At 54.5% G+C, this 60,948-nt stretch overlaps 3 protein-coding genes across 3 annotated transcripts; 1 reads left to right on the plus strand and 2 right to left on the minus strand.

Moving 5' to 3' along the window:
- Positions 1–29,034: 29,034 nt before the first annotated feature.
- GALNT5 (polypeptide N-acetylgalactosaminyltransferase 5) lies at positions 29,035–40,388 on the plus strand (the record flags this gene model as incomplete). The annotated part of the gene is made up of 12 exons (XM_082285609.1): positions 29,035–29,189; positions 29,848–30,047; positions 30,167–30,410; positions 33,033–33,199; positions 33,957–34,076; positions 34,424–34,559; positions 34,934–35,053; positions 35,417–35,534; positions 35,729–36,052; positions 37,762–37,842; positions 38,427–38,588; positions 40,242–40,388. The coding sequence occupies 12 exons, from the start codon at positions 29,035–29,037 to the stop codon at positions 40,386–40,388; spliced, it is 1,974 nt and encodes a 657-aa protein (XP_082141735.1).
- A 4,469-nt stretch (positions 40,389–44,857) lies between these two features.
- ERMN (ermin) lies at positions 44,858–47,546 on the minus strand (the record flags this gene model as incomplete). Its single annotated transcript, XM_082284976.1, has 3 exons — positions 44,858–45,285; positions 46,907–46,993; positions 47,300–47,546. The coding sequence occupies 3 exons, from the start codon at positions 47,544–47,546 to the stop codon at positions 44,858–44,860; spliced, it is 762 nt and encodes a 253-aa protein (XP_082141102.1).
- A 4,944-nt stretch (positions 47,547–52,490) lies between these two features.
- Positions 52,491–60,171, minus strand: CYTIP (cytohesin 1 interacting protein; the record flags this gene model as incomplete). The annotated part of the gene is made up of 9 exons (XM_082285610.1): positions 52,491–52,963; positions 53,408–53,474; positions 54,716–54,785; positions 54,948–55,041; positions 55,172–55,274; positions 57,370–57,424; positions 57,754–57,803; positions 59,576–59,822; positions 60,131–60,171. 9 exons carry the CDS (start codon positions 60,169–60,171, stop codon positions 52,491–52,493), a joined length of 1,200 nt encoding a protein of 399 aa, XP_082141736.1.
- Between the last annotated feature and the right edge of the window lie 777 nt (positions 60,172–60,948).

Raw genomic sequence — 60,948 nt, forward strand, 5'->3', positions numbered from 1 at the left:
GCCAAGTGCCCATGGCAGAGCAGCTGCGTGAGCCCCCTTTTTTCTGTCCCCCTCTTTGCCATCCAGCCCACGCCCCACAGGAGACCCCACCCAGCCTGGTGGGTGAGAGGGATCCCAGCTCCAGAGGGTCAGGGGCCACAGCACCCTGACAGCAGCACCGGGTGCAGGGGGGGGGTCCCCAGCACATCTGTACCTGTCTCCCACGTTTTCTGCTGTAGGACACCCCAGGATCACGCTCAGCTCCTGGAGGCCTGGGAAGAGCAGCAGCAGCCTGCAGGGTATGTGCCAGCCAGGTCTGCCACGGGAAAAAACAGGCACAGCAGAAAGGCTGAAATTCCCTGTTGTGTCCCAGGCCTGAGTCCAGCTCCAGCCTGGACAGAGCATTTCAGTGGCAGAAGTTACAATGGGAATGCACACACAAAACCCATAATCATCCCTACAAGCTGCAATGGTCCAAGGATCCAAGGAAAAACTGCTTTTGCAACCCAAAATCCGATCCTGCAGTGCCGACTGTTCTCGCTGCTGGAGCCAAGGAGAGCTCCTCCCGAGGATGCTCCACATAAATCCTCTAGCATTTTTCCCTTTGTCCTTTATTCGTCTAATTCTTTGCTTTCCTTCCATCTCCATCCTCTCTCAGCAGCCTTGGGAAGTGACACCGGAGATCTCATAAAACTCTAAGGCATGTGGCCGGAGGAGGGTAGGGGAGGGGGACTTCTACATAAAGAGGGGGAAATGCACTTGCTAATCTCCCTGTAACTGGGCTGCGGGCAGCCAAGTTTGCAGCTTTCCCCTCTCTCCGCTGGTGCCGTGTGCCCGAGCAGCAGCAGCAGCAGCAGCCCGTACCTGCGGTGGAGCGGTGCCGGAGCCGGCTGCCGGCGCGCACAAGCTGCAGAGACACTGCCTGATTTCCCTCAGGATGCAGCCGGGAAGACTAGTCGAATAGCTAAAATTCCTACCTCAGCGAGTTAGCAGAACAGGCTAATCCCCGCAAACAGACAGGATTTAGGATTTGACTCTGGGTTTCTTGATGCAGCTGCACAAATGCGCGCAGCCCCGGCCGTGCCGGAGCTCCCGAGCCGCGCGGGGAGGGCGCGGGATGCCGGATCAGAGGGCTCCGCTTCGGGATGGTGTGGGGAAACAGGCCCGGTTTGGTAATTAAATATCGTAACTGAGGCTTGGCATGGCTAATTACGTATTAAAACCCAGCGGTGGTTTACAGTTCTGCCCCTGGATTTCTACTGGAAGATGACAGTTAATGTCACCACTTCTGCAAACCTGATGGCATCTGCCTATAAAAGGGTGATTGTAAAAGCTGAGGGCTTTACCTATAAATTCATCTTGCTAATAAGCAATACGCTCATGATTGAAAGTCAAAGAGACTTTGGAAAGTAGTTGGGTGTTTTATTTCCTTTAAAAAAAATGTATCTGCTAGCAGTGAAGCAAGTTCTGGAGAGCAGCACGAGTGTCACGAGTGCCAGCGCTGTGCGCTCGGTGATCCCGGGCAGGGTGATAAATAGCGGCTCCTCAATTACATCTTTGCTTTATTCCCCAAGTGACTTGTATTCGGGTTGATATACAGGCAGTGTGACTGCACTTGTTTCCCAATGCAAGGGAAATGCCCTTCATGAAAACATTATTAATTAGGCAGAGCTGTAATGGTGGGAATGCTGTGGGAGTGGCGGGCGGCTCTGCCGTGCCCAGGTCGCATATCCCTGGCGCTGGCAGAGTGCTCCCACACGTTCGTCCCAGTGGGACAGCTTGGCTGGAACTCGGGGGGCACAGCCCCTTACAAAACCGCTTTGGCTCTCTCTGGAAACACCGGTTCACTGTGTCCATAAAACATTTTTTCCCATTTATCGTGTGGTCCTTGTTTCCCTTTAATAAACCTGTAATTGTACATGCTCACGGGTATTTGCCGTGCTTCACGCCCTGACATCTCCTGCCTGAACCTTATCCAGGTTAAGAGAGGTCACGAGTCAGTAATGATTTCCCAAGAGCCCCAACCCAGAATCTATTTTTTTTTATTTGGAATATCTTTTATTTAATTAACCACTGAACCAGGCAGACGGTGTTTCCTGCACAACCTGACAGTACAAGGAATATCTCAGTGAATTTCCAGAGGGAGGATTTCTTCCTCCCACTGCGCAAGGCAGGCAGTGCCCACAGAACCCCTCTCTGGGCTCCTGCTTCCTTTCCCCCTCTTTCCTTCTCTCTCTTTTTAATTATGAAAATCAAGGAACCCATAATTCCCATGACAGCTGTGACTACATACAGACTTAACCATAAACTGTGCAGCAAATGCTTGGTTTGTGGAAAATCATGTTCTCTGACATATGTTTCTCATTATGGAGTAGATTTGCAAAGGAACAAGGCTGGTTCCTCCTGCAGGTGCGAAGTAGAGCCCTGCATTTCCAGTGCCCTGCTCTGCACCTGCAGCCCAGCACATGGAGGGACAAGGACCGAGGCTTTGCCTCACCTTCGCAATGCAACCAGAGGAGCAATCCCTGTGTCCCTGTGCCTGTCACACGCACCCGAGGCATGTCTGGCAATGCACCGGGAGTGCAGCAGCACTACAGCTGTGCTGGGAATAACCTGGGGGTAGTGGGAGGTGTCCCTGCCCATGGCAGAGCGTGGAATGGGATGAGCTTCAAGGTGCCTCCCAACCCAAACCATTCTGGAATTCCTCCCGAGGGGCAGTGGAGGGGCAGGTACCCATCTCTTCACTCCTGTGACTGGTGACAGCACTCGAGGGTATGGCTGGACCTGAGTTTAGGTTGGATCTCAGGGAAAGGTTCTTCCCCCAGAGGGTGGTGGGGCACTGGACAGGCTTCCCAGGGAATGATCGGGCCCCAAGGCTGCCAGAGCTCCAGGAATGTTTGGACAATGCCCTCAGGCACAGGGTGGGACTGTTGGGCTGTCCTGTGCAGCGCCAGGCGTTGGATCAATGATCATATGGGTCCCTTTCAACTCAGCATATTCTGTGATTCTAAGGCTGTCCAGGTCTCTCAGGGTCTCTCGTCCCAGGACTGTACCGTGAGGTCTGGGCTGCTGCAGTGGGACCTGTCCCTCGACAGTCACCGAAGAGCAGGGGCTGAGCAGGGATAACCCTGCAGCAACTGAGCAGGATCGCAGAGGGCAGGAGTGGGACCAGGGGAGGTTCATCTGAGCAGTTGGATGCTGTCGGCCCTGGGGAGCTGATGAGTCACTGGGTGCCCCCACGATCCTGACTCCGATCCCTGAGCAGGAGCAGCTCGTCCCTCGGCCCCAGACCCCGTAGATCCTGCTGCTCCCACTGTGCTGGGCTCAGCCACTGAGTCCTCCTCCATCTCCATCCCCTAGTAAAGAACACTTCCTCCCCCTCCTGGCTGCTCTAATTCCATCCTTCCATGGCATTAACTGTACATTCCTGCTCTCCCATAGCCAAACATTTTTACTTCAGCGCCTCTTGCGCATCCCGTGTCCACCAGTCTCCATCCAAAATTCCTCATGTCATGAAAAGTTAAAACACTTTAGCAGCAGCAGGTTGCAAACAGAACAGAGAATTTCACGTTAATCCAAAAGGGTTGGCAAATTCACCAGCCAGAAAGAGGAAAGTTTCTGTTTCATGCGGAGCCATCGATCTCGCTGAAGGAAGCCCTGCATGGAGACTGATTCCTCAGCCCAGCCCAGACAAGTGCTCTGCGGGAGGTGCAGCCCTGCCCTCGTCCCCAGCCATCCTCTCCCTCACACGCTTCTCCCTGCTGGCCAGCAGCCAGGCGCCCGCGCTCCCAGGGAAGGCAGCCGGGTGGGGCATTGGCTGTGCCAGCATCACCCCCGTTCCAAAATCAGAGTGTCCCGGATCCCGGAGCGCTGCTGCAACGACCTTCCTCTTCCTGTGGGATGCTCTCACTGGCAGCATGCTTTTGGGTACATGGAAATCTTGTCTCCCCTTTCAGTGTTGATGCAGATAATTCTGTGGAGAAATTTGTCACGAAACAAAATTGCCCAGTGCAATGGCCCTGTCTCCGGCACCACCAGAGCAAGTCTAACCTCAGCTTCCCTGGCAGGAGCCTCTTGGGGTAGCAGATCTGATTGTCATCCCTCCATTTTATCAGCTGAGATCTGTGCAGATTTGGATTAGAAATAAAGAAAAATAAAAGAAAGCTTTAGATGTAGAGGGGAATGTTTCCTGGTGTTTATTATACAGCTGCTCCTGAGCTGGGAGAGTGCAGTTGCCATTAAGTATTAACTAGACAGGTATTAGCAATAGCCCGTGTCACTGCTTTAAAGGAAATCAATAGACAACATAAATGCAAAATCAAAAGGTTCTTCCCCTGACGGTGTCATCTTGCCAGCACTGAGCAAATAAACCCCACAGCACCTTTCACTGCTCCCCAGTCTCTCCAGCAGGCTGGAATTGCCTGGATGTCCCGGGACATGCGGGTCAGAGATCCATGCGGGTCAGGGATCCATGCGGGTCAGAGATCCATGAGGGTCAGGGGTCCGTGCAGGTCAGAGATCCATGCAGGTCAGAGATCCATGCAGGTCGGGGATCCATGAGGGTCAGAGATCCATGTGGATCAGAGATCCATGTGGATCAGGGATCCATGTGGGTCAGAGATCCATGTGGATCAGAGATCCATGTGGATCAGGGATCCATGTGGGTCAGAGATCCATGTGGATCAGGGATCCGTGCAGGTCAGGGATCCATGAGGGTCAGGGATCCATGAGGGTCAGGGATCCATGAGGGTCAGGGATCCGTGCAGGTCAGAGATCCATGCGGGTCAGGGATCCATGCGGGTCAGGGATCCATGTGGGTCAGAGATCTGTGCAGGTCGGGGATCCATGTGGATCAGGGATCCATGCAGGTCGGGGATCCGTGTGGTGAGCAGGCGGTGAAGCGCAGCCCTCGGTCCGTGGGTGGCTGGGCTCGGGCAGGGTCAGCTGGACCCCAGTGGTGCCGGCTGTGCCTGCTGACCATGGGCTTGGGCGCATGGAGCAGCACTCTGTGACACTGCCCTGCACAGCCCCGGGACGTTTTGCTAAGCTTATCCCTAAGGATAGGGGCTCTCCCGGTCTCACAGGACACGCGGGAGCAGGGCAATTCTTGCCCTGCTTCTCAGAGGGGTGACGGTGTAACCCCAAGCCCTTACCTGCTGCATGTTCTACAGCAGCTCTGGGCAAGGCAGGGCACATCCATGGGGAGCATCAGCCAGGATGAGCCCGAACAGGAGACAATGGGGTGCAAGGCCAAGTGTTGGCCATGCCCCTGAGTGCAGGCAGACCCTTGGGTGATCCTGCTGCAGTGACTACGCCCCGGGGTGTGCCGCCTCCCCGGGAGCAGCTCCATATGTTTCATTATGCTCACTGCTGGGAAACTGCATTTTCTTTCAAGGCTGAATTTCTCCAACCTCCACTTCCAGGCGTAACTTCAAGTGAAGAATGAAAATTATATTTTTAGGAAGTGTGATCGTTTGCTGGGAAAAAGCATACAGAACACATAACATATCGAGAGAAGTTGCCTCATTAGATTAATTAACTTGTGCAGGCGAAGCCTTACACGCCAGCTCTGGAAGGAGCAGAGCCTCAGCTGCCACCACTCCCTGAGGAGGGGAAGTGCCCGGTGCTGCAGGAATGTTCAGCTTTTCATGGGCTTGCAAGGGCAAAGGCCAAAACCTGTGGCTCTTGTCTGCAGTATAAATGCAAAAACCACTTATCCTTCACTCCACCATGGAAAAAACAGGGAAAAATATGTATAATTAAGAAAATATATAGAAAACAAAACAGTGTGGGCAGCAGGGTGAGGGGGGCAGTTTCTGCCTGTCTGCCCTGCTCAAGTGAGACCCCACCTGCAGAGCTGCCTCCAGCTCTGGGGTCCAATGTCAGCAGGATGTGGAGCTGCTGGAGCCAGACCAGAGAAGGCCACAGAGATGCTCCAAGGCCACAGAGATGCTCCCAGATGCTCTGCTCTGGAGCCAGGCTGGGAGAGCTGGGAATGTTCACCTGGAGAAGGGAAGGACACAGGGAGAGCTCCGAGCCCCTTGCAGGGCCTGAAGGGGCTCCAGGAGAGCTGGAGAGGGACTGGGGACAAGGCCTGGAGGGACAGGACACAGGGAATGGCTTCCCAGTGCCAGAGGGCAGGGCTGGATGGGAGATTGGGAAGGGATTTTTCCATATCAGGGTGGTGAGGCCATGACACAGGTTACCCCTGGCAGTGTCCCAAGCCAGGTTGGACGTGGCTTGGAGCAACCTGGGGTAGTGGGAGGTGTCCCTGCCCATGGCATGGGGTGGAATGGGATGAGCTTTAAGGTCCCTCCCAACCCAAACCAGTCTGGGACTCTGTGATTCTACAAACATGTCCTTAAGGAAGAGGAGAAAAGGATCCCCCATGACTCCCAGCTGTGCCCCAGCCCACCCTGGTGCTGGGAGAACAAGGTGTGCCAGGCCTGGCCCTTGGCCCCTCAGGGACAAGGATTGCCCGGGGAGCAGGGGTGCAGCACCTCCTGTGCCATGGCTGCCAAGGTGAGACCCCCTTCCCCAGCTCTGTCCCACCTTCCCGCGCTGCACAGCCCGCTCCCTCCCCACCACCAGCCCTATAATTCAATGTCAAGGGGGCTTATGTAATATTTAGGTGTGTATTACACTAAATTAATCTTAACATGAAAAATCTTTTGATTACATAGTGTGTTTTTGTCATTGATTGATTAATTCATTTATTCATATAGTAATGCTATGTCCAACTTCTATTTATATTCAGTTGTAAGAGAAAGTTCCTATTCATGTCAGAGGAGATGAATTAAAATAGTTATCACTGGTATTTGCCAGCCGACTGTTTCAGAAGGTCCCTTTACAACGTGTGCTCTCATTCCTGTACAAGCTGCCTGCCAGGAATCCCCACAATTCTCATCCTCCCCATGGGAGCTGCAGTCTGGAGGTGCTGATCCCTTCCAGCACGGAGGGCTGGGGAGCCAGGGGAGGTCCCATGCCCAGGGGAGCCCACAGTGCCCAGGGAGCAGGGGCTGGGACATCTCCAGGGAGAGGAGAAGGCCAAAGGGAGTGTGGCACCGTGTGACACACGGGACCCTGCCACTGGCACCCTGGCACTGCCAGACCCTGGCATTGCCGTGCCACCCACTGTTGGAACTGCAGTGGTCATTCCTGGGAAGCAGCACCGCAGGACTGAGCCATGGGAAAGGCTTGGTTGCCATGGCATGAGGCTGCCCCGATGCAGGAAAGACTCCTCTTAATTTAAAAATAATGCTTAAATAATTGTGATTCTTTTATGGGCTCGGTGATGCCGCTAAGGCAGAGCGTCCAAGGGCCCCGCAGGGCAGTCACCACTGTGATTTGTGTCCCGTCAGCCCGCAGCCCCTCACCCTCCTTCCAGCCACGGAGAGCGTGGAGGGAGCGGCTGGTTCCATGAGGCATCTCCCGTCCTCCATCTGCAGCACAGCCCGGGAGCCCGGCCCCTGCCGTGTGCACAGCCCCACGGCTCAGCGGCCACAGCAGCTCTTGCCTCGTTCCCCAAGGATCCAGCAGGCTGGAATTGCCACCAATACATTCTGTTCCTCTCACACACAACAACAAAGCCACCGGGAAGTGGTTGTGTACACATGGAACGTACCTTCTGCTATTTATATGTGCTTTCCTAAATTGAAGGGAATATAAAACCTGTGAGAAATCTACTTGGAAACGTTCCCCTTTTGGGCAGAAAAACACTTCAATCCAAGCAATATTAGCAGGGAGAGGAGAGCCACCACGGAGCAGCTCCATGCACTTGGTTGCTCAGAGTGGCAGCATGGCACCAGTCCCTGGGCACACGCAGTCCGTGGCTGGCCTCTGGACACTGGAACATCCTGGAAAGCAGCACCCAAATCAGCTGGGATGCTGGGGAAAGGGTGGAGGTGTTGTAGGGCTGGAAACTCAGAGGGCGGGGGGGGTTATGCAACCAAGAATATTCCAGCAGCATCAGGGAATTCCAAAGAGACTTTAGCATTTCCAGAAGTGAAATATCTCTTTCTTCCATCAAAGTGAGAGCCCTGGAAGAGCAGCAAATGCCAGGCCAGGCCGGTGGCACATGCACGAGTTTATTATGTGGAGATAATTAAAGATAATTAACACCTGGAACAACATCCCTGGGGGTGTGAACGAGCTCGATTGGGAAGGGCAGGGCTTCCTCGAAGGCAATCCCATCGTGCAGCAGACAGTGCAGCCTGCTGCGGGGCAGAGCTCTGCTGCCCTGGATCCTCGCTGGAGACAGGTGGTGCCCTGCGGAGCCCCGGCACGGAGGGACGCGCGTCCAGGTACCGGTGAGGTGCGGATGGAGCCGGCCCGTGCCCGGCCAGGGCTGTGTGCCCAGCGCAGGGCTCCGGGGACGCCGACTGGCATCTGCTCATTAGCACCTGCTGATTAATTAGCCCCCACAATTAAGGCCTCCCAGGGCTGGGTCTCCTGCCTGCCGGGCTGGTCTCTCTGCTCTCCGCCAGCTCCCAGGGCTGGGGGGTCCAGCTCTCCCTTCTCGTCCCCAGGCAGGGGCTGGGGAGCGCAGCGGGGCCACGGCGGCTCTGGGGGCTGCGCCCTCTGCCTGAGTTTGTGCCCCTACACAGACACTCAAAGCAGGGAGGTGCGTGTGCGGAGGCCTTGGAGAGGCTGCCTGCACATGGGCCATTGCTGCCTGGCCTGCAGGGAGCCCCTGGGTGCGCTGGGCTCGGGGCCAGGCATGGAGGGGCTGCAGTCAGGCAGTGCAGCACTCCCGGGACACGGGGCTGAGGCTCCTGGGACGCAGCATCAAGGCGGTGCGGGGCTCCTGGGACACAGCGCTGCTCCGGGATTCCTGCCCTGCCCTGCCCTGCCCTGCCCTGGGCATCCTGCTCCGCAGCTGCAGCCTTCGGCGTGTGGCGCAGAAAACAAGCGGGATGAGAGCACTTACCAGCCCACCCCCACCCGACTGACCGGCGAGAGCTGAACTTCCCGGCGGGTTTCTGTGCCGGGAAATGAAATCGGTAACGAGGGCCTGGACACCAGCTTCCCCTCCTGCTCTGGTCCCATGGAGGGAGAGCCGGGTTCCGAACAGCTCTGCAGTGCTCCCTCAGGAAGCCGGCGCAGTGGGGTTTGCACTCATACGCTCGATCCTGTTCATCAATATTTCACATATGCAGGTGTACGGAATCTTCATTTTCATGCAAATCCCCCTGCAGCCAGGCAGGTGCATTTCCTGATCTCTATTCATCATCCGGAAATCCAATAACGTGGCTTGTGTGCTTGCAGCTGGTTAGGGGCTGACCCGATGTGCACTTGAGCATGGATTTCAGGTCTGGGCAGCAGAGAAATAGCTTATTTCCCCCCTGGCCTTTATAAAATTAAATGCAAACCCCTCTGTGTTGGTGCAATGTTCATGTTGCAAGATCAACCATTTAGAAGTCAGGAAATTCCATAACTTGAGGTTACTCCAGCGATGCCAAGTTGAGGCATCACCCATTCAATGTGTCTTTTCTGTATACCTAATTATAAATATTAATAATAGAGCAATAAAATAAACAATATTAAAATATGAGAGTATTTCAGACTATTGAAACAAAGGGAATTGTGGCAGGAAATCTCACGTGTGCTCAGAGCCCTTGGAGATGTCCTTGCTTAGCCTGACAGACGGGCTGTGAATGGGTCCCCACAGCTGTGACAGAGCAGCATGGTTGGGGCTGAGGTGTCTCCTCATGGAGTGATTTTGCACCTTTATTGCAGGAAAACAGCTCAAACCCAGAGGTTTTGGGAAGGGGTTGGAGGCTGCTGCCAGCAGTGCAGCCAAGGCACCCCGGTAGCTTTGCCATCCCCCAGGCTGAGCATCCCTGTCACCTGTGTGGGGACAGCACCTGCAGAGGGAATTCAGATGCAGTAATTCTGTTTCCTCCTCTTCACGGGGAAAAAATAAAACCTGAATTTTCCATGGGGGAAAAGCTGTTTTCCTGATGCCAGAAGCTACTGTGGCTCCAAGCTGGCAGTGGCAGGGTGGGCACCCCATCTCTGCCCAGTGATGGGGGCTGTGAACCAAACCTGCTCCAGGCAGGGAAAGGCTCTGTCCTCCCTCTGCCAGCCCTCAAACATCAGGATGATTCTGTTGCTGCTGCTCCTTCAGGGATTCTGGTTGGTGCTTGCTTGTTTCAAGCAGGAAAAATATTTGTTTCCTTTATTATCTTCAAAATAGACAAAAAAAGGTAATTTTTTTTTCTTTTTCTTTTTTTTTCCCTGGAAAACAGAGGAACAAAATGGCACGTGACCTTTGGGAATGGGCCAGACATGAACTGGTTTGACCAAAGAGAGCAACCTGGTCTAATGGAAGGTGTCCCTGCCCATAGCAGGGGGCTGGACTAGATGATCCTTAAGGTCCCTTCCACCCCAAGCCATCCCATGATTCTGTGATTTTGGCCATTCACTGGCTCTTCTGCACCAGAAGGGGGAAAATCTCATAATAAGTGGATAAACCAAAATCCTGCTGGGATGAATTCCCCTCCCCAAGCCAGGACCCGCTGCCTCCCATGGCTGTGGAACTGGCTGCTGGCTGGGGAGCTGCCGAGGATGCAGCCCCTGTGCTCAAATTCCAGAGCAGAGGTACACACGTTATTCCTGTCCAGCTGCTGCAGCTGCTGCGCTTTCATTCCAAAATAATATTTTTTCAAATGAAGTATCAGAAAACAGCTTTACATTTTTGTTATCCCTTCCAGCACAAAATAAAAAATGCCTGTGCTGCCAGTACCTGATTCAATCAAGTGGAGCACGTTGGATACCCACGGGCTACACGCGCTGGAAAGAGCTGACTTGTATTTTAATTAATAATGCGATACAGCGTCTCCAGACCCCGGCCTCTGGCAACGCTCTTGCCTTGCTTCATTATTTGCTGTAAACAATTTCCAAGCGATGTGTAGACAACCCTATTCTTTAATTTCTGCTAATTCATAACACCAGAAAAATGCAGGATTTTTCTTGTGCAATAAAGCAAGCAATTCAGCCTCCTTCCCACCTCACGGGGCAGCCGCAGTTTCTGTGGGCAACCTTCTCCCAAGCCCTCCCAAGGTCGGTGAGACAGCCCTCACCCCACTCCTCAGACATGTGATGGTTTTGTATTTCAGATTCCTGCAGGACAGGCTTCCAGCAAAGACGGCTGGGCAAACCCTGCTATCACCAGGACTCGATTCCTGAGGGTGGGATAGCCCTTCCTGTTTTCCACGCCACCAGCAGATGGTGACCAGGGCAGGTCTCACCTTGTCCCGTGTCCGATCACCTTCACACAACACACTGCAGGTACTGCACGTGCTCCAGAGGAGTGGAATGCCCTTGGAGGAACAGGGACACGCTGGGAAGCGCTGGGGAGGGTTCGCTCCCAGAGCTGTACTCTGTGCCCGGTGTCTCGCTGTGCCGGGCACTGCTGCTGCCACCTGCACGGCTGCAGGCTGGCAGCTCCCTCCTGGCAGCATTCCCTCTTGGACATGACCTCGTGTGACTGAGAGGTGGCAGCAGGAACACCTCTCCTCTCCCTGGCTCGTCACCAATGCCACGCAAGAGTGGCACACACTCACAACCTAAGACAGGTGTCAGAGACAGAGAGCTCTGACTGCTCTGATGAATATGTAAAAATATCACCAAAAGCCAGAGAGGAAAATGGACCAGAAATAAGAATGGATACTCTGGAATAGCACACCATCTGCGGCAGGAACAAACTTCCACAAGCACGACGAGCCCACTGGTACGCGGGGATGGGGCCAGCGCTCCCCAACCCCTGCAGCAGGCTCTTCTCCACAACCCTGGGGAGAAGCCACAGCCTCTGCAAGGGCAGGGGCCCAGCACAGGGTCCTGCTCTCCTCATTTTGGCTGGGGTGGAGTTAGTTTTCTTCCCAGTAGCTGGTACAGGGATGGGCTTGGGATTTAGCATGAGAAGAACGTTGGTTCACAGTGATGGTTTCAGTTGTGGTTAAGGAATATTTATACCAAGCAAAGGACTTTTCAGGTTCTCATGACCTCCAGCGAGCGGGCTGGTTGGCATGAGGAGCTGGGATGGGGCTCAGCTGGGACAGCCAACCCCAACTGGCAAAAGGATGTTTCATGCCATAGAGCATCATGCTTAGTGGATAAACCGGGGGGAAAACAGGCTGGGAGCCACTGCTCTGGAACTGCTGGGCATCAGTCAGTGAATGGTGAGCGATTGCATTGTGCATCCCTTGTTTCATTTATTTTAATTCTTTTACCATTATAATTATTATTTTCATCCCTTTTTTGTCCCATTAAACTGCCTTTTATCTCAACCCAAAGTTCTCTCACTTTTACTGTCCCAATTCTCTGCCCATCCCACTGGGAGGTGAGTGAGTGGTTGGGGGGTTCAGCTGCCAGCTGGAGTTAAACCTCCCCACCTGCCACTCATGTTGGCTTTGTTCTGTCAGCCTGGTTGTTCACCTGACAAGCAACCACCTGGCCCTGCCCAAATCCAGCAGAAATCCCATTTCTGTGGCCATGGGGATACCCTTTCTCCAGCTGAGTAGAAAGGTGGCGTGCACAGGCGGGGTGGAGGGCGGTGTGTACAGCTTGCATATCACCAGGTACAGGCAGCATTGTTCTGCCTGTGATCTCCCTGTTATTTTCACAGAACCATCAGGGTTGGAAGAGCCGTGAGATCATCTCGTCCAACCATCAACAATTCTGCTGCATTAATTCACCTGATCCTTTCATCTCGTGCATTTAGTTCTGGCAACTCCAGGATCAGTTTTCCAAATGCCCACGCAAATGCACACAGAAATAGCTGTACTTCTTCTTTCCCTGCTCAGTGCATTAGGGACTCTGCATCCCTTTAGATGCCTTGCCTGATGCCTCAGAAGTGCCTCAGCCTCCCAGCTCGTTTGATGAGCAGCAGTTTGATCCCAGCTCCTGACGAAAGCCCCCACACCACAAATACAGGAAATTAGGGTGATATAGAACGTGCAGCCCCGCACGGCTGTGCTGTAATTACACAACTTCTAACAATTAAGTGCTCACTGATTATGTGTTGAAAGGAAGCCGAACACCATCAGATTGCATCACTGCTGATTTATTGAGTTATTATTGGCCACATCCTGAAGCTCTGACTGTCCTTCCTTTATCAAAACTCCTCATTTAACTGGATGAAGAATTTTACCCTGTAGTCTTTCAGGCCAGAGTGTGTAATCTCCAAACCTTTTCAAATGCTATTTATAATCCCGAAGCATATTGTTTTATGCTTGTTGAGTTTTATAAACAACTATTTTTCCTGCAAGGATAAAAATAAAGTCAACCAGTGGCTTCTGCATTGAAGTCAGGTCACCACAAAGTGCAATAGGCAGGATTTTAAAAGGTCTGGTTTTACAATTTATTGAAGACAAAAGAAAAGACTCCTGAAAGCTTCCCGATTCCGTGTGCACTGCAGTACACTGTGTATGAAATAAAGTCATAGAGGCATTATCTCCATGCTAGACATCAGGCACAGAATGAAACAAAGCTGACGAGCCATTTACCAAGTGTTTTCTTTATTAATATCACAAACTTAATTCAACCATGAGAGGACTCTTTGCATAGAGCATGCCATTGACAAAAAGGTACTAGACAATCATAAAGAGAACAAGGTAAGCGATCTTCATCATTATTATTATTTATTCCGTCTCTTCCCTTTTCCCCCATTAAGCATTTCATTTGGAAAGTCACTGGGGAAAAAGAACGGGGAGGAAATGCGTTCTGCTTTCCCATCTGAATATCCTTAAGTCACATATGTTATAATATATTTGCATTTTTAAATAAATACCCCTCGCAAAAACAAATTAGAAATGGTTATTTATGTCTTCCGAAGCTCTGCTAGCCTGCAGTGCTGTCAAAAGGTCAACCATTGCCTCTAACTTCGCTGTGCACACGATGACCTGGAAGTACCATCGATAACGACCCTGTGGCTGCAAGTCTTGAAGACTTAATCATCTGACATCCCGGGGCCCCGCGGCGCTCGTGCTTGGCATTTGCCTTATTGAAATGTACACAGACAATATGCATTTTAAACAATTCCAAGCTGCCTGCCTAAAATAGTCATCGGGCCACCGATCCCGGTCTGGAACAGGCTTCCCGCTCTCTCAGCTCTCTCGCCTTGATGAGCAAGGCAGCTAACGAAACGAGCCGATGCATCTGGAGCTCGGAACTGGCTGCATTTATTATTGGCATTTGCTCCATATTGCAAGGGAAAGTTATCATCTGCGTCATCTGGAACTTAATTACGATCTGCCACCAGCCAAATTTGATTTTAAGCCTCTCTTAGAGAGAGTTTGTAAAACACAACAACACAACGGGAGGAAATTCTGTGTTCCAAACGAAACCCACCCGAACCCCAGAGCCCCTGCAGGAGCAGCTGCCGCTGGGAGCCCCGTGTGGCCACGGTGCTCGGTCAGCAGGGGCTGCTTGCTGAGCCAGCACCCTGCAACAGGCCTAAAATAGTCCAAAAAAGCCAGTTCTGCAAGTCTTCCTCTGGTCTGATGGAGCAAACCCAAACCACGGAGGGAGATGAGAACTGCCTGGAGCAGGAAAGCCAAAATCAACATTAATGATAATGAGGGACAGGATTTAACCATCCCTGGCTCGGGGATACTCTTGGAAGACCGCGTGTTCCTGGGTGGCAGCGCACATCGACAGCTTCCCATGGGCAGAGGGACTGTGCCAAGGGGAGAAGCCAGAGGCGCCTGGGCCCCACAGCCGTGCTGGGACAGTGCAGTGCCCACAGCCAAGCCACCCTGGCAGCCCCTGGGCCAGACCACTGCTCCCTGATGTGCCACAGGAGAGCCTGGAGATGCGGTGGCTGCTTGGGAGAGGAGGCGACATATGTTAGTGGGGCTGTGGCTGTTTTCTCAGCATGTTTGCCCTCCCACGTATCTTCTCAGAGGCTCAAAGGAATTATGCTCGATACAGAAAAGGAGAAAAAGCTCAGAAAAAAAATCTTCCCTTTTCTCCCCACCCTTGAAAGATAGGCCCAAGGGATGTCTCTTTTTGGTATTTCACAGCGCTAGGAGTCAGGAAAAGCAGCCTGTGCACTTTCCATGCCTCTCTTTTAATGAAGGGCCCATCGGTTCCGTGCGGCAGCGCCAGCCCCTGGCTCTCCACGGCACCGAGGGTTCCTTTTAAACACACTTTGCCTGCAATAACACCGGGCAGGGAGCTGTGCCTCCGGTGAAGGAATGGGTAGGATTGCTTTACATCTGCACTTTCATTGAAAACATTTATTCAATCAAAGGGAAAAATAAATGTGGTCCCTCAGCTCTGTCAAGTATAAACTGTTATTGATCCCCTAAATGAAATTTGTCCATGCTGATCGATCAAACACATTATCCTTTTTCCCCAGTCCATTACCAGCAATTGGAAACTCTCAAGCATCAATAGCAGCTTGACCACACACAGCTGCATGTTCAGCCTCTGTTCCCCAAATCCGAATCATTCCTGTCCCCCTCCTTCCCCTCCAAACACTGGGATCTCAGTATTATGACCACATTTTTTCCAAGCTGACAGGTAGAAAATCTAGATTTCATAAAATGCTGGGAATCAGTTGCGTTGTGTTAAACCCCAGCGCTGTGGTAACAGCCGTGTAACAGCACAGGGACTGCACCAGTGCCCAGCCAGGCTCCCCAGTAGGGTCCTGGGGATGTGTCCTCACATCAGCCCACAGCATCCTAGCTGGCCACGTCCACTGGAGCAAACTGGTGGATTTTAGTATTTCCTAGAAGGGCGTTTTTGACAAAATTGATATTTATCAGGAGTACTCCTGCTGTGCAAGCTGCCTGGCATGGTCCCCACTGCTGGGGACATGGGTCAGTGGTGGCCTTGGCAGTGCTGGGGGAGTGGTTGGACTCGTTGGTCTTGCTGGGCTTTTCTAATCCAAACCACTCCATGGTTCTGTGATTCCACGGAGGTGGCTGATGATGCCAAGCCCCGAGCCCAAATGAGGAGCCACTCTGCAGGTCCCCTGCCAGCACCACAGGCACCACACCCTGCTGCTCTTCTCATTCCCAGGACACAGCTACCCCTTCCCATGGGCTGCCCCACCCCAGCACAGCCCCCAGAAGGCTGTGGCCATCCCTCTCCACTCCTGGCCTTGCCTCAGTCTCCTGGAGACATGAGTCTGCAGGAAGGGCCAGGGACAGACACAGCGTGTGCCGGCTGGAGCACAGCCCGCAGTGGTTCATAGGCACGAGTTACTGGTTACCTGTGGGCACTCGTGTTACTGGTGCTGTGTGTGGGATTCCCATCGTCACAAAGTGCCCAGAGCAAGGGGAGTGTTCCAGGCCAGGCTGGACGGAGCTTGGAGCAATCTGGTCTAGTGGAAGGTGACCCTGCCCAAGGCAGGGGGGTGAAACTGGGTGATCTTTAGAGTCTCTTCCAACCCAAACCGTTCTATTATTCTAAGGTCTGATGTGGGCTCACAGGGCTTGGCAGAGCACTGATCCTCAAAAAGAACCCAACTTCAGGTAGGCAGTGGAAAAAAGGCAACACTTGTCTCTTAACAGCCATCACGAGGGGCTCACTCTGCAGCTGTCAATAGCTCATATGTTTGTCTTTTGTCTTGCTGATGGGTAATAATTTTTTGAGCGAGCTGAGGGAGCAGTGACTCTTTATTAAAACTAATAAGGAAGGGAGTCACGGGCCTTTAAAAATCACTCAGGAAATTATTGCTGACAAGTCTTTCTTGCCTCACCCCTCAGAAGGAAAGCAGTGAGGAGTTAGGATGCTCTACATGACATCAGCTCGTGGATTTGCTGCCATGTATGCTCAGGACATTTTACAATGTCCTGCAGCTCCTCTGGAGGTGATACAAACTCCAAGTGTGCCTCGCTTCAAATGTCTAATTTTGTCTAAATACAGGCAAAATCACACACCAGGGAAATAAACAACTGTGAAACATTCGGGGTGCTTTTTAGCACCTGCTCAAGTACTGAAAATACAAATCCTGAGAAAAAGTGGTGAAAGGCAACTCTGCCCCAGTAAAGAGGGAAGAACCAAGTGCTGGTCCCACTCCTGGACACATCACCCAGAGGTGGGTTCACAGGATCCCTCTTCTTCCAGCTGTATGACAAGGACAAAGCACAGGGAAGCCAGAGACCCCTCTGCCCTGGTGCAAACCTCCCCTGCTGGGGCTGCCGCTCTGCCCCAGGGAGCTGCACCACACAGGAGAGCAGGTATCTGCAGCCCTGTGCTCCCAGCCAGCTCCTGGGCTATAGGGAACCACAGCCTAACAGAGACAGAGCTTTTCTGCAACCAGAGCAAAAACCTCACCATGCGTATCAAGATTGCATCTCCTGATCTCACATATCTCTCTAAAAAACCTTATCTTGGCATAGCACAGAGCCAGCCCTGTCCCTGGATGGATTGACCTGATGGGTCATTCCCTGCACAAATCTGGACCATATTCCAGTCTGAATTCATCCAGTTTCTGCTCTCTGCTGCTGCTCTTCAAGCCCCTTCTCTTCCCAGTGGGCAGATAACATTTTTCCCTCCCAAGCCCCAGTATTCCTGCTGCCCCATCCCACTGAGCCCTGGACCTCCGGCTGGGAGCTGCCCTGCTGGGTGCTCATTTTGGGCCATAGTTAGCCCAAAGTCCACTCCTGTTGTTCCAGAGGTCAGAAGGAGTCCAGAGGCTCCGTTTGCAGCCCTCTGAGCAGGTCTAATCGCAGCACTGACCTCTGCCCGCTCAGCAGCCAAGACCATCCTGGGAAGTTGCTTGTATCCATCATGCGTTTAACCTAATAAAGATGATGGGGAAATGACAGACAGACCAGTTTCTTGCCAATATTGTTGCATTTTGCACTATTAGAACAATCTTCTGTGGAAAAAAGAACACGACCGTGTGCGGTCACATCCATTTCCATCCTGAGGCACGCCAGCAGAAGCGCTGCCTTGTTTCCCCTGGGATTTTCCTGGCTGTGGGGAGCCATCCCTCTCCCTCACTGCCAGGGCTCGCCTCCATCCTCTGCTGAGCTCCTCCTGGTTTTCCCCATGCTGGGATTTTCCTCCTGTGCTGCTTCACAGCTGGATTGGCACAAAGGCAGCGATGTGATTTCTGCTTCGTCACCCAGGAAAAGGGGGAAATGGAGCCAGTATTCCAGAAAATTTTGAAATATTGGTGGTGGTGTGGGAGAGGAGGTCAGAAACCGGCTGTGGTGACCACAGTGGGGGCACCACCCGGAATTGGTGCCACTGCACTCTGTACCACGTCCTGCCAGGGCTCTCATGGGTGGCACCCCCCAGGCAGGGTGAGGGGACAGCTGGGCTCCCGCAGGACAGGAGGTGGCAGCAGGAAGGGTCTCACCGTGGGCACCAGCTGCTCGGAGCCAGGAAATTCCTCTGCACTCACTGGGAACCAAAAAAACAGTTACTTGTTTGGCAAAGCAATCGGAATTTTGGGTGTCAAAATTAAGAGTGAGGCAAGGCAAGGCCAGGCAAGGGGCAAGGCAAGACCATGCCAGGCAAGGCCAGGCAAGGCTGCACTGGATGAGGACTCACCAAGCCATGGTGATCTCAGCTACCCCAGGATCCCGAGCCCCTCTGGCCTCCAGGGGCAAGGTCACACCAGTGACGAGAGTGGCAGCAGGTCTCAGCCTGCCCCAAGTCACATCCTTCCAGCAGGACAGCAACCAGCTGTGTTCTAATCACCAGGGACACAGTGGCATCAACAGATAGAATGGCTGGAAAAGGAGGAGGAGGAAGAGGAGGATGAAGAGGAGAAAAGAAGAAGAAAACCAGGATAAAATAGAATAGACTAGAATAAAAACTAAGAAATAAAATTAAAACCAAGAAATAGAAAGAAAAATAAGGTAATAAAACCTAAGGGATAAAATATAAACTGAGAAATAGAATAAGGACTCCTGATTTTGAAGTTAGACTTAAAACCAAAAAGTTAGCTTTTAATATGCCTTTTTTTTCTCCCAGCTTCTCCATCTAGCTAAATTCAACTGATTTCATTATGCTCCAGTGCCTCTTCTCCCATGACCACCTTAGTTTTTTAAAAACTGGTATCAAAATGTGGATGTTCTTCCTCAAAACACCCGTTTTCTCCTTTACCTGAATTTTTATGGCCAAGTGCCTATGCCATTTTCTGTGTGAGTTATAAATTCTCTTACTCTAAAGCATCTGGAAGAAGAAGAAACCCTCTTCACCCAAGGCCACAGACGCTCCTTCACCCTCAGACCCTGCTGGGCATAGTTTGCAGAGGAAATAAGTTTAAACTCTTTTTTTTTTTTAATTCTAAGCGTGGAAGAACAGGGAGTGCCCTGTGAGCACGCAGCAGGCTGCTGGGTTGATCCACTGGCAGGTGCCAACAGCGGGAAAGCCAACAATGTTCCACCTCTGCTGGCACCTCGGAGCCCTGGAAAACCAAACTCACCCCCAAGAGATGGAGCTTCGGGAGGCTCTGCACCTCCTCGTTCAATAAGTGTAATTACACCAGTGGATTTGTCTCTTTAATCACAGGAGGAGCTTTTAGAAGGAAAACAACCGAGTCCGGCAGGTTCTCGCTATGATATTTGCTGGGAGATAATTCAATTATTGTAGAAAATTATTTTAAACATTAAGATGCACAAAGTTCAGTTTCCCCTGTTTCTGCGACTATCACCCAAGCTATTGATAAGATGTCTAAATTTATTGCAGAATAATTCTGCAGGAAAAGAGATAAAAGGTTCCTGAATAAAATATGAGGCGAGAGCTGTAAATTGTAGCAATGCATATCATTTCATTCAAATGTAGGAAGCAATTACCATCTGCTATACTCATCAGTTCCCTCCTTTATGACTTAATTATATGTTTAATGCTATCAGATCAAGGAAAGGGCACAATAGATGAATGAGTGAAAGAAACAGAAAAGATTCAGCAACAAGACAAAAGGCAGATGAAAAGTAACCCAAGAACAGAATTGATTTCATTTGTTGGGAGAGGAGTTAATTTAAATAGTATATTCTATCATCTCCCGTGCTGTACTGAGATAATATAAATCATGTGTTTGTGAATTTGCTTCATACAATTTTAACAAAAGCATTCAAGTTTCTGAAAACCCAGGGTCTGCAGGTTTTGATTTATTTATGAAATGAGTAACATTTACAAAGAAAGAGCAGTGACTGACACCAAAGCATTTAAATGATTATTAACAGCACTTTGCTGTACAAGTACAAGATGACAGAGGGGAAGCTGACAAGCTCAGCTCGGGCCCCTCCTGTCTGGGTTCCAAGACCAGCCAGGATCACCTCCTGTGGACATGGGGCAGTGAAGGGACACGGCCACCACAGCCACCTCCACCACAGCCACACACCTGGGCCAGAGGGCCAGGGAGGGCACAGGAGGTGGCAGCCCCAAGACTCCTCAGGTCCCTCCACAGGATCAAGCAGCTGCCCTCCCCGAGCTGCTCTGGTTTGATGGTTCTGGAGGTGTCCTGGCAGAGCTGCTGACAACCTGCGCCCTGTAACTGCACCCTGCACCCCCATCGTGCCCCCTCCATCCAAAATCCTGCGGGCCTGTAATCTGAACCTTGTATTCTGCACCCCTGCACCCTGCACCCTATATCCCTGCATCCTGCACCCTATATCCCTGCATCCCTACATTCTGCATCCTGCCCCCTTCTGACCACATGTGCCCAGGGAGGAAAATAAGCATGGAATAATGCAATTTGCTTAAATATCACATGGTGGGGTTAGAGCACAAAAAAGTATGTGATCTCGTGGCAGACCTTGGGTGCTTTTAACTCCCCCCAGTATCAGCAGCGTGTGCAGCCAGGAGCAGTGGGGCTCGAGCAAATCCAGTGGGATGCCTTCCCAGAGACCTGGGGACAGCTGGAGTTAGAGGTACAGCCAAGGGACATCCCCACTGTCTAGAACTGCACATGCAGAGTTAAACACAATGGGCACCGTGTGCTCCTCTAAAAGAGTAAAACAAATCAAGCCTTGACACTTCTCACTTGGGGTCTGAATCCAGATTTAGATTAGCTATTAGGAGGAAATTTTTCCTGTGAGGGTGGGGAGACCCTGCCACAGGGTGCCCGGAGAACCTGTGACTGCCCCTGGATCCCTGGCAGTGTCCAAGGCCAGGTTGGATGGGGCTTGGAGCACCCCAGGACAGTGGAAGGTGTCCCTGCTTTAAGGTGGATGGGCTTTAAGATCCCTTCCCACCCAAGCCATCCCTTGTATCCGTGATTCCCACTGCACAGCAGGGACTTACTGAGGCGTTTGCCCCCACTGAGGTGGGTATCATCCTCTTCCAGTAGTGGACCTGCCTGAGGGCTGGATCTGCATCCCTTTGTGGGCAGTACTGGTGCCTGCTCACACCCTCAGCGACTGTGTGTGCAGGCAGAGATGTGCTGGGAAGCTACAGAGAAAGAAAGCAGTTTTGTACTAATTCCCTTAATTTATTCACATCAAATGTCAGTGCAGTGTCATATAAAAGTCTTTAATGATTTTAAAACAAATGGTCCCTGAGGCAGGAAAATAGTTATAGTGCCATTTCTAAAATTAATTTAATTCCTGTGGAATAGAAATAAAAAAAAGTGCCTGCTCAGTTGCACATGCATCACAAATAGCACTAGAACATTTCTGGAGAGGCTTTTCAGCTGCACTCACCCAGGGTTTCCCAGCCTTTTTGCCAACCCTTGGCAGTGGGAGCCCCACACTGGGCAGTGCTGCCCCCTCCTCATCACCCTCTGCCACAGAGAGCCCCCACATTAATTAGCCCCCACACTAATTCCCTTTACACAGCAGCAGAACCTATTTTTGTTACATTTCTCCATGACTCAGAACAGTCTGTCTCTGCTGCTGACCACGCACAGGCCAGCACTGCACTGATACTCCTGGCCTGGGATCCTTCCTCAGCAGCCCCAGAGATGACCCCACCTGCTCCTGCCTCGCTGCCCTCTGCCCCGCTCCGAGCTGACCCTGCTCACCAGCTGGCACGCTGGTTCCACACTGGGACAGGGCTGGCAGCAGCTCCCAGGGACAGACAGCGCCGTGCCCCCAGCTCCCCCGTCCCTCTGGCAGGGGACACGCTGCCCTCACACCAAAGAATCCCAGACTGGTTTGGGTTGGAAGGAACCTTTAAAGCCCATCCAGTTCCACCCCCTGACATGGGCAGGGACACCTCCCACTGTCCCAGGTTGCTCCAAGCCCTGTCCAGCCTGGTCTGGGACACTGCCAGGGATCCAGGGATGGCCACAGCTTCTCTGGGCACCCTGTGCCAGGGCCTCCCCACCCTCACAGGGAAGGATTTCTCCCTAATATCTAACCAAAATCTCCCCTCCTTCATTTTAAAGCCATTCTCCCTTGTCCTGTCACAACATGCCCTGCTAAAGGTTTGTCCCCATCTATTTTATTCTGTCTCCATGGGCACTGGTGCCCATGCTGGTGCCCAAGGGTAGTGCTGGGGGAGCACAAAGGTGTGAGATTTCCTGAAAACTGCCGGTGTGGATAATTAAAATAAATCCCAAACACATGAAACTCTGTTCAGTGACTCAGTCCACACACTCCCCCGCTGCTCCCACACACCTGCTGATGCTCAGGCAGAAAATGAAGCACTTACAGATTTTTCATGCTTTGTATTTAGGGGTCCACATTTTCTCTCTCTTTCTGCTCATCCAAGGCCACCCCCAGCATGACAGGGGGTTTGGGAACCTACCAGAGATGCCTTCAGCTGCCCTGGCCAACCTGCAACACAGAAGGCTCCGTGCCAGTGAGGGGTGAGGCAAAGACACCCCCCTGTAGTGGGGAACACGGCTTTGCTCCCCACCACGCAGGGAACACCCCTGGCTTTCCCTTCTAACGCAGGGTGCCCCGGGCTGCACAGGGACCCCTGCACCCCCCAGACCCTGAGATCCTCCCCCAAACCCTGAGATCCTCCCCCAAGCTCCTCCGTGTCCTACAGGGAAGCCAGGCTGGTGCATTCCAGTACTGTGGGAGAAGTGGTGTGTGCAGCCCAGCCCTTGCCTAATTGGGGGTAAAACAGCTCAAAGTTCACCCTATTTACAAAAGCCATCAGCAGTGGCTGAGGAAGGAGGGTCATGCTGCTTTTGGTGTGGAATGATGCTGAGACCAGCCTGACTTATTGATCCCAAAGTTAAACATTCTGAGTGAGGGTGTGGAGGACAATGTTCCCTGACAGAATCTGGCACCAGTGAAGATGTGGCAAAGTTCCTGATAAAGAAACCAACAAGTCAGAGTGCTGATGACTTACTTACTTCCCTGCACAGCCCTGGGGACACGTGTCCAAGGACGGCAAGGCTGAGTGGGAAAGGAGGGGGAGGAGAAGGAATATGAGGCTAACCGGGGATGCAGGTGAGGGAGACAAGGTCGAGGTCTGCAGGAGGTCCTGGCACCAGAGCCATGGGATGATGCCCAGAGGGTCCCTGCACCCCGTGGGGAGCTGGGACCAGGGGCGATCCCTGCTCCAAACATCCCAGTGCCCAGCCGACAGCTTGACAAATTTGGTTTAACTGTTTTGATGTAATAATGTAATTAGGTAAAAGGGTTCAGCAACCAATTGCATTTCACTAATTTCTACCATCTGCTTCAACACTTGTTCTATGTGTGCCAGACTTCAGCGTCTTTGCTCTAATAGTAATTAATGAAACTGTTAATAAGCTACATATATCATATTATGCTGCAATAATTTATCAAAGGATAATGTTATGAGACAAATTCTATATAACAATTATAGAAAATGGCTTACATTACTAATCCTGCACACTGCTCACTAGTTTCTTTACTCTTCCCTTCTTAATGAATTCCCTAATTAATTTAATGCATACGTTATGCATAATTTGAAATTTAAAAACATCGCTGGGTCAGGTTTTAACCATCCTCTTTTACATGCTGTCTGCTTTTACAAGACACATATTAGCAAAACATGACCTCTATGCAAATCAGGGTGCCCGCTGCTATTCCCATTGCCGCTGACAATAGCGGCATTCCGGCACGCTCCCTCTGCCACGGCGCACGGAATGCCAGCAGAGTAACCAGAGCCATGGTCAGTCGGAGGCACTGTTTACAACAAACTCCAGACGTGAACAGCTATTCCAATCTTTGATTACATAACCAGCCCTGTTTTGGGGAGAGTTGCCCTCAATCACACATCGTGCAAACAGCCATCGAACACCAGGGCCTTGCTGCCATCACCCATCCCGGGATAACAAGGTCAGCTTAAAAATCCAGAAACCTTCCAAAATAGAAATGCAAGCTTTAGTTTCTTCATCTTCAGATTTTTAAGCATCCAGCACACAATTGCCCAGTATTTCCCAGCTTTCTACCTCTACAGCTTTGGGGTTTTCCTGCAGAACATGACCACAAACTCTTCTTCCAAAGTTTCCATTTTCATTCCCATCTGACTGGGTGTAGACTTCCAGAACACCACCAAATACCCCAACGGGACAGGGTACTCCAACTTCAGTGTTTCCTAGTGTTTTACTGGCTGAACTTCCATGGTAAGAGAAACCAGATATCCCCCACAGGCGTTAGAGTGGGGAACATTTGAAGTGGGCTGGCAACCACCACGCAGTGGAGGTGAAACTCCTCTCCCTGAAAGCTACACGAGAACCAAGTCTTGAAATAAGTTTTGAGGCTTATCCATGATTTGCCAACATACTATAGGACACATCTTTGTTTGCACAGTGCACAGACCCACTCCTTACACAGTGTACACACCTACTCCCTCATCCCATTAACAGCGTGTATCTGAGAAGTGATTTAAGGAGAAGTGGTGAAGGGTGTAGAGGAGCAGCCTGCCGGCCACATGGAGGGCAGGTGCTGGATTCTGCAGCACTTGCTGCCACACAAATAGTGGATCTGCTCACACTGCAGGGCTGGCAGAACACCAGGAAACTCCAGAGACTCAGGTTCCTGGTGCCCGCAGTGCTGCTTCAGAGGAAAATCTGTGCCCTGACAGTCAGGGTGCTGGCGATGGCTTCATGCTGGACAAGGGCTGTGATGCCTGACTCCTTCTGTGGTGCTGCCTATAAACACAACCCCATCTCCAGCACCAAATGGGCAAAGAAAATCCTTCCCAGCTGTATTAAATACCTGGTAAGGAGAACTAAGAAAATACACTGTGGTGCTCTATGATAGAGAGGTAATTAAATAACCAAACAAGTAAAATAGAGCAGATCCTGCCTTGTGGCAAGTGGAAGAGGGGGATGGCTTTGGTACTACTCGTTTGCACCACTGTCTGCTATTTTCAGCCAAAAGGACCCTTGTATTTGGCATGGTGGGATCAGCCTCATGTCTGATCCTGCCTTTTGTGGACCACGGCATTGTCTTCAACTCTGCCTGGTCTCTTATTCTGGGAACAGGTTGCCCAGAGCAGCTGTGGCTGCCCCATCTCTGGAAGTGTCCCAGGCCAGGTTGGACAGGGCTTGGAGCAACCTGGGATGGTGGAAGGTGTCCCTGCCCATGGTAGAGGGGTGGAACTGGATGAACTTTAAGGTCCCTTCCAACCCGAACTGTTCTGGGATTCTTATGCTCCATAGAAGAAATACAATTTATCAAGCCAGCCAGGCTTTAGCAAGAGATCATTCCTTCACAAATTATCTTCGGGCAATATATTATTTACATTACTAAAATATTATATAGAGACCCAGAGTGAGTTATATTAACATTGCCTTATCTTCTGGGACAGTTCTGGCTGAAAAAGTGTTGAGTTTTCATCTTCAAGCAAGCTTGCTTCCGTGCTTTTCCATCTGACACATCAGATTATTTTAATGATGGAGTACTTGATTAAATTAATTCCTCCCTACAAAAGCAGCTGTCTTGTGTCATGGAATCTGTTCAGCTATCTGGAACATTTGTACTTGCCAGGGAGGAGAGCCAAAGCGCAGAGTGAGCGGAGGGAACGCCTGACCACACCGAGACGGCGACGACTTTGTCACAACGCGTAAGTCTGAAGCCAAAGCTCAGCAGGACATCGCAGGTCTCTCCCTGCCCCAGCAGGGCTGGATCTTTTGCCCAGGGATTAGGGAAGAGGCTGCTGGCCTGGCCCACTGGCAGAGGAACACACTTCCAGCAGCTCCAGGGACCCACAATGTGCTGCTGTGTCCCCGTGCTGGTGCTGAGCCCCTCTGCACCCGGGCTGGCTCGGGGCTGACGCCTGAAGCGTGGCCCCAGGCAGGTCCCAGCAGAGGGGACTCAACCATGCCCGAGGGAGGGTCAGCATCAGCAAGGGAAAAAACTGGGTGAAAATGGAAAATCTGTGCCAGCATGGTGAATGAAGCACAGACCGCGTGCGTCAAACTTTTATTTCTAAACAAACAGAATTGTTCCGTTTAAGTTCATCCCTTGCTTACTCTCAAGATGCTGCTCTTTTTTACCCCTTTAGATGGTTTTTGCAATCTTATCCTTCCCTCCCTCTTACTGAGAGTCCTCATGCACCATCCACACATGCAAATCCTCTGAAATCAGAACTGCCTGCCACGTCTGAAGGAGTTTGCTTGGCAAAGAAAAGCCTTGGAAAAACAACAGAATGGACGTTTCCTTTGTTTTCCATCACACAGTGTAACCATAGCCTGGGTTTTGACATTACTAATTTTTTGAAGTATAAATATTGATATAATTTTTTCCACTTATTTCTTTTCAATATTCATATGCATTGCAGTGGGTCGGAGCCCTTTATTTAACAAAATCTCCTGCTTTGGGATTTGGGATACAGTGCATTGCTATTAAATTTATTAATACCAGAGAACTTTAAGAGAGTTTAAGCTAAGATTAATAAAGCTGCAAAATACCACCTCAGGCTTTTTTTCTTTCACTTCAGTGCTTATATCCTGAGTTCTTGGAACTGCTGCCCACACCTCGCACCTGATCCCACAGCTCCTTCACCTGACAGTGTCTCCCTGTGCCTCGGCTGCCACCGCAGCTGTGCCAGGTGTCCCCCCAGGCAGACTGGCGGCATTCGCTGACAGGGGAGCTGCTGGCTGGGGACTCTGGTGTGGGCAATCGAGCCCCCAGAAGGTCAGTGTGCCAGTGCCTGCTGGTGACAGGGTCCTCGCTCCTGGACACGGTGGGATGGCAGAGACTCTCCGAGGCGTGGTGCTGCCCACTCAGTGCTATCCGCTCATGGTGCTATCTGCTCATGGGGGTCTGGCGTGGCTGTCCCAGCATGCAGAGCTCACCCCTGCACGGAGTTACTCTTGCACAGAGCATCTCCTAAATATCCTGACCCCACAAAGGCTCTCCTACACAACCATGTCTGCAGGAACAGCTTCTGCTGATGGTTCACCGGGTGTCACCCACACCCGACACCAGCCAAGGCCGGGGAACACTGGGGGCCCTGTACCTGGGTGTCAATCCATTTCTACAGCCACACAGACCAGGCACGGTGGGGCTGCCTGGGGTGTTCTTAGGATGCCCTGCACAGCTCACCTGAGTGCTCCCAGGCTGGAGCACCCGGTGCCTGCAGGCAGCCCCAGCCCTCAGCTGCCAGCACGGCCAGGGCAGCCAGGACAGCCAGCACAGCCAGCACGGCCAGCACGGCCAGCACGGCCAGCATGGCCAGGACAGCTGGCACTGCCGGCACTGCCAGCACAGCCAGCACACCCAGCACGGCCAGCACAGCCAGGACAGCTGGCACTGCCAGCACACCCAGCATGGCCATCATGGAGAGGACAGCCAGCACAGCCAGCACGGCCAGCACGGCCAGGACAGCTGGCACTGCCAGCACACCCAGCACGACCAGCACAGCCAGGACAGTCAGCACAGCTGGCACTGCCAGGGCAGCCACAACAGCCTGGACAGCCACCACAGCCAGTGCAGCCTGGACAGCCAGGGTAGTCAGCGCAGGTGGCACAGCCAGGACAGCCATCACACATGGCACAGCTGGCACAGCCAGGACAGGTGGCACAGTCAGCACATGTAGAACAGCGGGCACAGCCAGCACAGCCAGCACGGCCAGCACGGCCAGCACGGCCAGCATGGCCAGGACAGCTGGCACTGCCGGCACTGCCAGCACAGCCAGCACACCCAGCACGGCCAGCACAGCCAGGACAGCTGGCACTGCCAGCACACCCAGCATGGCCATCATGGAGAGGACAGCCAGCACAGCCAGCACGGCCAGCATGGCCAGGACAGCTGGCACTGCCAGCACACCCAGCACGACCAGCACAGCCAGGACAGTCAGCACAGCTGGCAGAGCCAGGACAGCCAGCACAGCCAGCACAGCCAGCACAGCCAGCACAGCCAGCACACCCAGCACGGCCAGCACAGCCAGGACAGTCAGCACAGCTGGCACTGCCAGGGCAGCCACAACAGCCTGGACAGCCACCACAGCCAGTGCAGCCTGGACAGCCAGGGTAGTCAGCGCAGGTGGCACAGCCAGGACAGCCATCACACATGGCACAGCTGGCACAGCCAGGACAGGTGGCACAGTCAGCACATGTAGAACAGCGGGCACAGCCAGCACTGCCAGCAAAGCCTGCCACGTCCCAGCCTGCGGTCCAGGGCCGGAGCAGGAGCAGGAGGGTGGTTCCTCGCTGGTTCCTTTCTTGGCGTTCTCCGGCTCAGCCCACCGGAGGCTGCCGTGCTTCGCCAGCGTGGCTCCCGTGCCCTGTAATTGAGCGGGGTGTGGAACACACCCACGTCCTCAGCAGCGGCTCAGCCACCGACTGCCGCGCCGGCTGCCACGTGGAGCACGGACACGCACCACGGCTCCCCCGAGCCACGGCCCCTCTGCCCCCGGTGGGGACCGCCGAGCCACGGCCCCGCTCCCTCCCACTCCCCCGGGCAGAGGCGCGCCGAAACACCTCCCTGGTCCTCCGGGGTGTCCCCCCCTAGCCACATCACCGGTCCCTGGGGATGTCCCCCCCGCAAGCTACACCACCCATCCCCCAGGATGCCTCCCCCGAGCCACAGCCCCGTTCCTCCCGGGATGTCCCGCCGGGGCCGGGCGGCTCCCCGGGTCAGGTTCCAGCGCGGGCGGGTCCCGGGGCGGGGGCAGCCGCGTCCCGGCCCCATCCCCATCCCCATCCCCATCCCCGTCCCCGTCCCGCCTCCCGCTCCGCTGGCCCGGCGGCTCCCGCGCCCGCCCGGGATGAGCGGGCTGCGGCGGCTGTTCCGCGGCAGCGGGCGGGCCCTGGCCTTCGTGTTCGCCGCCTCGGTGGCCTGGGTGCTGCTCGACATGGCCGCGCTCCGCCTCTCCCTCGGCGAGGCGGGCGGGCGGCTGCTGCGGGAGGCGGCGGGGCGCGGGCAGCGGCCGGGGCCGGGGCCGGGGCCGGGGCCGGGGCCGGGGCCGGGGCCGGGGTTGGGGCCGGGGTTGGGGTTGGTGCGGGCGCGGCCCCGGCACGGCCCTGGGGCGCCGGCGAAGGCAGCGGGGGAGCCGGGAGCAGCCCCCGCCGGGCACGGGGCCGGGGGCCCGGGGCCATCGCCGCCTCCCCGCCAGCCCCCGGCCCCCGGGCGCAGCCGCACCCCGCGGGCAGCCCCGCTCGGCGGGACGGGCACGGCGCTGCTCGGACACGCGGGCGGCCGGAGCGAGCGGCGTCCCTCGGGCACGGCGGGACAGGCCGGCCCGGCAGCCCGGGGTGCGGGGACGGCAGCGCAGCCTGGACCAGAGGAAACAAACGTGGGACGGAAAGAAACTGCCTCCAAAACTCGCTTCGTCCTCATTAGCAAAGAGGGGATGAACCTCGCCAGCCCCGCAGCCCCGCGCCGCGGACCCCACTCTGCGGGGAACGCCACAAGGGGACATGGAAAGCACAAAGAACTTGCTGACAAGAGCAGTGATGGTGCCCACGCTGCGACTGCCACTGCTGGGGCCACCGCGATGGGTGGCAGGAGCCGGACGCTGGGTGCGACGCCAGGAGCAGCTCCCGGGCCAGCTGGCCCTGGACTGGACCGGCACGAGCAGGCGGGAGCAGCTCCTGGAGCGGCTGGCACTGACCAGGATGGACATGAGCAGGCGGGAGCAGCTCCTGAAGCGGCTGGCACTGACCGGGATGGGCAGGAGCAGGCGGGAGCAGCTCCTGGAGCAGCTGGCACTGACCGGGATGGACATGAGCAGGCGGGAGCAGCTCCTGGAGCAGCTGGCACTGACCGGGATGGACATGAGCAGGCGGGAGCAGCTCCTGGAGCAGCTGGCACCAGCCAGGATGGGCAGGAGCAGGCGGGAGCAGCTCCTGGAGCAGCTGGCACTGGGCAGGAGCAGGCAGGAGCAGCTCCTGGGGCAGCTGGCACTGGCCGGGATGGGCAAGAGCAGGCAGGCAGCAGCCCAGGGATGCACAGAGTCCTGTCCATGGATGCAACGCTCTCCCCAAGAGACCCCCGAGCTCCTGGCCAGTTTGGACACCCTGTTGCAGTCCCTGACGAAAAACAAGAAGAAGCAAAAAGTAGATGGAAAGAAGGAAACTTTAATGTCTACCTCAGCAATCTGATCCCTGTGGATCGAGCCATCGCAGACACCAGGCCTGCTGGGTAAGATCCGCTCCCCTTGCACACACCCCTGTGCTGCACCCTGGGAATGGGCTCCGTGGCTCTGGGGAGGGTTGCTGGGGGCACACCGAGCCCTCCACTTCAGCCATGCTACCTGTCAGATGGCTTTTGCCTGTCCAGGTTAGAGCAGCTTGTTGTTAAGTGTAACTCTGGGTAAAGTTTGCAGGTTGTTATAAGCCATTGAGCCTGGCTGCCCAAAGGGGCCAGGACACACAGCACGGGTAATGGGGTCAGGCCTCTCTGTGCCTCAGAACGCTGTACCTGGTGTGTCAGGTGCAGCTCTGAGCATAGCTGCCTTCAGAATTCGTGCGTTGGTTCCTGGAGCCTGCACCCCGTGGGTGTGTGTGGGCAGCAGGAGCCCCACTGCCTGGAGGGGCTCTCACACCTCAGGCTGCCATGGCCCTTCCCTCGAGGAAGAGGCACCACAAGGGCCCTCCCGGCCGGGGAACTGCGGTGGCTCCAGAAACCCCCGCAGGAGACGTGCTGAGCGCTGGCACCGTGCAACAGGCATGGACTGGAAAGGCAGTCTGGGGGGCTCTGGTCTGTGGGCACATGCGGGGAGGGACGTGGAGTTTGGGCTTGGAAAGCTGGCACACAGTTACAGCTGTCAACATGAAATGTGTGCGTGGTTCTGCACGTCTCGGGGCTGCACTTGAAAACAGTCACTCTCTGCCAACAGAGAAGAGCAGGACAAGGCAAGGGCAACAGAAGGACGAGAGGCTGGGGAGCCCCATCCTGAGCTGCCCTGCCAGGTAGGCCTGGCAGTGCTGGGTTGAGGCTCGGATTTGATGATCTTAAAGGTCTTTTTCAACCTGAGCCCTTCTGTGGTTGTGAGAGCTGCAGGGAGGGCAGGGAAGGTGCCAGCTCAGGTGAGTGCCAGGCTCATCTCTTACACTCAGCCCTTCCTGCAAGCATCTCTCGGCCCCTGGGCAGGTGAGAGACTGCAGAGAGGTGCAGAGACCCTCCCACATCCCTCTTCCCATGCTCACAGACCACAGGTGGGGTGGGAATTGTGCCGTGATTATCCCCCATCCCACGGGACAGTGCAGACGTTCCCACAGTGCTGGTGCTGCATGCTGAGGTGAGATCCTGCACGGGAAGAATGGAGCAGGGAAGGGGGGAGACAGCTAGGGCTGCTTCCTGATGCCACCTACAGAAGCCACCTGTGCACAGGACCAGAGCTGTGGTGGCACTAAGCCAGCGCTGGGTTTGGTCTGGGCAGCAGAGCCCCGGAGCTGCGGAGCAGGAAGCAGCTCCGGGGAGTGACGCACCTGCCCGGGAGGAGATGCTTTGCCGTCACGGGGAACACCTTGGCCAAACAGGGCGCGTCCCTGGGGATGTGAGCTGCTGCTGCCATGGGGCACGGAGCTGCCCTGGGCACCCAGGTTCTGGCAGGAGCCTGTGAAGCCTCTGCCCTCGGCCCCTTGGCACAGCAGGTACTGGGCTGTAAGGGCCAGCTCAGGGCAGTGGCTGTTGGCAGCTCTTGGGAGCCAAACAGCTCATTATTTTTTGGTGTATTCCAGTCTCTCCCAGTTTAGATTCCAGTTCCTCTTGTGATTCTTCCTGAAATCTGGCCAGTCAATGTGTCTCCATGCACAATGCTCGCTGCTTTTGGAGCTTTACTGACAATGCTGGTGTTCCCTGGGCATTGTGTCCCTGCAGCTGGTGTGAGGGAGAGGGCCCTGAGGAGGAGTGTGATGGGCAGGAGGCTTGTGGGGAGCACAGAGTCCAAATCAGGGGTCCTGGGGCTGAGAGAGTAAGGGAAGAGAAGGCTCCAGGGAGTCCTCAGAGCCCCTCCCAGTGCATAAAGGGGCTCCAGGAGAGATGAAGAGGGACCTTGGACAGGAGCCTGGAGTGCCAGGACAAGGAGCAGTGGTTTTTCACTGCCAGAGGGCAGGGTTAGATGGGATCCTGGAAAGGAATTGTTCCCTCTGAGGGTGGGGAGGCCCTGGCACAGGGTGCCCAGAGAAGCTGTAGCTGCCCCTGGATCTCTGGAAGTTTGAGGCCAGGCAGAATGGGGTTCTGAGCAACCTGGTTTAGTGGAAGGTGCCCCTGCCCATGGGAGCAGTTGGAAAGAGAGAGGCTTTAAGTTCCCTTCCAACCCAAACTATTCCAGGATTCTATGTGGAGGACAAGGGGGCGTGACCCAGTTCTGCTCACCAGCTGCCCAGCAAGGGGCTTGTGGAGGCAGGACTGGATCCAAAATGAACTTTTCAGTGTTTTCTGCCCGCTGACCTCCCTGAGACAGAAAGACACATCTCAAGGATTGTGACACAGAGTAATTCTGGGGTGATTTTCACTTAGCCAGAGCACTGCTGATTAACTGTGAAGCCCTGAAATTTCTCTAAATTTCCTTCAGAATAGGTTCCTGTCAGAACCAAGTGAGTACATCCTGTCCCATGGGGCTGCCCATGAGAGGGGCCGTGGGGCTGTGTGTGGGGTTCCCCCCTGACCCCTCTGTTCCCCTCCCAACACTGCAGGGCTTTCCCTCCATATTTCATATCGGGCATTTTCCCCTTCCCCACACATTTTCCCACAAACAGAGCCTGCAGATTTTCAGGAGTGTGACTGACCTTCACCTGTGAGCCCATGTTGCTGTTGCAGGTGCTCTGAGCAGCAGGTCCACAATGACCTCCCGACCACCAGCATCATCATGTGCTTCGTGGATGAGGTGTGGTCGGCCCTCCTGCGCTCCGTGCACAGCGTCCTCAGCCGGTCTCCTCCACACCTGATCGAGGAACTCATTTTGGTGGATGACTTCAGCACTAAGGGTAGGTGAAGCTTCTGCTGCCTTTATGAAACTGATATAACTTGAGGGCAAAATGCAGTTTATTCTCTGTAATTCAATTCTAAGTAGGAGAGAAATCACATTTTCTCCTTCCACTGTATTGAAGTGCATCCCTAGCCTGCACTGGGGCTGAGGGGGATCAGAGCCCTGGGGTGCTGGGCTTGGCTGTGGGGGATGAAGGCAGAGGCTGCCAGAGGCTCCAGGAGCCCCAGGGAGCTGAGACCTGCCCAGCCCATTCATCTTTGGGGCGTCCTGGCTCAAGGGGTTGTGCAATCAGGAGATGCTCTCACCCCTCGCGGTGCAGCTCCCAGGCAGGTGCCCTGTGTTCCCAGTGTGGGGGACACACTCCCGGGTGGCTTGGAGGACAGGGAGCTGCAGTGGGAGCAGTGGTGAGCCGGGATCTGCGCTGCACAGTGCCTTCCATTGGCATTTCAGCCGGTACCCACCCCTGTGTTGTGATGCTTCCACTCCCTGCTGACTTCAGGCCTTAAAAATGTAGGAGTGATGTAATTTCCCGACTGCTGGTTCTCCAGGAAAGGTGCTGTCTCAGGTGCTGTCTCAGGTGGGCTTCAGAGCTCACACCACGCACACAAGGAGCCGCGCACCGTGCCCAGATGTTCCCACCCCAGACCTGAGGACCTGGCGTGCCTGGAGGTGCTTCCAGGGAAAATCTGCATGTGGCTTTTCACCCTGTATGTGGGTGGCGTGGGTAAGTCAGCCTCACTCTCTGCACCCTGCAGAGTACCTGAAGGAGCAGCTGGACACGTACATGTCGCAGTTCCCCAAGGTGAAGATCCTGCGTCTCAAGGAGAGGCACGGTCTGATCCGGGCCAGGCTGGCGGGAGCAGAGGTCGCCAAAGGTAGGACAGGAGCCATGTTCCAGCCATGTCAGAACCCCAGAGGTGCTGGGCATCCCTCTCCAGCACTTGAGTTTGTCCCTCCCCATGCACCAGGAGTGTCCTTTTGTCGGCATCTCCAGCCCCAGCTCCACCACCTGCCCCAGCCAGGCTGTGTCAGCACCCACTTGGCCATTTCTGTCAGGAGCAGGGAAAAAACGCTCTTGGCTGTGGCTGGGCAGGTCTGGGGAGCCAAGGGGGGTTGTGGCACAGTCAGCAGCACCCTGAGCCCACAGGGTGCCTGGGGAGGCTGCTCAGCAGGGGCTGGGTTGGGGTGCCCAAGGCCTGACCCTCCCTGGCCTGTGCCGCAGGCGCTGTCCTGACGTTCCTGGACTCGCACGTGGAGTGCAACGTGGGGTGGCTGGAGCCGCTGCTGGAGAGGATCCGCCTGCACCGGGCCAAGGTCGCCTGCCCCGTCATCGAGGTCATCAGCGACAAGGACATGAGGTGAGGCAGCTCGTCCCTGGGAATCCCACTGCCCGAGCTGGCGTCCTGAGCGAAACCTCTGACTGGGACCACCATGGATCCATTCCAGGCAGTGGATCCGTGACTCTGGACCCCATAACCGGCCTCCAGCAGCTTCCCACAGGGGACACAGAACATTGCTGTACACCAGAAATTAACATTAGCTGTGGATGTGGCCTGTGTTTATCACACACCTGTTCGCTTTTTCACAACTTTTAGTACATGAAGAGGATTCCTGATGAAATTGTTAAAATCCTGGTTTAATTACCTACAGATATTCATCTTCACTCATTAGGGGTGACATTTCAATCAGGAATGTGACTCAGAATTAGTCAGCCCGATCTTTTTCTGTTTAGTTACATGACCGTGGACAACTTCCAGCGTGGGATTTTTACTTGGCCAATGAATTTTGGATGGAAGCAGATTCCACAAGAGGTCATTGAGAAAAATAAAATCAAGGAGACTGATATAATAAGGTAAAAAAAAGCAAATGCGAGAGCTTTGCAAACCAGCCTGTTCCTTTGGTAATAACTTAGCAGCAAAGGCTCCTTTGAGGCCAGATGTTGTTCTTTTGTGGCCAAGCGTTGTTCCTGTGCTTGCCAGGACAGCTGAGGCACAGGTGCGCTGGGCAGTCCCACCGCCAGGCACGGCCAAAGCCCAGGAGGCCTCTCTCCCCATGCATGGCACTGCTGGCGTGTCAGCTATGCTGCAGGGCCAGGAGAACATTCCATTGCCTTTTTCCCTTCCCTGCCCCATTGCAGCTCTCAGGCCAGGTAAAGCCATGCCAATGCCCTCTCTGTCACGGCCACTGACAGACCGTGTGGCCTCTCTGTTCCCAGGTGCCCCGTCATGGCAGGTGGCCTCTTCTCCATCGATAAGAAGTATTTTTTTGAGTTGGGAATGTACGACCCAGGGCTGGATGTCTGGGGAGGGGAAAACATGGAGATTTCATTCAAGGTAGGTCACTGTCACGTGCCTGTACCCCTGCCAGCCTGGGTGGGTGATGGGGCTCAGGTAGGGGCTCCCCAGGGACAGTTCCGTGCTGGACACCCCATCTCCCCTGGCACCTGACTTCCTGGTTCTCTCCTGGCTTGCACAAAGCCAGCACCCAACATCAGCTCGTGTCTCTACCAGTGACCTCTGTTTCTCAGGTCTGGATGTGCGGAGGAGAGATCGAGATAGTTCCGTGCTCCAGAGTTGGGCACATTTTCAGGAATGACAATCCTTATTCCTTCCCAAAAGACCGGGTGAGAACGGTGGAGAGGAACCTGGCCCGCGTGGCAGAGGTGTGGCTGGACGAGTACAAGGAGCTCTTCTACGGCCACGCTTACCACCTGCTCCTAAAGAACGTGGACATCGGCGACCTGACCCAGCAAATCCAGCTGCGAAAGAAGCTCCAGTGCAAGAACTTCCGGTGGTACCTGGAGAACGTCTACCCGGATCTGGAAGCTCCCCTGGTTAAGGCCAGTGGGCTGGTACGTGCCCAGAGGATTCACTGTTCTCGGGGGACGGCTGTGCCCCGGGCAGCATCCCGCACGCTGCTGCTGCGCAGCTTCCTGGCCTTCGGTAGCATTTCGGGTGTTTGATACGGCACAGAGGCCTGGATTCCACGGTATTTTTGTAAAGAAATAGGTCACAGATAGAAGGGATAGTTTCCCTCTGGAGAGCTAGGTGGGTGTTTGGATGGTTGAGCTGGGCACATGGCAGTGCCAGGACAGGATGTGCCCCTGGGGTGGATGTGCCTCAGGGCTGGACGTGCCCTCGGGTGAGAAGTCTCTCGTGGTGGGAAGTCCCACATCACATGGGCATCCCGGGGGATCCCGCCCTGGCTCCCTGCCCCGGCTCGGGGGTCGCAGTGCAGGGCGGGGGTCGCGGTGCAGGATCTGTAGGGGCAGGGTCTGTAGGGGCAGGGTCTGTAGGGGCAGGATCTGTGAGTGCAGGGTCTGTGAGTGCAGGGTCTGTGAGTGCAGGGTCTGTGGGTACAGGGTCTGTGAGTGCAGGGTCTGTGAGTGCAGGGTCTGTGAGTGCAGGGTCTGTGGGTACAGGGTCTGTGGGTGCAGGGTCTGTAGGTGCAGGGTCTGTGGGTGCAGGGTCTGTAGGTGCAGGGTCTGTGGGTACAGGGTCTGTAGGTACAGGGTCTGTGGGTACAGGATCTGTAGGTCCAGGGTCTGTGGGTGCAGGGTCTGTAGGTGCAGGGTCTGTGGGTACAGGGTCTGTAGGTCCAGGGTCTGTAGGTCCAGGGTCTGTGGGTACAGGGTCTGTGGGTACAGGGTCTGTAGGTCCAGGGTCTGTAGGTCCAGGGTCTGTAGGTCCAGGGTCTGTGGGTGCAGGGTCTGTGGGTACAGGGTCTTTAGGTACAGGGTCTGTAGGTGCAGGGTCTGTGGGTGCAGGGTCTGTAGGTGCAGGGTCTGTGGGTACAGGGTCTGTAGGTACAGGGTCTGTGGGTACAGGGTCTGTGGGTACAGGGTCTGTGGGTGCAGGGTCTGTGGGTACAGGGTCTGTAGGTACAGGGTCTGTGGGTACAGGGTCTGTGGGTACAGGGTCTGTAGGTACAGGGTCTGTGGGTACAGGGTCTGTAGGTGCAGGGTCTGTGGGTACAGGGTCTGTGGGTACAGGGTCTGTAGGTACAGGGTCTGTGGGTACAGGGTCTGTAGGTGCAGGGTCTGTGGGTACAGGGTCTGTAGGTACAGGATCTGTAGCACGGCTCTGCCGCCAGCAGAGCGCAGCAGCCGCTCGCGTTCCCGGCGCTGCGGGGCCGGGAGGAGGGATCGGCACCGCTCTGGGCACAGAACCTGCGCCTCGCCGGGGGCAGTGGGCAGAGAACACCTTAAAGTCCTTTCGAATTCAATGCTGCCTCCACAAGCCCCTTGCTTGGTGCCTGGTGGGAGAAACCGCGTCAGGCTCCCCTTCTCCTCCACCACAGAGTCCCTGAATGGTTTAGGTGGAAAGGGACCTTAAAGCTCAGCTTATTCCATCCCCTGCCATGGGCTGGGACACCCTTCACTAGACCACGTTGCTCCACGCCCTGTCCAGCCTGGCCTGGAACACTCTTTTCTGCCTTCCTTTGTTATGTGAACAGTATTAATCAGAGTCCTGTGAACCCAGCAGGTTCAGTGCAGTGTAACATCCTCTCTCCTTTCTTGGGAATTTATGTCTAAATCTGCCTTTTGTTGCTGTTTCCCAGCTCGTTAACGTGGCCCTGGCAGGGTGCATCGCTGTGGAAGGCTCCACTCTGGCTTTTGAGGAGTGTGATGTTAACAACACGGTAAGGACAGTCTGCACACACCCCGGGTGTGTCACACTGCCTGTGGCGCTTGGCGTGGAGCTCCTGTGCCTCGCCGTGGTCACCTGTCCCCTCCCTGGGAGCTAACGAAGCCCTTCCCGCCTGGGGACATGGCCAGGTGATGCCTGGCAGCAGCAAGGGGCAGGAATTGCCTGTTGGCACAGCCTGTAGCCAAGCAACAGTGTCAGAAACAGCAAATTCAGCTGCTGTAGGAAGGTTTGATAAAGCTATGAGTTTGCACATGAAAACAGAAATATTTAAACACCAGCCTGTGATTTGTGTGCTGATGCCGAACATCCAGCTCTACCTTAGAGCCCCTCCCAGTGTCTAAAGGGGCTCTGAGAGGGCCAGAGAAGGACTTTGGACAAGGGCCTAGAGTGACAGCACATGGGGCAATGGCTTCCCACTGCCAGAGGGCAGGGATGGATGGGGTATTGGGAAGGAATTCCTGCCTGTGAGGCTGGTGAAGCCCTGGCACAGGGTGCCCAGAGAAGCTGTGGCCATCCCCAGCCAGCCCTGCGATGGAGCCTGACGGGGCCGTGTCTCTTCTTGCTCTCTCCCCACAGAACCAGAAGTTCAACTACACCTGGCTGAGGCTGATCCAGCACGGAGAGCTCTGCCTCGCCCCGTCTGCCATCGTGGGAGCAGTGGGCCTGCGCCGCTGCCAGGGCAGGAGCCGCAGCCTGGCCTGGCTCCACAGGTCACTGGCCACTGTCCAGCCGGGGCTGGTGAGTGATGCAGCCCCTGCCATCCCGGCATGGGTCAGTGTGCTGAGACAGCGCTGACGGGGGGGACAGCCCGGCATGGGGGTGCCCACCCTCTGCTGCCCGCTTTGCCAAAGCCACCTGTCTGTCACCTGAGACACGTGTGGGTGCCCAGCCCCCCGACACTGCTCGTGCCCCTCTGCGGGGGCTGTGTCAGGCCCAGTGATGAGCATCCTGACCCGGCCTGCCAGGCTGGGGGACACGGGGGGACACTGGGGGACACTGGGGACATGGCAGGTGCTGCCACTGCCGCAGCAGAGTTACAGAACATCCTGGTTCTAGACAGAAACCGTCGATAGCACTTAAAGGGAGACGAGTCGGTATCGATCGGCTCTCAGCTCACAGGGGGTTTTAAAGAAAGCATTTATGGAAAGGAAAAGAATGGATACTCACATTAATTGCCTGTGCTGCACGAAGAGTCACGGCTGTGTCTCTGTCAGCCTGGTGTAAGCAGCTGTCCAAAATGCTCTGAAATGACACAGTTTATTGCTGAGAAAGAAACACTGTTCACTTAAGAAAGAAAAAATGGAGTTGAATTACACACTCAATATATAGACGATTTCTTGTTCCACTTTGGTTTTTTCAGCCTAAAGTGTTGAATGCCAGAATGCCACAGGCTCACCTTGGGTGTTTGGGGAAAACTACAGGAACATTTTTATCCACTTACTGAAAATTGTGAAATTGTCATTTCACTTTGTGGAAAATATGCAGAAATGCCCAGGGAGCTGTATGGGGCACGGGCAGGTCTTGTCTCCTGTTCCAGCCTGATATCTCAGCTGAGGGTGAGATGGATTTGGTGGTGCTCTTTTACTGGTGCCAGCAACAGGAGTCTGAGGAGAGCTCAGTGGTTGCTGGCTAAAGGAGTTGCAGTGCTTTACCCTCTCCTGACATCAGTCATTGTGTTGTCTAATGATGTGAAGTGCAGCTCCTGTCTGCACAAAGATGCAGCTCCTGCCCAGACCCCCTCCACACCAGGAGCATTTCACCTCGGTGTTAATGAGCTGGCCCTGAGAGTCGATGTCCCTTGCCTGGGGGAGCACCTGCAGCATCACCTGGCTGGCCCTGGGGTTAGAGAGGTAAATCCAATGAGATGTGAAAAGCAAAAGGATGGAGATCACTCAGACTCTTTGTTCTTTCACAGTGCAAGGTACTGCCCCAGCACCTGAGCTCCGGGGCTGGTGCCTGACATCCTTTTCAGTGCAGTACCAGTGCTGAGCTCATCAGCCAACAAACTAAAACACAGAAATCAGTCGCCTGCTGTACATTCCCTAGGTAGCAAATCCCATCCGAGTGACTCCCTCCGTGGTAACTGCCACGCAGACAGTGAGAGAGCCCATCTCTCTATTCCCAGTGAAGAAAAATCCAGGAAGCACAACAGGTGTGGCATGATCCTGGCTCAGCAACAGGTGCAGGCCTGGATCTCACACCAAAGTCCCTGTAAGTCAGCAAAGATATCCAGGTATTAGGGACGAGCCAAAAAAGGGCACACTGTATGGGGCTGGGCTTTCTCAAAGGGAAAGTAGAACTGCTGCTGCAGGAGCCCTAAAGCCTGAATGGCCCCTAAGCCTGAGCCCTGCCAAAGCCCGGGCCCCCTAAGCCCTCCTCTCTCTCCTGCAGACCGACCACATCATCTCGGAGCACCAGCACCTCCCGCAGCCGGCTTGCTTGGAAGTGGATCCCTCATACAAAGCCCTGAGGGTGAAAGCCTGTGACTCCACAAACCCTTATCAGAAGTGGCAGTTTGGCACTTACCACGCGGACTGAGGGCAGCCCAGTTGCGCCAGGACCGCCGAGGTGTCGCTGTGGGCTCGGTGAGACATCGGTGTGACAGCAGCTACCGAACGGGAAGTGCATTTCCAAATGATAGCTGGAGTCCGTGGTTTGATACCAGTGCATTGAGGGACCCGAATACCGAGAGCAGCACGTCTCATGTGACAGTGCCTGAACAGATCAGCCTCATTTTCCCTCGCTGGAGAAGACTTTGAGGAAAACTCATTTTCTGTATTATTAAATGGAAATATTTTTCGAAGTCCCCATCCTGCTGTAAGCAAACATCCCTCAGTTCCCACCCACAGCAGCCTAAGCTACAGAAATACTTCCAGGGCCCTGTAAGTTTGTGAGCAGCCAATTGGGCTGCTTATTCCTCCACAGAAACTGGAAGTTTGTTGACCAATGCATCAAAAAATCCATCACCGTGTCCGCACTGGATCTGGCTGCAGGATCCCTCCCTGTGGGACCTGTTGTGTGACAGATGAGGATCAGGGTTCTGTGAGGAATCAATTGCATGTTGATAAAGCCCACATTTTGTAGTGGGAGGTGGATGGGGGTCAGCCCCACCAGGGCTGCAGAAGAGGCCTGGAGCAGTCCTTCCCTGTGCTGGGACAGTGAGGACACACGTGCCTCGCTTTGCGTGGTGGGGAGAGGAGCTGCTGGAGCAGGGAACCAGAGATTTATCCTGCTTCTTGCCAGAGGCACGCTCCAGAGGCCAGCCTGGAAGCTCCTCATCCCAGGGCAGCCAGGTTGTCCCAGCATGGGGCTGCCAGGACCCACCCATGTCCCCAAGCCCCTGTGGCTTTCTGGGGGCTCTCCAGGAGCACTGCTGCTCCCTCAGCCCAGGCTGCATGGCACAGCCAGGCTCTGCACACCAAACTCCCTCTGGACTCACTGTCATGGGCAAGTGTCCTTCCTGTGAAACTCTTCATCTCCAAAATCCATCACCAGTCACCGATGGGACGGATTTGATGGGAGAATAAATTCTGTGTGCCAGAGCTGTGAGATCCAGAGTACGTAACACCAAGCGGGGTTTCTACCCCGCTCCCATTGGGAATTCCTGCTGAGGGATGCTGCTCCCTGTACCCCTGCAGAGATGAGGGGCAGCTCCAGCACAAGCCCTTGGCGTACCTGGGCTGAGCATGGCCCTCGCTGCTCAAGGCACCGGTGAGCACAGCCGAGCCCCAGTCCTGCCTCACACCCCCCGACCTCTCCTTTGGGTTTGCAGAAGGCCCTGGCATAATGCTACCTCTGACAGGGTGGATCAGTGCTGACAGCATCTGACAGGCTCAGTCTGCCAAAATATTGATTGGCCCAAGAGATTTTCCCAGTTGACTCCTATTCCAACTGTCTTCCTGATTTTCTCTCCCTCCTTCAGCGCAGCTAGCCCGCAGTCACCATCAGAAAAATGACACAGACGTTGTTTGGGCAGTCAGCTCGTATCAGGAGCATGAATTTCATCAAATTCTGTTTGCTGACATTCAATCACTTGTCACCGAGCAGGCACCAGGCGGTCATATGTCACAGTCACATCCCATCGCCAGCCCTGTCACTCGCATGCCGCTGCCCTGCTTGTGTAAATGCTCACTTCCCTGTTGGATCTTTGCTCAAAGACTGGAGGGCGCCTGGGGGCCGCTGGCAGTGAGCTGGGGCCCTGCTGTTGCTCCATACTGAGAACATTCTGATGGCACCAGTCAGCCCAGTCTTCCAGAAACGAGAGCATTTTTCCGGCAGGCTCGGCAGCCGTGGCGCTGGGCGCCCGTGCCGCTCCTCCCCACGGACACTCGGGCTGGGCATTGCTCCGTGGGGCCAGGCAGCTTTGGGAGCAGCAGGGCCAGGCACCACGGGTGGAAAAACCTGTGCATGGGATGGGGACAGGAGCCCCTGATGTCCCCGGTGTTAAATAATTAAAAAAAAAAAAAAAAAGGAATAAATGATAATAGATGAAGCTGCTTCCTCTGAGCACAGTGTGTTAAATCTGACCAACCTGGACCCTCTCTAGGGGCTCCTCCCGAGTTACAGCCAGGTTGAACCGTAAAGCATCACCGCAGGAAGAGCCTTCAAAGCTCCAATTCCCCTGATTTCTGGCCGTGCTGGCTCCTCGTTCGGTGCAGGGAAGGGCAGTCGCTGAGCTGGTTGCTGCAGCCACAGCTGCTGCAAGGTGTCCTGACGCCTGGCACCAGCTCTCTGCACAGGGCTCCGCCTCTCACTCGCCGGCCGTCAGAAAGGATTTTCAGGCTGTGGTTGCCATGCCCTAGGCAGCATCTGCCTCAAAGTGCCTCTGCTCCAAGGACAAGGGCCCAGATCGCTGCGTGTCCCTTGCCTTCACACGCCATGCGGGCAGCTCCGTGCCCAGCTCCTCCCCATGCGCGTCCGGCCCGCTGACCACAGTGATGGCCAGAGGCCCAGCACTCCATCCCTGCCCATTGTGAACCCCTTGCTGTTCACACCACACCCTCCCGGCGGGTCAGGCCAGGTGGGAAGGGCTCTCGGGAGAGGCTCTCGGGAAGGGCTCTTGGGGGCCCCGAGCATCCCAGCCCCTTCCTTTTCCAGCTCCCCGCGGAGGGGAGAGGCCCTGCCGCTCTGGGCTGAGCGGGCGCTGCTGTGCAGGGGAGGTACGAAGCGAGTCCAAGGCTCTCAGAAGCCCTGGGGAGCCTTTCTCACCGAAAGCTCTGGGAGTGGTCACAAAGACTGATAGAATCAGAGTGGTTTGGGTTGGAAGGGACCTTAAAGCTCATCATGTTCCACCCCCGTGCCATGGGCAGGGACACCTTTCCCTATCCCAGGTTGCTCCCAGCCCTGTCCAGCGTGGCCTTGGCTGGAATCACCATAACCACGTTTTCAAGAGGGACATGTCACCCCCAGAGCAGCTGTCAGCAGGAACAGACCCACAGTATAAGTGGGTACAAGCAAAGCTCAGAACTTCCCCAGGCCAAGGAGCAAATAAACAAGTGTGAATGGCACAATGAGGGCTGTGTCTGCTGGCACAATGCAGAATTGCCCTGTATTATTTTCACGTTGCCAGTAAATAATTGCCTTTATGTAGAACAAGAAAAGTCAAAGCGATAATCAGTGCTGCTGGAGATGTAAAACTAATCCTTAAAAAGGCACTTATGGCTGCAGGAGGCCACTGTATAATTCCATCCTTACCTCCTCTCCCTTGCCAGCTGTTCTCAGCTTTCCCAGATGCTTTCTGGAGTGACACTGCAAAGCTAAATCCCAACTCTAGACAAATCTGAATGTAAAACAATTTTAAAAGATTGCCACCACTGCATGGTGGTTGCACAAAGGTCTTTCAAAATGGAGAAGGGTAATGTCCAGGTGAGACAAAAATAATGGATAAAACTCACCTGGTTTTGACAAAATAATCTTTAAAATTTTGTGTCTAAATTTAGCATGAAAATCAAGAAGACACCTAAGAGTCTGACCTGGTGGCATTGGGAGATTAGGTGTTCCTGGCAGTGGGCAGGCTCACCATGTGCACGCAGGCACAGGCATGGAGGTGCCGGCTGAGCTGCTGCCCTCAGGGCCAGCCCAGACCCCGCTGCGTCTCTGGAGATGGCACTGGTCACCCGTACCACTGGCCCAAGGCCACCCTGGGCTGGCGGGGCAGACACTGTGGCCAGCCAGCACTAGCAGCACTGCCCACAGCTGCCCCCCGGCCTGGTGGGGTTCCCAGCACCAGGGCTGGGGCTGCCAGCGAGGAGGGACAGCAGGGGAAGAGGAGCCCGGTGTGGGCTGGCTGCTCCGTGGGTCACAGTCCCGCTCACACGGGGGGCAGCAGGGCCGGTGTGGGCAGGCAGGTGACACCACTGCTCACACCTGAGTCCACAGTGCTATCACACCCCGAGTGAGGGGTGGCAGGGAGGGCACAGGGGCCTCGGTGCCCCCTCATCCCCTTCGGCTCCCAGCCAGCAGCGCCTGCCCGCGGTGCCGGTGCATCTCCACCCCCGCAGCACGACGTGGGCACGGACGGTGCTGGCAGAGGGAGGCTGCCAGGGCACCATCAGGCACCAGGACAGGCAGACTGCAAAACAGAGCAGGGGGTGCCAGCAGTCGTCCCATTTTCCCCCTGCCCTGGCAGTGTCACGACTGCCACACTGCCAGCTCATTACTGCACGGCTGGTGGCTTGGGCCACGTGCGTGTCGGCAGCCAGAGCAGCCCCAGCCAGCTCCAGCCTTCCTGTGGTCTCAACACGCTTGTAAAGGTGGAGAGAAAATAAGAGGATAACCTTAAAATCAAATGGGTATGTACTTAGCAAACTGATTATTTATTTTCCTGCGCTATGGACGCTTCTGCCCCTGTCAAAGCCAAGATGTTAAATTTTCACAGTGTATTATAAATCATATACAAAAAGAAGGAAAGCAGTGACCTTGTGTTGCGTGAAGAGACACGTCTTGGGGGAACAAAATAAAACCAAGCTCAGAGCAAAGGCTTGGTGCGTTAGGCACTTCCCCTCAGTTCATAAGTGCATCATGGACTCAAACTCATCGATCCTCTGCTTGGTGTTTCCTTTGCGGATCCTCCGGTAGGAGATTGTGTTGTATCTGGAATAGCTGTGTCTGGAGATGTCATTCTTTTTCCCAAGGCCGGGCTGCTCGCCCCGTTTCTCCAGCGGGGAGTTGCAGCCGGGGCTGGCCAGGGGCGGTGGTTGCTTGTCGCTGTCTCTCTGCTGCAGGCGGGACGCCTCGCTGTTCTCCTTCTTGATTTCAATCACCTGAACTTCATCCTCTTCGGTGTCCTCCTCCTCTGCCTCCTCCTCTTCCTCCTCCTCCTCCCCGGCCGGGTTCCCTGTGGGGTCGGCGCTGCCCGCCAGGGTCTCCGTGCCGGGAGCGGCCGCCGTGTCCGGCCCGGCGCTGCCCGCGGGCAGCCCCGCTGTGCCCCCCGGCCCTGCGCGACACGGGCGCGGCGGTGAGAGGGGCTCCGGGGACACTCACCCGCTCCTGTCCCACATCCCCCACCCCAGGGACAGGGGGAGCATGGCCAGGCTGGACCCCAACACCGGGGCTGCCTGGGGCACGCTGGAGAGACTCCCTGCGCTCCCAAACTCATTGCTTGCCCTTTCTAACGCCTCCCCCGTTGTACTCCCACTCCCGGGAAGGGAAGGGAAGGGAAGGGAAAGGAAGGGAAGGGAAGGCAAGGCAAGGCAAGGCAAGGCAAGGCAAGGCAAGACAAGGCAAGGCAAGGGAGCTATTCTGCATGCAGTGCCCAGCTGTGCCCCACTGGGACGTGTCCCTCCCTCAGCAGTGGCCACCCTGGCTGCGATGGCCATCTCCCATTTGCCCTGTTTGGCACGTCTCTGTGGTTAATGATGCTTTAATGTTGCAACAAATGGTCTATTCAAGGTTTTGCCTGTGGGGTCCAGAGTATTAATTAGACTAAATTGGTTGGGTACTAAAAAGCTGCCTGCAATTTTGAGATAAAGTGCTGTGGTTGCAGGGCGGGTGCAGGGGGCCCATGAGAGATCCTTTAATAGGTTTTATTGTGTGCTCCTAAAGCAGCACAGCTGGAATATGGATGTCAGCTCTAAGTGGGAAAGCTCCACCACTATTCACCTCACAGCCTAGGCAGCTGCTATGAAATATTAATTTGCCCATGACAAATGTTCAGATATTTTTCCTTTTGTTAATGGAAGCAGGTTTTGCTTCCAGGGCTGAGCCCATGACTCATTTAGAGCCCACTTCAAAGCTCAGGGCAGAGCATCACCAGCAGCTCCCGGTCCAGCCACCCTTGTCCCACCACTGCCAAAGCCACAGAGATGGGAGGAGCCTGTGGGTGGGAGATGTGGAAAGGAATAATGCCCAGAGCCCCCTCGGAGAGACGTGTCTGTTCTCCTCTAGAAACACTCCAATAAATATAATATAAAATACTCCTTTAGTAACTCTCCATAAAATACTCCTCGTTTCGGAGGAGTGGCTGCAGTTTGCATAGTGAATTAAGTATGTTCATTTATGCATATACTCAGTATATTTGTAACTCCTGACCAGGATGGGCAGTGACCCCCCTGCAGCCCTGCTCACCCACAGGAGATATGGCTGAGGGTCCATTTCCACCATTTTCACCCAGAAACGAGCAGAGCAGACCCAGTAGCAGGTGTTTAGGGGAGCAATTTTTTGTGGGTAGTTGGTCATTTGGGGATTCAACACTTGGTGAATCAGGCAGGAAAAGAATTTGGGTTTTGTGACCACCAGCAGCCTCACAAGGTTCTCCTCTGAGCATGGAGCAGAAGACAGAGTATCTCCTAACCTCATGAGGCTGTTGGGGACCTCCTGGCTGAAGACCCCACAAAGCTTGAATACCCCAAGGTCGAGGAGATTCGTAAAACCTCTGGAGGGAAGATACCAGCCGTGGTTTCTAAGGTGCAGCAACTCACAGATGAGAAATGAGTCACTGCTCTCTGGAATAGAAGGGTCTGACCCAATTAAAAAGATAATAACCACCTACATCCAGCATCCATTGTGTCTTTGCTACACATCAGGGAAACCCCACATCAGATGGCATTTTGCATTACCTTCCCCTGATCCCTGGCCATTGGTCCCTGTGTCCTGGATATCCGCTGGTCCCTGCTGTAGTGTCCCATTGTTCTCCGCTCGCTTTTCTTTGGGAAACACAAAGCACAAGACATGGGCTGATGGAGCAATTAGTGATGACAATCAGGTTTTAATGGCTGCAGATCGGCAGATTTTCAGAGCAGATTTAGAATTGCTCGTTTCTTTAGTTATGAACTGTTCATTGCATCCATCAAATGTGACCCAGACTCTGAATTACTCCAAGTCACTGTTACAGCTACCACAGATTAGGAATTTTGACTAACACGCGCAGCACATCCCGCTATTCATCAGGCTATAGATAGAACAGAACTTTTCTCTCCCAGCACTTAGAGACAGGCAGCCCCGTACGATACCTTGGCACCGCTTCTCTCCAGCAAAATTCCCAGGAGTGATGTCCTCTCCCAATGAATTTCTATTTTCCTCCAGATTTTCCTTTTCAGGTGAAGTGTCAGGGCTCGTTTCCGCATTTGCGAACGGGACTGTCCCAACAGATTTTGCAATTTCATCGATGCCACCGATGACCGGGCGCGGGCCGTGCTCCGGGGGAACGCTCCCGTTGCACGCCGGCATGGTGGGTGCTGCAGGGGTTTCTTCCGTCATGCTGAGGGCCGGACCGTGCCGTGCCGTGCCGTGCTCTCCGACTGGGGCCCTGCTCCTCCGGGGCCCCGCTCCTGCCCCGGGGTGGGGAGCTCCTCGTCACCCCTTCGCCCCGGGGTCTGGTCCCCTGCGTGAGCGGTCCTGGCGCGTCTCCTCTGCCGAGCCCGCGGCCGCACCATCCGCTGTGCCCAGGGCTTGCCAGCCCAATCAGCACCTCCCTTGTCGCCAAGGCTCTGCCCGTTGCATAATTAAATGCACCATTATAATTTACATAAACAAACAATCTGAAGCAAGGAAGCTTTTGTGCTGGCCTGGAGAGCGGGGCTGTGGACATGTCAGCCCCGCGGCAATAAACGGGAGTTTGTGCTCCGGGCACAACGGCCCTTTGTGTCCCCGCTGGACACAGGCACGGCCATTGTTCTGACCCCTAATCCCCGGAGGGTGACCACCTTCCCCAGCGCCTGCCACCTAACCCGCTTAACATTCCCCATCGGGTTTGTGCCGGGAACCCTGCCGGGGATGAACCTCGCCGGGGATGAACCTCGCCGGGGATGGACCCTGCCGGGGATGGACCTTGCCAAGGATGGACCCTGCCGGGGATGGACCCTGCCGGGGATGGACCTTGCCAAGGATGGACCCTGCCGGGGATGGACCCTGCCGGGGATGGACCCTGCCGGGGATGAACCTCGCCGGGGATGGACCCTGCCGGGGATGGACCCTGCCGGGGATGGACCTTGCCAAGGATGGACCCTGCCGGGGATGGACCTTGCTGAGGATGAACCCCGCCGTGGATGCACCTCACCGTAGATGGACCTCACTGAGGATGAACCTCGCCCTGGATGGACCTTGCCAAGGATGAACCTCACCAAGGATGGACCTTGCCAAGGATGGACCCTGCCGTGGACGGACCTTGCCCTGGATGGACCTTGCCAAGGATGAACCTCACCGAGGATGGACCTTGCCAAGGATGAACCCTGCCAAGGATGGACCCCTCCGTGGATGGACCTCGCCATGCTGTGAGGGCTCAATGGGCACATTTTGCCCTGTGGGGAGCAGCCCGGGCAGTGGGATGGGCACAGGCCCTGCACACGGCGTGGTGCCACACTGTCCACCTGTGCCTGGCCACAGGCCCTGGACAGCCAGCACTGATCAGAGGGGCTGTGGCTGCCTCTGGAGCCCTGGCAGTGTCCCAGGCCAGGTTGGATGGGGCTTGGAGCAACCTGGGATAGTGGAAGGTGTCCCTGCCCATGGCAGGGGTTGGAACAGGATGAGCATTAAGGTCCCTTCCAACCCAAGACATTCCATGATTCTCTCAGTAGCTCTCAGTCAGACCTAAGGCTGGCAGGATCCAGAGCAGAGTGTTTTGCAGAGGGAAGCTGGAGAATCACCGGAGCAGCACTGGGGCATTTCTGACCGCAGCTGAACTTGTCTCAACCCTGCTGCCCAAAGCCAGGTTTACATAAGAATGTAATCTCCTGCTGTGAATGACATTCTGTGTTTGTACAATACAACATTTCTGGTATCTTTGGGCTTTAGGGTTTGGAAATCCTCTTGGGGAGTTCAGCCCCTGATTAGAAATGGACCCAAAGCCTTTCCACTGCTTCTATTCATCTCTTGAGTTCATGTCTTTAAATCAACAAGTTTTCATTATTGTTTTAAAATTAGTTTGGTTTAATTGATTTATAAAATCCATCCTTTGCTGGAAAACTCTGTCCAAAAAAAATGAATGATAAGGTTTGAAAGTGAGTTGACCGTGCAGAAACTGGTGCCCTCAGGAGGAGAGGCTGAGTACCCAGCAAGGTCTGGTGGCTGGAGAGGAGAAAGTTCCTTTCTATTATCAGTCACAAAACCATTTGGGTTGCCACAGCACCCCGCAGGATTGCAGAAGGAAAAGGCAGCTGTCGGTTCTTCCCACCACAGGCAGCTGTTTGTAAACACTGGGCAAAGCTGCCTCTCAAGGCAGGGAAACATTCCTTCTGCACAAACCCAGTGGGGTGGATTTCTGCCTCTTCAAACTTTTAAAAATGAAACAGCTTCCTTCTTTCCAATCTGGTGTGGCACAGCCACAGCTGGATGTGACACCACTAACAGCAGTTGGTCCATGCCAGGAGCACCAGGACTCGCTGCTGGCTCTGTCTGTGGATAAGTGTGAGTCCCCTTTGCCTTGCAGGGCTGGCAGGCCCGCGATAACCACGAGTGCGATCTTCTGCTCAGAGCTCAGAGCTGGGTGTGACCAGCGGCTGCCACAGGGGAACACGGCCCGCGTGGGAAAGGAAGTGCTGGGTGTGGCTGCAGGAACCAGCTCAGCAGAACAGCAGGAGGGAGCCAGGACCTGGTGGGAGGGTCTGGGCACTGGGTAAGACCCTGTTGAACAGTTAAGTCCCCTCAGAAGGTCAGGCTCTGTAGCATTCATCAAATTAATTAAAATGTTCCATTTAAAATCAAATTGCATTCTTCGAAGACCAGCTGCACTTTCCTCTGCAGTAAACTTGTGTTATCCCCTCAGCCCCTGGGGGATAAGCCGAGAAAAGGTTCCACTGGCTGCTGGGACCTCTCCAGTCCCTGCAGTGCCCCTGTGATCAGTGAGAACACCTCTGCTGCTGGAGGTCCAGAGCACCCGGAGCCGAACCCAAACCCCTGGTGTCACTGTCCCGTGCTGCCTGTACACCCACCCTCCTCCTGCCCTGCTCCCAGGAGGCAGAGCAGGATCCACCCAAAGTGCTCTCTGCAAGGAGAAATGCCATTTCAAAAAGCTGTAGCAGCTGCTTTGCTTTCTTAGCACTTTGGCTGTCCTGTGAGCTCCTTCCTCCCCCACAGGCTGGGGCACAGCAGAGCTCAATGCTTGTCACCCACATCCTGTTTGTGATCCTGGCTGTGAACGTGTCATGTTGTCATTTCATAGCACCCAAAGCGTGCTCTCACCCTGCTGGGACCACATCACTTGTTCTGTCTTGAGCCTGTTGGGTGTTCAGGCTCCTCCAGCCTTTCCATGCTCACAGTAAGTGCCTATATCCCAGAGTGTGGCAAATTAACCTTTCATACCAAAGGAATCACAGCTTTGGCCTGTAAAGCTGCAATAAATTAGAGTCCCTTTCTCAGTGCTGGGGCTGCCCATTCCCTTTAGACACTACAACAACTCTCACCAGATGTTCAGTTTTTTCTTCCCCCAGTTCCTTTTGGACACCTCTAATCTGCCTTTAACTCAACATTTTGGCCAATGAGAACCAATCTCTGATTTTTATTTCTCCCTCCAGCTGGTGCTACTGGCAATGAAAAATAGAAACCTATTTTGAGATAGCAAATCATGGCCAAAAGCTTGGTGTCTAGTGACGAGCTCCAGAGCCCAGAGCAGCACCTGAAATGCCCCAGCCTGGACTGGGGATGGGCTTCGACACCATGGGGGTGTTGGACCAGAACCCCCCTCCCTCCAGGGGCTGGGGCTGGACCCAGAGCAGAGGAGCTCCCAGGCTGAACTGCAGGCACTTGGTGCAGCAGCAAGGACAGGACATCACCCTCATGCACAAAAAGCTCCTCTCCTGATTGTCCTCCAGCTCCCCTGACTTCCCTCCAGCTCCTCTGAGTGCCCTCCAGCTCTCCCAGAGACCTGCCATATTTCCAGCTACTTAATCCTTTCCACAGAAATTACAGAGGCCGGTACTGACTCTTCTGCCTTAGCAATGTCCATGAATCAGAGAAGTTTTGGGAACAGATTGCTTTTGTTTGGAGCTCATCTCGGAGGGAAGCTATTGGATTTAGCCTGTGGTCCCTCTCAAGCCCAGAAAACCCTGGAATGGCAGTACCTGAGGGTACAGCTGCACAGGCAACAGGAGAATGATTCACACAAGGTCCTTGAATTATATTTAAAATGCTTCCAGTTGTATTTGAAAAAACATCATTAGGCTGCTCAGGCTGAACAAACAGCCTGTTTCTGTGTACTGAGAGGGAGTAAAAATTCTATCTTTTTCCTCACATCTGTGCCCATAGTTATTAAACCCCACTTCACACATGCTCTCATGGTATCCTTACTGCCTGAAGCCTCCACTTCTGGAGAAATGTGAGCAGGTGTGGAGTGCTGAGAGCAGTGGGACCAAGGGGCAGCTCCTGCACCCCTGGGGCACTGGGGGATAGGGTCCCCAGCACAGCATGCCAGGGGAGGCCCTGAATGCCACCAACCTGCCTGCACAGAGCAATCATGCTCATCCCTGCAGGACAACCCTCTGCCTTTTTTTTCTCTTGCCTTAGAGAGGTCAGATCTGCTGGGCACACACAGATGCTCTGGGCAGCACCACAGACACCGTCTTCCCCAGCACTGGCTCTGCAGAAGAGTCTGGGGGCATGTGGCTGCTCAGGAGGGTCCTTTCCACTCCAAATTCCCTGGAATGAGACAGCCTGGCTAGACATGGAATATCAGCAGCTGGCAGAGACTGCAGCTGCTCAGATCAAACCAGTATCGGGTTATCACACAGTTTGTACAACGGCTGCCAGGACACTAAACCTGTCATCCCAGAACATCCCTGCCCAGGGTCTCTCTGCCATTCACTCCAGGCTCCGTCCTCTTCCCAAGAGGACTCTGTCACTGGTTTTAGTAGAAGCACTCATTTTATTAAAGACCTTTGGAAGACACTGACTCCGGTAACAGGAAATAAATAGCTATCAATTTCGCATTCAATTAAAAACTGTTATTAACAGTAAAGTTTGCTGAGGAAGTTCTGCAAAGGTTCTTCACATTTTGGAGTCACTCATTTTTCACATTAATGAAGAGGTCCGCAGCGTGCTCTGATTAAAAATGAAAATAATTAAAACGCCAGAGCTGTGTGAATCCCATCAGTGCTGTTGTCTGGGGGCGTGCCCTGCCGTGCCACCGCGCTGCACCCACGGTGTGCCCCAGCCAGCGGCAGCCCCAGCCCCACGTGTGGAGCCCACGCATCGAAGGTGACACGTGTGACATCAGACCCGACTTTCTTCCTCTTCCACTGCCCGGTGAAAGCCTGGAATGAATTTCAAAAGATGCTTTCGAACACTGGCTCTCCTGCTCTTCCGTGGGAGGGTCCCAAAACTGCTGGAGTAGCTGCAGCTCTCCCAGAGCGGGGACATGGACCCGCTGCTGGCCAGGCTGATGCTGCGGTTCCTACGCAGCGAGCTCCTCCCAGCAGCTCCATCCCCATCCCTGGGGAAGACACAATCATCATCCATGCTGGACTGGCGGCTCAGGCTCTCTGCAGCCGAGTCCTCGAAGGCGCTGCCCTGGTAGAAGCTGTCCTCGCTGCCCACCGTCATGGAGCTCAGGCAGCTGCGGGAGCTGCTCTCACTGGAGAAGCGGGGCTTGCTTGGGAAGAAGGGTGCTGGTGAGCTGCAGCCACCACACGAGCTGGGCTCTTCCAGCTCCAGCGTGCCCAGCTGAGTGTTGTCGTTCACCTCCCCTGGAAGCACAAGCCAGAGAGGAGTGTTAGTCACCGGCTGCTCATCACCAGGAGCAGGACGTCTGTTCCGGGCACAGGGAAGGATCCTGCCCAGCCCCTTGGCACAGGGAGCAGCCCCTTTCCACATGGGAAGGTGCTCTTGGCTGTGGGGTGGTCCCTGCACCCTGGTGCCTGGGCAGTCCATAAAAAAACCCAAACCAGCCTCTTCCCTGCTAAGACCAAAGTAAGAATGGAAAAAATTTTACCACCCACATAAACTCATATCCTAGGGCTGATGCAAAGAGCCCTTGGTGTGCATTGGTCAAGCAGCAGCCTAGCTCATTACTCTCGGGACAAAAGCGTTCCCTGGGCCAGCCCCTTGCCTTCATTAAGAGGCGAAAAGGAAGCAAATGACAGTGAGATTGCAGAAGTGCTTTCGGGGCCGGCTGCGGTCCCCACACGTACCGTGCAGCAAGAGCCGCTCCCGCGCCAGCAGCGCCCGCAGCTCCCCCCATCGCTGGTGCAGCGCCTGCTGCGGAGGAGACGGAAGAGGCTCTGTCACTTCACGGAAGCACAGAGCACTTGAACAGAAAACAGTCTCTAAGAAGTGCAGGTCAGGAAACACTTGTGTGTCCCACTTTTACTCAGACAGTTTTCCCAGAGTTTAGCAAATTTCTTCCAGAAAACATGAGTGTGCTCATGCCTGAGGGTGCTCTGGCCAAAGCACTGGCCACGTCTGATTTGGAAAGGAGCAGCCTGAAACCTGGAGAGCATGCAGCCCAGAGAGCATGCAGCCCGGAGAGCATGCAGCCCGGAGAGCATGCAGCCTGGAGAGCATGCAGCCCGGAGAGCATGCAGCCCAGAGAGCATGCAGCCTGGAGAGCATGCAGCCCAGAGAGCATGCAGCCTGGAGAGCATGCAGCCCGGAGAGCATGCAGCCTGGAGAGCATGCAGCCCAGAGAGCATGCAGCCTGGAGAGCATGCAGCCTGGAGAGCATGCAGCCCGGAGAGCATGCAGCCTGGAGAGCATGCAGCCCAGAGAGCATGCAGCCTGGAGAGCATGCAGCCCAGAGAGCATGCAGCCCAGAGAGCATGCAGCCCGGAGAGCATGCAGCCCAGAGAGCATGCAGCCTGGAGAGCATGCAGCCCACCATCACCCAGCTGTGACAGTGCCAGCGCTCGTCTGCAGCTCTGTCCAGCCCTGGACCACCCACCAGGAACAGGCACCCCACTCCTCCTCCCCGGGCCTCACAGTGTGGCGTGGGAATGGCACAGCCAACCGTCCCTGCCTGCGCTGGGAACACACCACCTGGAAATCCTTACAGCCCCCCAGTGCCACAGGCCTTCCAACACCCAGCAACGTTCCTTTCCCTCTCCTGCAGGCCAGCTCTTGGGGTAAAATAAACCACTGCAGAGCTGATTAACAACACCCACCAAAGAGGTGAGGCTGTGCCTGGGGACAGCCACAGGAGGCACCTCCCCACCAATCCAATGAACCCTGTGGAGCTGGACATTCCTACACCCAAACTGACCAGCCTAAGGTCACCTGGGCAGTCCTGAGATTGTGACCACATTTCTTCTCTATTCCCCATTTCCGAAAAATATTATCAGAGGGACCAGTGCTGGGGCGGCTGGGGGTGCTGGCAGCAGGGAACCCACAGGTGTCAGCCCTTGTCAGGACCCCAGTCCCACGGACACCCGCCTGCCTCCATCAGCAGGGAACCCACAGAGCCCTCTCCATTTGACAGTGGAAAAACTAATCAATCATATTACCTTGAGTGCCTGCAGTTTGGTCTCCAGCTCCATTTTCCTCAGGAACAAGGCCCCATTGACGGTCTCTAACCTGTGGGAACAGGTGATGCTGGCCCTGAAGCACAGAGGCTCTACCCAGCCCAGCCCCTGGGATTTCTGCCTCTCAGACAGTGAAGGGCTCGGGGACAACACGATCCTGCCTTCAGCGGGAGATGATATCAGGCCAAACCCCGTCTGAAGGAGACACACCCACCTCAGATAGTTCCCTGAAGACTTTATCAAGTCCACTATTTGCTTGTGACCAAACCCCTCGGTGTTCACGCCGTTGATGCTGGTGAGGATGTCACCTGTCAGAGACACACAGAGGCCAAAGTGAGCACGAGCAGCTGTGCACACCTTCCACCTGCTGCTCAGGAACAGCAACAGGCAGAAGGGAGGATGAGACCTCCCACATCAGGAAAACCCACGGATAGTTACCAGTCTGAAGGCCAGAGAGATGGGCAGGGCTTTCCTCTTGGATTCTGCAGACACAAGTGCACACCTCCAGGGAGAAATCATTTTGGTGTGGAAACCTAATAGTCTGTTAACACCAAAGGGACAGAGTTACCAATCCTGGAGCCATGAAAATCATTTAAAATTCAGTACTTTTTCAATGAGAAGGCTGTGATGAGCAGAGTATATTACGTGCAAGTGAGAACCCCAAAATGCTATAACCCAACAATTAAAATTAATTTGTACAGCAGAAAACAGCAGACACCTGACAGGTGCCTGTATACTGGGTTTGGAGAAAAAAAAAAAGCAAAACAAACAAGTTTTAAAGCAAGCTGGTTATTCAGTATTAAAAACACTGCAACTTCAACCAAGAATGTGTCAGCATAGGTGGGAATGCCTTTCTGGAAGGATGTCTCATATTCCCAGGGGAACATGGCAGGATGGGACTGAGGCTTTTCAAGGGATTGGCTCCTACTCATTGGGAATGTTGTGTGGAGTCAGCTGCTGCTACAGAGAGCTCTGTTTGTATGGGAACTGAAAAGACAGAAGATTTGAACCTACTTCTGCTCTTCTGGCCTCTGAAAGTCATCATCCACACACATCCTCACACTCCTAAAAGAGCTTTTTATTCTTGCCTTACACATTCAACTAAACATTAAGTAACTAATTACGCTAAATCCCTCGTGTGGTTCTAGGTGCTGACATGAATTTAGAAAAATGCAAAATTCGGTGCCGCAGCCTGTCCGGATCCTGCGACAGCAGGAAATGTTTTCTGGTGACATGCAAATACCACATCTGCCTTCAGCACTGAGCCTGAGCTTCCTGGAAACCTGTGACTGCCACTTCTAACGCAGAGAGAAGAGCTCACATTGGATTCCCAAATTTCTCATCCAGTGTGGAACAACATGATGGAGGCCGGGGGAGTTCAGAGCTCATCTGGCCAAATCCTCCCAGTGCAGTGATTCCAGCCTTTGGACTCGCAGCAAAATTCCTGGTTAAACTAAGAGTGACAAGTGAAGCATGAGCTCCCTGCAGATGTAGACCTAAAGTTTCACATCACCTTATTCTGCTTTCCTTAAATTTATCTCATAGCAATGAAACTACAGCTTCTAAACACCCTCAGTATCTGACAGATGCTGCCTTTCTGCAGCCCAGACTCTCTATGAAGTGCTCACGCTGAATGTACGTTCAGGAAGAAAATGTGCCAAGAACAATTATTTTTAATCAGAATGTCACGTACAATGAAAATCTGCCCTGACAATTTACACAAAAGCCCAATAATTGACTCAATTATCCTCCCTTCTGAAAGCTCTCCTCTGTTCACGAGCTGAGCGCTGACCCCCTCATTAGTCACAGACCCAAAACGGGCAAAGTTAAGCTTTTCCTAATACACTAATTTCACAGAAAATACTGCTTTCCCTTTGTGTGCAAAGAGAGGAAAGCATTTTGAAAGTGCCCTGCTGCTGGCAGGCAGATCCCCCTGCTCCCAAACTATGTCCCTTTATTCCTGGGATCATTTTTTAACTGTAGCCAGGATTTTAGCAGACCTGCTGATTAGGAGTTACCTTTCTCACAAAAACCCACAAACATAAAATCTCCCACTAGCAGTTCTCCTGGTAACATTCTGGTTCTCCTACTTGATGACTTACTGACTTCTACACCAAACAGAATCTCTTCCTGTATGATTTAGCTTCTGCCCCAAAAGTCATGCTTAGCAGTTATTTATTGAAAAATATATCAATATCTTCTTCAAAAGTACATACCTCTCTGTGCATATTAAAGGAGGTAGCAAGAAGCCAGTGTAAGGTAATTTTTAAGAGAGTTTTTTGATGTCTCACTTTATATGAAAATATTCTCATACACAATTCTCCCAAAAATATTCACTTATGGAGGTAAGAAGACACTGTCATTGCCTCTTATTTGGATTTGGACGGGATTTCTCCTACATTCAACACTCTGACTTGTGAGAAGGCCAAAAATTTTCATCTGTGACCTTCGCTATGAAAAAATCCTCAGAAAAGCATCCCTGTGTTGTATGAGTGCTGCAAGCTCTTCAAATTTCACAGCTCTGACAGACACCTTCCTCTGCTCCCGCTGGCCTTAACCTCATTTTGAGGATATGACACTTCAGACTCTGCACCACATTTTGTTTTTAAGGAATCAACTTGTCATTAAAGTCTTACCTGGATTTCAAACCCAAACGTCTCTTTATCTTCTTTCAATATAGCAACGAGGTGCCTGCATGAGGAACACACAGAATTCCGTGTGAACAAGGGGGGCTGTGCTCTGTGGGCCTGCATTTCCACTCAGAACAGTGGTGTCCCCACCATCGCCCCTCCCTGTGCCTGCAGGGTGTCACCCTGGCACTGCTGCCTCTTCCCTTGCTCAAGCCAAAGGTCACAACTGCACCTGCATGTCCCAGGTGCTGGGTACCACCCTCTGCCTCACACTCCCATCCCACCTGGGCTGGCAAAATTCCCGGGACACATGTTTCATGCAGAATAAGACAGTGACTCTAGAATCAAAGAATCTTAGAATCATAGAATCATAGAATCCTAGAATCGTACCTTTGAGGCTTGGAGGAGTCGCCTGAGGAGCTGGATCTGGCTAAGGCAAGCTGTGACCAGAAATAGGAAAGGAAAGGGGTCAGTATGTTTGTGGTTCTTCGAGGCACACAGATAAAACCAGCAGTTTAGAGAAGAACTAAAACCAGCTGGTGGCATCCCACCAGCGCCTCACACCAACGCAGCCTCTGCCTTGGTCAAAAGAGAGCTTGAACTTTCCAACCAGGAGGAAAAGCACCTGAAGGTCGAATCCTCCTGTCAGATGCTGGTGGCGAGCTCAGAGCACAAATCACATCTCTGTTGTGCCAAGAGCTCATCTCACTTTTGTCCCTTTCCTCTAAAAATCTGTGGGCATTTATAAACTGAACCATGCCAGGAGAGGTTGTGCCTCTCCTGGAGTGCAGACAGAGAGCTCTGCAGTGTCTGCACAGCATCTCCCAGCCAGGCACAGGCACCCAGGACCCCTGCTTCAGTCTAGGGACAGCTGTGCCTGTAGAGGTCTCTGGGAAGAGCTAGGATCAGTGTTAAACATGGATTCTTCCCCAAAAAGTGAACCATGAGTAAGGAGTTCCATTATCAGTGAGATGTTTGTAATCAATACAGGTTCAGCAGGACAAAATGGTGCCACAGCATGACCTCCTACAGAAACAGCGACTTCACAGACGTGCATTTACTTGTTGAGGGACAAGGGGAGGAGAGACAGGCCATGTATCACCCATCTGGGAGAAGATGAGAGGACTTGACAGCAGGGCCACACCTGGGCAAAGGACCCCAGCTCTGGGGACGGTCCCTGCAGCGTGTCCTTGGCCCTGATGTAACTCAGCTTTACCAGTCGCAGCCACATCGCAGCCCACACCTCCAGCCTGTCCCCTCCAGCCTGTCCCCGCCAGCGGCCACCGCCGCACACCGAGGGCTCCACCGCAGCCGCAGGAGCCGGTGCCACCCGGCAGCAGCGCTGCCAGGACCGGCTCTGGCTTTCCCTCGTCCCCTAACACATGTACCAAGAAAAGGTTAAGTGCCCTTCCGTGGCTGAACAAAGCAAAGCCTTCAGTGCACAGACGTTGCACACGATTTTTCTGGTTATACTTTCACGCTATCATGCCTCACACTTTCTGTTCAGGCTTTTTCATGTCAGACAAATAGTTCAGAGCTGGAACTGCTCAGCCGACAACTTACGGCCATAGCAAGACAGTTCTGTGGGAATCCCGTGACCAGCAGCAGCACTGTGCCACACTGCGCTGCTCTGGGGGAAAAGCCCAGAGGCAGAGACAGCCCCAGCAGTTGTACAGAAACACTCCCAAATCCAGATGGAAATGGCACATGGTGGGCGCTTTCTGTCAGCGTCGCACGCAGAGGGCGGCCAGGCCACTTGACCGAGGCAAATGCACGTTCAAAGGAGCACCCAGACAGCACAAACCCTTCCTGGCTCCCAACACGGCTGGAAATGGAGGGGAGCTCAGCCGGGGCCGGATCTCAGCTACCACCGCCCCTCACAGCCCCAGCCCCGCAGGCAGGATGCCCGTCTCTGGCTCCTCCAGAGCTTCCCACACCTCCAGTGCCGCCAAAATCCCCTGCCATCCCCAGAACCAGCCCGGCTAAGGGCACCCGGCGGTCACCCTTCCGGCAGCCCAAACCACGGAGAGCCTGAGGGGCCGTCCTGGAGCCGGGCACACCGAACCGGGGCACACCGGGCCGGGGCACACCGAGCCGGGGCACACCGAACCGGGGCACACCGGGCCGGGGCACACCGGGCCCCCCAAGGCCGGGGCACACCGAGCCGGGACACACCGGGCCGTGTCGGCTCTGCCCCGCGCCCAGCCCGTACCTGTTTGCGCCCGCGGGGCAGCGTCGCCACCGTGCTGGCCAAGTGCTGCATCCTCCTGCCGTCCATGGGCAGCGCCTGCTCCCCGCCCGCGGGGCCGGCGCTCAGGTTGTGCTGCAGGAGCCGCCGCAGGGCCATGGGCAGGGGCTCGGGGCTCAGGGCGAGCGCTGTGCCATGGCCGGGGGCCCGGGGCTCGGGGCTCGGGGCTCGGGGCTCGGGGCTCAGGGCGAGCGCTGTGCCACGGCCGGGGCTGCCACCACCCCGGAGTGCGAGAGCGGAAGGGCCCCCACGTGACGTGTGGTTTAGGTGCGAGTAGCACAAATCCCTCCGAGCACAGCCCCAGGCTCTCGCTGTGCCTTGTGCTCACAGGGGAGTTAAGAATCAGGCTTGGCAGCTACAGAAATCTGCTTAATTTTTCCATTCCTGCACACAATTCTCACCAGCAGCTGCTGCTCTGCCAGGATTTGTCCTTACAGCCCTGCCTGCCTCAGGCACTCGCCTGACCTCGACCTGTTCATACTCCGACTTGCTCGGCATCCCTGGCATCCCTCAACTCACCTTTTGGCAAAGACGGGAAAATAGCACTGCCTTTGGCTCATGGTGCCAGTGAGGGACTTCGAGCTGCAGAGAGGGAAACGAGCTGAAGGCCAAGAGCAGAAGCTGGAAGTGTGGCGGAGCGAGGGCAGGACAATGACCTCAGCACAGCACTCGGGTCTCAGTGGGGACCAAGGACTTCCCTGGCACAGCAGATCTGGGGACACACAGCAAAGTCCATGCAGAGTGTCTGGAACAGGGTACAAGGGGCTGTGGTGGCAGAGCTAGGACAGGCACAGTGCCAGGGAGAGCCCTGGCCAGATGTCATCCCTGCACCTTCCCTGGATGGCCAGAGCTGGAGGAAGATTTATGACTCTGAGAACTTCTGGCTGGGTTGGTTTTTCTCCCCAGTTATTACCTGACCATTGTTATTTCAGCATGGCTTTGAATAACCTTCCAATTTCCAGCTCCTGGATGTGATGGAGAAGCACAGGAAGCAGCCCTGGGCCTGGGTGGGTCAGTGGAGTGGGCGCCTGTCCCTGCTGCCCCTCAGTCACAGGTCAGCAGTGCAGAAGGATGGGTGAACAGCGGGTGAGCCCCGGGCAGAGCAGTTTGCCAGCCCTGGCAGCCACCCAGCCAAGCCCTAAACACCCACAGAGCAGGGCCACCCCGGCACACAGCCCTGCAGCCACGGCTGGAGCCGTGTGTCCCAGCTGCTGCAGGTCATTGACATCACTGGGCACCCCAACAGACTCTTCTGAAACACACTGTGACAGGTTTTGTTGAGACCTCTGGACAAATACCAGGGACAGTAACTGCGCAAAGCAGCCAGACTTGGACAC

This window comes from Coloeus monedula (genome assembly GCF_965178545.1).
Source record: "Coloeus monedula genome assembly, chromosome: 7".
Lineage (NCBI taxonomy): Eukaryota > Metazoa > Chordata > Aves > Passeriformes > Corvidae > Coloeus > Coloeus monedula.